Source organism: Oncorhynchus mykiss, chromosome 3 (genome assembly GCF_013265735.2).
Source record: "Oncorhynchus mykiss isolate Arlee chromosome 3, USDA_OmykA_1.1, whole genome shotgun sequence".
In the NCBI taxonomy this organism is placed as follows: domain Eukaryota; kingdom Metazoa; phylum Chordata; class Actinopteri; order Salmoniformes; family Salmonidae; genus Oncorhynchus; species Oncorhynchus mykiss.
Window position 1 is genome coordinate 12055009 of NC_048567.1, and position 70037 is coordinate 12125045.

The 70037-nt window shown below is 43.1% G+C and overlaps 6 protein-coding genes and 1 long non-coding RNA gene across 17 annotated transcripts; 2 read left to right on the forward strand and 5 right to left on the reverse strand.

Annotated features, from left to right (window-relative positions):
* Positions 1-1137: 1137 nt before the first annotated feature.
* LOC110509712 lies at positions 1138-13245 on the reverse strand. The gene is made up of 6 exons (XM_021590774.2): positions 12968-13245; positions 5153-5386; positions 3942-4924; positions 3561-3728; positions 3131-3238; positions 1138-3041 (listed from the first exon to the last, which is right to left on the reverse strand). The coding sequence occupies exons 3-6, from the start codon at positions 4095-4097 to the stop codon at positions 2721-2723; spliced, it is 753 nt and encodes a 250-aa protein (XP_021446449.2). The 5' UTR covers positions 4098-4924; positions 5153-5386; positions 12968-13245; the 3' UTR covers positions 1138-2720.
* Positions 13246-15195: 1950 nt separating this feature from the next.
* On the reverse strand, positions 15196-17279 carry LOC118945807 (zinc finger protein 37 homolog). The gene is made up of 2 exons (XM_036969258.1): positions 16998-17279; positions 15196-16867 (listed from the first exon to the last, which is right to left on the reverse strand). Exons 1-2 carry the CDS (start codon positions 17191-17193, stop codon positions 15669-15671), a joined length of 1395 nt encoding a protein of 464 aa, XP_036825153.1. The 5' UTR covers positions 17194-17279; the 3' UTR covers positions 15196-15668.
* A 4796-nt stretch (positions 17280-22075) lies between these two features.
* On the reverse strand, positions 22076-31940 carry LOC110503589 (zinc finger protein 227). 3 transcript variants are annotated; one of them, XM_036969271.1, is made up of 2 exons: positions 31632-31932; positions 22076-23478 (listed from the first exon to the last, which is right to left on the reverse strand). In XM_036969271.1, exons 1-2 carry the CDS (start codon positions 31825-31827, stop codon positions 22460-22462), a joined length of 1215 nt encoding a protein of 404 aa, XP_036825166.1. In that variant the 5' UTR covers positions 31828-31932; the 3' UTR covers positions 22076-22459. The 3 variants fall into 3 exon arrangements, with proteins under 3 accessions (XP_036825166.1, XP_021446474.2, XP_036825161.1); XM_021590799.2 differs by lacking the exon at positions 31632-31932 and adding an exon at positions 26054-26465; XM_036969266.1 differs by lacking the exon at positions 22076-23478 and adding an exon at positions 29768-31448 and having other exon boundaries at positions 31632-31940.
* Positions 31941-32165: 225 nt separating this feature from the next.
* LOC110509720 (zinc finger protein 567) lies at positions 32166-34463 on the reverse strand. Its single transcript, XM_021590786.2, has 2 exons — positions 34172-34463; positions 32166-33965 (listed from the first exon to the last, which is right to left on the reverse strand). Exons 1-2 carry the CDS (start codon positions 34341-34343, stop codon positions 32737-32739), a joined length of 1401 nt encoding a protein of 466 aa, XP_021446461.2. The 5' UTR covers positions 34344-34463; the 3' UTR covers positions 32166-32736.
* A 429-nt stretch (positions 34464-34892) lies between these two features.
* On the forward strand, positions 34893-53132 carry LOC110509740 (DNA-binding death effector domain-containing protein 2). Of its 9 annotated transcripts, none has more exons than XR_005040958.1 (10): positions 34893-35047; positions 36506-37418; positions 37637-37787; positions 37923-38050; positions 40800-41338; positions 41503-41631; positions 41766-41912; positions 50637-51024; positions 51236-51348; positions 51464-51484. XR_005040958.1 is itself a non-coding variant. In XM_036969285.1 (10 exons), exons 5-9 carry the CDS (start codon positions 40852-40854, stop codon positions 51322-51324), a joined length of 1191 nt encoding a protein of 396 aa, XP_036825180.1. In that variant the 5' UTR covers positions 34893-35047; positions 36506-37418; positions 37657-37787; positions 37923-38050; positions 40800-40851; the 3' UTR covers positions 51325-51348; positions 51464-53132. The 9 variants fall into 9 exon arrangements, 2 of the variants coding, with proteins under 2 accessions (XP_036825180.1, XP_036825186.1); XR_005040962.1 differs by having other exon boundaries at positions 37637-37756; XR_005040957.1 differs by having other exon boundaries at positions 37657-37787.
* LOC110509764 lies at positions 41919-48138 on the forward strand. The gene is made up of 2 exons (XR_002471480.2): positions 41919-45491; positions 46788-48138. It is a non-coding gene; the product is annotated as an uncharacterized LOC110509764 (long non-coding RNA).
* Positions 53133-56374: 3242 nt separating the features above from the next.
* On the reverse strand, positions 56375-57857 carry LOC110509756 (formin-like protein 6). Its single transcript, XM_021590844.2, has 4 exons — positions 57819-57857; positions 57625-57735; positions 57383-57490; positions 56375-57230 (listed from the first exon to the last, which is right to left on the reverse strand). The coding sequence occupies exons 2-4, from the start codon at positions 57732-57734 to the stop codon at positions 56615-56617; spliced, it is 834 nt and encodes a 277-aa protein (XP_021446519.2). The 5' UTR covers position 57735; positions 57819-57857; the 3' UTR covers positions 56375-56614.
* Between the last annotated feature and the right edge of the window lie 12180 nt (positions 57858-70037).

A 70037-nucleotide genomic window follows, 5' to 3' on the forward strand; every position in this document is an offset into this window, starting at 1 on the left:
TATTTACAGTTAGGAACTGACAGTGTGGGTCTTTGCCTTATAGTCTGTTCATAGCGCTGTATAGTCAGCCATGTTGCCATTCAGAACAGCTACTGTACTCTGCATTAACCATAGGAATAACATGCATTCAACAAGAGTTCATTAGTAGTAAAGAAGTAAACAGAGGTATATTCGTGTCACAAGTGCTATTAGCCTTCTCCTGCCCTAATGTTGAGCGGAGATATTCCATGGTAAGTTGGTTGTGTGGCGTTTAAAGTCACCTTAGATAAGTATGTCGGCAGCATTCTGTATTGCAGCATCTACAGGACGATCCTGACATTCCATTCTGATGACATCACATCAGGGAGATATTCTTAGAGCCATCCTTCACCAGTGCGAGTGAGAAGGATGACGTCAAAGACAGAAATAGGTTGCATAGAGTAAATAGATGTCATGGCCTGTCCATCATTGCAGCTTGGGAAACACACAGAAGTTCTGCCAAACAAATTGTTACAGTGTAATTACCATTTTATCATGTAATTTCTAAGTAAATTGACATTTCTGTACCAGGCTTCCCTCGGCTTTCAATCAGGCAAGACTTTCTGTCAATGGTGCTGTCTGTTCTACTGGTAAGTGAACTATTTCTGTGATCACAGAGCCATGGACTGACTGACAGGCTGCCTTGATTATATAATAATTGGAGTCACAGGCGTTTCAATGTTTCTTGTTTTTGCCAATCTGGTGAAGTATTCTCAGTGTCAGTCAAAGGGGGAGGGCTCAGGCTGCATGACACTGAAATCGAATAACTACTCCCTTAGTCGTAGGAAAACACACAACCCTCACTCATCCACTCACACAAGCTGAGAAATATGCTGACATGGTGCTCCATGTAATTAAGAACACAGACTCACTTGCACGTGCGCACACATAAAAACACACACACACACAGAGCGTCTTGAGAGAACCCGGAAGGCGACCAACACTACCTCCCAGACCAGCGACAGACACACATACCAGCGACAGGCACACATACCAGCGACAGGCAGACATACCAGCGACAGGCACACATACCAGCGACAGGCAGACAGACCAGCGACAGACACATACCAGCGACAGACACACATACCAGAGACAGGCAGAGAGACCGGCGAGAGACACACATACCAGTGACAGGCACACAGACCAGCGACAGGCAGACAGACACACATACCCGCGACAGACACATATACCAGCGCCAGGCAGACAGACCAACGACACAGACAAACCAGTGAGCTGTCTTGACAGAGAAACCGCCTCACAGATACCAGTGCACATCGAGTTGACATGGAGCTGTGCAATAAGGCAAGAATCTGTGTCCCCCCTGCTGCCTCACTCTCCATTGAGTGTTAAGAACAAACATTCTGGGACCTTTTCAAATGTTCTACTTGTAACCCTGGACTGATGTACATAATGCCAAAGTTGCTTTACTGTGATCAATGTGATTTTGACGGTTGTATGAAGGGTATTATCTGTGTTACATCGTTATGCTATGTGAAGGCTATAGTGTTCCATCATCATACATCCTATATGAAGTCTTTATGTATGGTCTATGAAGGCTATTTTAAGTCTGTATGTATGCTCTGTGAAGGCTATATGGAGTGTATTGTGTGTATTCTCCTCCCAGGGCTCAGTGGCAGATGGAGCTCTACTTCTCCTACATTGAGACCAGTTACAGCATCTCTGGTGATGTGGTGTGCCCTCCTACTGACCGCCATCACAGCCCTGGCTCTCCACTGTTTGCATTACTACAAATCAAAATCAAATCGAAGTTTATTGGTCGCATACACAGATTTGAATATGGTATCAAAGGTGCAGCAAAATGCTTGTGTTTTTGGCTCCAACAGTGCAATTAAAAAAAAATGTTTTAAACTATAGGATGCGAGTGTACAAATCATTAGTAACACCTGCTCTTTCCATGGCAGACTGACCAGGTGAAAGCTATTTATTGTCACTTGTTAAATCCACTTCAATCAGCGTAGATGAAGGGGAGGAGACAGGTTAAAGAAGTTTGAATGTGTCAAGCACTGCAACACTGCTGGGTTTTTCCCGCTCAACAGTTTCCTGTGTGTATCAAGAATAGTCCACCACCTAATTGACATCGTGCCAACTGTGGGACACATTGGAGTCAACATGGGCCAGCATCCCTGTGAAACGCTTTGACATCTTGTAGAGCCCATGCCCCGACAAATTGAGGCTGCAAAGGGGGGTGCAACACAATAATGTACACTCAGCGTATATTCAGTGTGTTACAACAGTTAAGACATAGTCCTGTGTCTTGGTGAGCATTTAGAATTCAGATAGAAGGCCAGGATCACACAACACTGCCAGAGAAGAGAGACAATAGCAGGTAAAGACACTTTCATAAACATCTTATGAACATGTATTATGTGCCAGTCGGAATGTCTGCAAAGGTGAAACCTTCTAGAAAACGTTTGGGGGTTTTCTGCAGCTGTATAACAAAGGTAGAGAACTGGGTCGCAGATCGACTGTGTGTGGCAAGTTAATGTGTTGACTGACCTGTGTCTTCTTTTCACATTAAAGGGTTATAAGTGAATTGAAATACAATATGAAATCCATTACCTTCACAAAAAAGGTACAACAATATAAAAAGTAAAGTAAATAAAAATAACCATTGTTTTCAAACCACTCGCTCTGCATATAGGAGGTCACTCAAAGTAAAATTCCATCTCATCACTACAGAATTAGGCCAACAGTTCATTTTTCAGCGCTAGCAGCTTGGGCTTCAGTTTTCCATCGTCGAGGTTCAGGAAGACTTTCTGCATGAACTCAAAGGTGCTGCCCAGGGCTTTGGGGTAGTTCAGATGGAGGGAGAAGAGTAGCCCAAAAACAACCACGAGAGCGTCTGGCCAGGAGCGGGAGTTAGTCATGACGATCTTATCCTCAAGGACAATGGATACATGGGCCGGTCTGATGGGCATACCACCCACCACCTCATTGTGCTGGCCCACCACTGAGAGAATGGAAACTCCATCCAGAATACCAGGGTTGCTGAGTTCTCCCACCTTAATCACAGAGGAAAAAACTAAGTTTAAAAAACAAAACAGGAAAGAATGCATTCATAATGGTACAGGCTGTAAAATGAGGTGGCTACCTCGCAGATTTTGAAGACATCAGAACTATCCTTTCGTAACAACAAAGGGAGACCAGCCAGGACTGCAGAACGGGCCACGGTGATGTTATTTTCTCCCTGTGAAGTGAACTAAAGAGAGCACATTTCACAATGTCATTTAGCATTTAAATAATCCAGCAAGTTGAGCTCGTCAACCCCAACATAGGAGTAATCAAATCTGGTTCCAGTCACAGCCAATATCTGATGCACATGTCCATGTAGCACACGGGTGGCCAATCTTATGCACAAAAAGCAGGTGTGGGTGCAGGCTTTTGTTCCAACCAAGTAGTAAACAAAGTCTTGGTTGAATATTAGTTGATCAAGTTGAATCAGGTGTGTCACTGCTTGGTTGAAACAAGAGTCTTCAACCACACCAAGACTGTCCATCCCTGATGAAGTGAATCCCACTGACCTGCTCGTTGTACACTCTCAGGATGCTTGAGAACTTCCCTCCATGGGTGGTGGACTTCCCCTCCTCCTCCCTGAACAGGGTCAGCAGGCGGGGCGTGTGGTGGTCCAAGGCAGAGTAGAACGTCTGCTGCAGGCTCTGGTTGGTGATTCTCTGAAACTCAGCATGTACCTAAAGGAAAAGACAAAGCACACAGAACATCCCAATTTATGTCAGTCAGGCAAGTTGAGCCTGCCCTGAGAATGTTGTTACTGATAACCATGACTTGTGAGTACAACCAGAAGCCCATGTGACATGCATCAAAAAAGGTCTGAACTGCAATGGAAATGTAGATTGTTATGAGCACATGACTGGACAAAGACAACTTTTCTTAGTCTGCTTAACCTGGGCTTCGAGGAAGAGTGCTGGCCAGCGTGTTCTGAGATGCTCTACCGTGGGACTGGATTGAACTATTTCTTGGCGTCGGAGAGCAAATGTCTTCTGCATGTGTTGATTGATGAGTGGCAGGTCTCTGTTTTCTTTCGTCATCTCGTGGACCATCTCCAGTCTCTGTTTCTCCAGGCTGGCCTCATCTTCTCATTGAGGGAAGTTGGGCAGGAAGTTCACCTCTGCCCGGCGTGCTCCTTTAATGTTGCTCCGAGCGTGCTCATTGTCAGGACGATGCTTGCTCCTCCTCCCCCCGTTCACAGCAACCTCTGGGAACCCAACACGGCGTAACTTCTGCCTGTAGTTTCCCATTTTGAATTTCAGGCTGTTCTTCCAGCCATCACAGCCTGATTTTGAGCCAGGCTCTTTCAAACACGGGTGCTTGGTTACAAGGGCCTCAGCTGCCTTGGCAAACTGCCTGTCACTTGGGTACGCTTTGGAATTGAAGATTGTCCAAGCCATCCTATCAAGAATGTTGTGTTTTTTATCCCTTGTTATTTTCAGCACCGTTTCATGTCTCAGATATGCACAATAGCGCTCTCTCAGAGCAAACTCAACTTCCATCGAGAAAGTGGGTATGACAAATACCTCAGGCCACCTGCCTAGCCGCTCTGGTGGGGCGGCCTGTAACTCGGTGGCTGAGAGTCCGGTTAAACCGAGGTCTGTATCACGTCGTATTCGCAAAACTTTCCCGTAGCCCTAGGAGAAGGCAAGTCTTCAATGGTCTCTAAGTTGAAGAGCTCATTGTTTACATCAGGGTCTTCATAAAGAAGACTGAAATCAAACTTCAGATGCAGTTTCTCCTTGAGCGTTGATATCAGCTCATTCAGTGAGTCAGGTTGAGAGGGCAGAATCGCTTTCTCTATTCTGTTGTCGTTGAGGATAACTTTCAGTTTGTTGGCTGCGTTTACTGACCCTTGTCTCCATTTGGAATGTGAAATCTGAAGGAAAAGAAAGGACACAGCGTCACCAGGGCCTAAAGCCATAGACTGTACGACTTCCATATCATTTCCACTAATAAAATGCCCCTTGATTTGGAAGAGTATTACCTATAAATACAACAGCACGACTGTGTTATAATAAATTATTTGCTGAAAGGGATAGCTATATGCCCACTGACCAACGCTATGGCTTGGTAATATGTGTTGAGAGCTTGTCAGTGAACCCACCTTCAGAAGTGGATACTTGGTCTGGGTCTTTGGGATCAGACTCCAGCCTTTGAATGTGCTCTTCAACCTCACTGATCCAGTGGGTATCGTCTTCCTCTTTACATAGTGACACTGTGGGCTCTGGGTCCTCCTGTCTTAGATGGAGGCCCCACTCTTGAGTACATAACTGCTGCTGCTCTGGGGCAACCTGCACCAAAGTGATAGTAGCTTCAGCCTGCCGATGGCAGTCTGACACTGGAGGGAAGGAGAAACAATTGCACATGTAGATCTGTTAAAGTTGGAATCCGTTTTGGTAAAACTGCCACAACAAAGATGTCACTTCAAACAACGAACAATGTTTTATTCCCTCAGACATCATTGCATGCATAATAGAACAGCACTCTATGTAGCTACTACAATTGTTTTGTATTACTTTGCCCAGCCTGGTCTCAGACTAGACGTAACATAGTAAAAGTAAATACTGGATGCTCAAATGAGTAACATATTTTTATTTCACCTTTATTTAACCCGGTAGGCCAGTTGAGAACAAGTTCTCATTTTCAACTGCGACCTGGCCAACATAAAGCAAAGCAGTGCGACGCAAATAACAACACAGAGTTACACCTGGAATAAACAAAGATAGTCAATAACACAATAGAAAAGTCTATATACAATGTGTGCAAATGAGGTAAGATAAGGGTGGTAAGGCAATAAATAGGCCATAGTGGTGAAATAATTACAATTTAGCAATTAAACACTGGAGGGATAGATGTGCGGAAGATCAATGTGCAAGTAGAGATACTGGGGAGCAAAGGCGCAAAAAATATGGGTCTCAAGCTTTAGTGATTTTTGCAATTCGTTCCAGTCATTCCTCAGCAGAGAACTGGAAGGAAAGGCGGCCAGGGGAGGAATTGGCTTTGGGGGTGACCAGTGAAATATACCTGCTGGAGCGTGTGCTACGGGTGGGTGCCGCGATGGTGACCAGTGAGCTGACCATATGATTCCAAGATGGCGTAGCAGTCAGACGTCTTTGTCATCGTCTTTGTCGTGTCCCATGTATATATCTTTTATCTTCGCATATCTTTTTATATTTTTCTAAACCTCAACTTCAAAATACTCTCCTGCAACCCGCCTCACCCAATGTGGTGTGGATTTGCTTTTCTCTAAAGTATTTTTCATTACTTCGGAATCGGGACCCCCAGCAGAAGCTAGCCAGCTGACTAGATTCTAGCTAGTAGTCAGCTAACCACTGCTAGAGGTCATCAGCTAACCTTTAGCTCTGAAAACTCTCGGCAGTTTGCACAATGCGATTCTAACCAGAGCATACCGGACCCATTTTCTCTCCATATCCCCGGATTCCCACCGCAAGTGAACATTTTCACTTGCATCATCGCAGCTAGCTAGCTGCAATCCGAGTGTCTACTCCTGTCTATTGTCTCTGTCCTGAAGCAAGCACCAATTAGCCAGGAGCTAGCCCATGTTAGGTCCATCTCCCGGCTGGCTGAAGAGTTCCATCAGCCACTCCTAGGCTAAAATGGCCTTGACCCATTTTACTGCCAGTGCGGAGCCCCGCCGGTCCTTCACGACTGGACTACCGACGTAATCTGCCCGAGGGGGTTATTCAACTGGCCCCTCCGTCGCGACGTCCCCTGAATGCCCATCTGCTAGCCTGCTAGCCGCAGCCCGCTAGCCGTCTAGAGCATATCGGCTGTTAGTTGAATAGGTCCATCTGACAATTTCTTGGGCCACTATACCTATTTTTGCCAATTAGACTGGTCCCTTTACCACACGGAACCCTACTAATCCATCACGACTGGTCTACCGACATAAACGCACGAAGAGGCTATAAACAGACTTTCTCCGACACGACATCCCTCTGAGACCCTTCTGCTAGCTTGCTAGCCCCGGCCCGCTAGCTGTCTGAATCGCCGTGTCTCCAACCAGCCTCATTACTCACTGGACTCTTATGATCACTCGGCTACGCATTCCTCTCCTTAATGTCAATATGCCTTGTCCTTAGCTGTTCTGGTTAGTGATTGTCTTATTTCACTGTAGAGCCTCTGGCCCTGCTCAATATACCTTATCCAACCCTTTAGTTCCACCTCCCACACATGTGATGACATCACCTGGTTTAAATGATGTTTCTAGAGACAATATCTCTCTCATCATCACTCAATGCCTAGGTTTACCTCCACTGTATTCAAATCCTACCATACCTTTGTTTGTACATTATGCCTTGAATCTATTCTATCGCACTCAGAAACCTGCTCCCTTTACTCTCTTTTCCGGACGTACTCGACAACCAGTTCTTATAGCCTTTAGTTGCACCCTTATCCTACTCCTCCTCTGGTGATGTAGAGGTTAACTTCTTATGGCTGGGGGGCAGTATTGAGTAGCTTGGATGAATAAGGTGCCTAAAGTAAACGGCCTGCTCCTCAGTCTCAGTTGCTAATATATGCATATTATTAGTAGTATTGGATAGAAATCAATCTAAAGTTTCTAACTGTTTGAATGATGTCTGTGAGTATAACAGAACTCATTTGGCAGGCAAAATCCTGAGTTGAAATCAAAACAGGAAGTCAGAAATCTGAGCTTTGTATGTATTCACCAGAGTCCCCAATAAAATCCCCTTGAGATATGAATGATGTTGCACTGCCTAGGGGTTCCACTAGATGTCAACCATCAATATAAATTATAATGAGACTTTATGGTGTCGTGGGAGTGAATGATTGCAGAATCAGTCAGGTCAGCCATTTTCAGATCATGGTAGTCACTTGCGTTCCATTACTCACGAAGACAAGGAGGAGTACTCCGGTTGGAACTTTATTGAAGCTATATGTTAAAAACATCCTAATGATTGATTCTGTACTTAGTTTGAAATGTTTCTTCGGCTGGTAATATAACTTTTTAAAGTTTTTGTCCGATATAACTCTGACCAGAATGAGCGTTTGGATATGTATATCAAACGCGCTAACAAAAGAAGGTATTTGGACATAAATAACAGACATTTTCAAACAAAACAAACATTTACTGTGGACCTGGGATTCCTGGAGTGCTTTCTGATGTCAATCATCAAAGGTAAGGGAACATTTATCGTAATTTCTTGTTTATGTTGACGTCAACATGGCGGCTACTGTGACAAATATTTCTGAGCGCCGTGTCAGATTATTGCATGGCTGGCTTATTCAGTAAAGTTTTTTTTGAAATCAGACACAGCGGTTGCATTAAGGAGAAGTATATCTATAATTCCATGTGTATAACTTGTATTATCATCTACGTTTATGATGAGTATTTCTGTTGAATGATGTGGCTATAAAAAAATCACTGGATGTTTTTGGAACTAGTGAATGTAACACGCCAATGTAAACTCATATTTGGATAAATATGAACTTTATCAAACAAAACATACATGTATTGTGTAACATGAAGTCCTATTAGTGTCATCTGATGAAGATCATCAAAGGTTAGTGATTAATTTTATCTATTTTCTGCTTTTTGAAACTCCTCTTTTTGGCTGAAAAAAATGGCTGTGTTTTTCTGTGGCTATGTGGTGACCTAACAATCGTTTGTGGTGCTTTTGCTGTAAAGCATATTTGAAATCGGACACTGTGGTGGGATTAGCAACGAGAATAGCTTTAAAATGGTAGAGCTAGGCACTGCAGGGCCTGGGTTAACTTCTTATGGCTGCAATCCCGTTAACTGGAGCGATTTGAGGAATGTTTGAGGAATGTTAATTATGAGATTTTTGATGTTTTGAAAATGGCGCCCTACACTTTGACTGGCTGTTGTCAAATCGCTCCCGTTAACGGGATTGCAGCCATAAGAAGTTAACCCAGGCCCTGCAGTGCCTAGCTCCACTCCTATTCCCCAGGTGCTCTCATTTGTTGACTTCTGTAACTGTAAAAGCCTTGGTTTCATGCATGTTAACATTAGAAGCCTCCTCCCTAAGTTTGTTTTATTCACTGCTTTAGCACACTCTGCCAATCCGGATGTCCTAGCCATATCTGAATCCTGGCATATGAAATTTCCATCCCTAACTATAACATTTTCCGACAAGATAGAACTGCCAAAGGGGGCGGTGTTGCAACCTACTGCAGAGATAGCCTGCAGAGTTCTGTCTTACTATCCAGGTCTGTACCCAAACAATTCGAGCTTCTACTTTTAAAAATCCACCTTTCCAGAAACAAGTCTCATCGCTGCCGCTTGATATGGACAACCCTCTGCCCCCAGCTGTGCTCTGGACACCATATGTGAACTGATTGAAGATAGATGGGGGGCAGAGCTCGTGCTGCTAGGTGACTTAAACTGGGACATGCTTAACACCCCGGCCATCCTACAATCTATGCTTGATGCCCTCAATCTCGCACAAATGATCAATGAATCTACCAGGCACAACCCCAAAGCCGTAAACATGGGCACCCTCATAGATATCATCCTAACCAACTTACCCTCCAAATACACCTCTGCTGTTTTCAACCAATATTTCAGCGATCTCTGCCTAATTTCCTGTATCCGTAATGGGTCTGCGGTCAAACAACCAGGCATCATCACTGTCAAACGCTCCCTAAAACACTTCAGCGAGCAGGCCTTTCTAATCGACCTGGCCCAGGTATCCTGGAAGGATATTGACCTCATCCCGTTAGTAGAGGACATCTGGTTATTCTTTAAAAGTGCCTTCCTCACCATCTTAAATAAGCATGCCCCACAACAGGAACAGATATAGCCCTTGGTTCTCTCCAGACCTGACTGCCCTTGACCAGCACAAAAACATCCTGTGGTGTTCTGCATTAGCATCGAATAGTCCCCGTGATATGCAACTTTTCAGGGAAGTTAGGAACAAATAAACACAGCAAGTTAGGAAAGCTAAGGCTAGCTTTTTCAAGCAGAAATTTGCATCCTGTAGCACAAACTCAAAAAAGGTCTGGGGCACTAAAGTCCATGGCGAATAAGAGAACCTCCTCCAGGCTGCCCACTGTACTGAGGCTAGGTAACACTGTCACCACCAATAAATTCACTAAAATTGAGAATTTCAATAAGCATTTTTCTACGGCTGGCCATGCTTTCCACCTGGCTACCCCTACCCCGTTCAACAGCCCTGCACTCCCTACAGCAACTCGCCCAAGCCTCCCCATTTCTCCTTCACCCAAATCCAGATGGCTGACGTTCTGAAAGTGCTGCAAAATCTGGACCCTACAAATCAGCCAGGCTAGACAATCTGGACCCTCTCTTTCTAAAATGATCTGCCGAAATTGTTGCAACACAAGCACATTACCGACCATTTCGAATCCCACCATACCTTCTCCGCTATGCAATCTGGTCTCTATGGGGGTGCCACAGGGTTCAATTCTCAGGCCGACTCTCTTCTCTGTATACATCAATGATGTCGCTCTTGCTGCTGGTGATTCCCTGATCCACCTCTACGCAGACGACACCATTCTGTATACTTCTGGCCCTTCTTTGGACACTGTGTTAACTATCCTCCAGACAAGCTTCAATGCCATACAACTCTCCTTCTGTGGCCTCCAACTGCTCTTAAATGCAAGTAAAACTAAATGCATGCTTTTCAACCGATCGCTGCCCGCACCTGCCCGCCCGTCCAGCATCACTGCTCTGGACGGTTCTGACTTAGAATTTGTGGACAACTACAAATACCTAGGTGTCTGGTTTGACTGTAAACTCTCCTTCCAGACTCACATTAAACATCTCCAATCCAAAATTAAATCTAGAATTGGCTTCCTATTTCGCAACAAAGTATTTTTCACTCATGCTGCCAAACATACCCTCGTAAAACTGATCATCCTACCGATCCTCGACTATGTAATTTATAACATAGCCTCCAACACTCTACTCAACAAATTGGATGCAGTCTATCACAGTGCCATCCGTTTTGTCACCAAAGCCCCATATACTACCCACCACTGCAACCTGCATGTTCTCGTTGGCTGGCCCTCGCTTCATATATTTGTCGCCAAACCCACTGGCTCCAGGTCATCTACAAGTCGTTGCTAGGTAAAGCCACGCCTTATCTCAGCTCACTGGTCTCCATTGCAGCACCCAGCCGTAGCACGCACTCCAGCAGGTATATCTCACTGGTGACCCCCAAAGCCAATTCCTCCTTTGGCCACCTTTCCTTCCAGTTCTCTGCTGCCAATGACTGGAAGGAACTGCAAAAATCACTGAAGCTAGAGACGCATATCTCCCTCACTAGCTTTAAGCACCAGCTGTCAGAGCAGCTCACAGATCACTGCACCTGTACATAGCCCATCCAACTACCTCATCCCCATACTGTATTTATCTTGCTCCTTTGCACCCCAGTATCTCTACTTGCACATTCATCTTCTGCACATCTACCATTCCAGTGTTTAATTGCTGTTGTAATTACTTCGCCACCATGGCCTATTTATTGCCTTACCTCATTTGCACACAATGTATATAGACTTTTTTCTACTGTATGTTTGTTTATTCCATGTGTAACTCTGTGTTGCTGTATGTGTCACACTGCTTTGCTTTATCTTGGCCAGGTCACTTGTTCTCATCTAGGCTACCTGGTTAAATAAAGCTGAACATGTTTTTTTATTTAAATAAGGCAGCACTTTCCCTAGCAAAGACTTATAGATGACCTGGAGCCAGTGGGTTTGGGGACAAATATGAAGCGAGGGCCAGCCAATGAGAGCATGCAGGTCGCAGTGGTGGGTAGTATATGGGGCTTTGGTGACAAAACGGATGGCACTGTGATAGCAAATTGGATGCAGTCTGAGTAGAGTGTTGGAGGCTATGTTATAAATTACATCGCAGAAGTCAAGGATCGGTAGGATAGTCAGTTTTATGAGGGTATGTTTTGCAGCATGAGTGAAGGATGCTTTGATGCAAAATAGGAAGCCGATTCTAGATTTAACTGCCAGAGGTCCGGACAACATGCCCTCCGATTTGACTCACTGAACTCTATCTGAGAAGTAGTTGGTGAAGCAGGCGATTTGAGAAACCAAGGCTGTTGAGTCTGCCGATAAGAATGTGGTGATTGACAGAGTTGAAAGTCATGGCCAGGTCGATGAATACAGCTGTACAGTATCACGTCGTATATGTTAAGTTTGGTATGGTTGCATTAGACAGGTTACTTAAGGAAAAAAACAAAAGGAGGGTGATTGGTCAGGGTGGATGGATGGGCATATAATGCGAATATCTAGTAACCCAAAGATAGTGTGTTCTAATCTCATCACAGACAACTTCAGCATTTTAGCAACTTTTCAACTACTCACTACTTTTTTGCAATTACGTAGCTAACACTTCCCCTAACCTTAACCCTTTAGCCTAACTATTAACCCTAACCCATATCCTAGCTAATGTTAGCCAGCTAGCTAAAAATGTGTGTTAGCCACCTAGCTAACTTTAGCCACAACAAATTGTAATGTACATTTAGCAAATTCCCAACATATCACAAATTGTAATTCATAACATACAAAATGGATTATGGACATCCACAAATTAATACATACCATATAAATCGTAACATTGATTAAATGGAATGTTACTGAGTTACAGTTACAGAATAATACACAATGTTGAGACCAGGTTGCGCATCTCCTCCTTTTTAAAAACAAAACAGGAACAAATGCAGTGGCGCTGCTTCACAACTACGGATCTCAGCTTTCAGGCCAGTTCCCCGGACTTCACTATCAATTAGGGTTTTGTAACTGGCACTTTCAATGAAGATTCGCCATTGACAAACATTTTGAGTCTGGGCAGAAAGCTTGCTAACGTTATTAGATAAAGGGGAGGGGTAACTACACGGGTTTGTGGTTAGACGCTACAAACAATTGACTGTATGAAGCTACATACCTCCTCTATGCAACATCAACAGCCCAAGAAGACGTTTGTTGTCCTCTTTCATACGAACAACGTCTACCTGGTACTCTGCTATCGTTTTTTCAACGACCCCAAATATCTCCTCAGCAGCCGCTGTTAATTTATGGTTGAGAAACTCTCAACAACTCTATTTTAGACATTTTTATTGTTTATTTTCCTCCATACGAAATTAGCCTGTACTTCTGCAGAAGATAAACACAGAAGCGCATGCCCCTCTGTGTAGTGCATCGTTTGTGATGCCCTCTGATGGAGTGGAGTGCGACATCGTATTCTTCTTCTTCTATAATATCATGGCGGTGCCTGCTAACAAAAGTTTAAAGTGCATATGTCGCTATCTACTGTGCTGGAGAATGCGATCCATCATGGTATGCCTAATTCTGTACTACCAAGCAAATTAAATAAAACAATAAATCCCTACTAACTTCTACCCCCCAAAAAACTGCCAGGCCACCACAACCCATTTTAACTTGATCTATATCATGCTGAAACAATGCACCCTTAAGATTATTCAGCATGTCTACAACCATTTCAACAGTAACATATGTTACCCCCAATAACACTTTTGCCGTATCCACAATAACCTTCAACTTGGCATTTCTGCTTTCCACAACCTGAGTCGTGTTGATAACCTTATGAAGTTAAATGTATTCACTATCAAAGTGTCCTTTGACACAGCACATTTATGAGCACAAGATTTCTGAACAGGTCTCGAAACCATGCCAGATCCAGTAGAACCAACCCGACATTAGGTCCACTTAGTACAGTAGCGGCCATGGAAGTGCCATCATTCTGCACTGTAGTTCCACTAATCTGTTTTACAGCCTCTACATACGATAGATACATCATGACTGATTATATACCTCTGAGCCTCTCTCTGCACCCCCCCCCCCTCCCAAGAATTACCTTCACATTGCTCTCACGTTTACCATAATCATGTTCCCCACATATTTTCTTTCCTTTACCCTGAGCACCTACATGTTCTATTATTCTGCATTTAAAACACAGCAATGGGGATGGGACAAATTCTCTGACATTGAAACTGATGAATCCTTTCTGTACTTGTCTAGGTAAAACCTTCTCAAACGTCAGCAGCACTGATAAGCTTTCACTTCTTTGACCCTCTTTCCTACTGATCAACTTTTTGGCCTCAAATCACTACTTCCTGTCACATTTCTGAAATATCATCTATGGACATAGATATTGGGACCCCATTGATGACTACTCTCTACCTAGCATAAGCACCAGGGATATTACTTATAGTATTCATCCCATTAAGCTTTTCCATCAGGCTACCACAAAATATGAACAATCTACCATTTCCAATGAACTGGGCTAATCTGACTTCAACCATCTCTTTCTCTACTGCATTGGTTAGTTGGATTGGGTGTAAATGAGGCCCTGTGGTCTCATGAAACATCATCACCACTTTCCACTCCCACACATTATTACTCTTGCTTCTTACCTTGGCCCTCTTTATGCTTTCTTTACTAGACCATCCACTGCTTTCAGTGTCATTATCTTTATTCTTCCTGTCTTTCCACTACCAAGCATTCCTTGACCCTCATCCACCTGCTCCAGACCATCAGAACTGACACCTATTCTGTTTGCATTCCAGCACAGCTGTTGCTTCTCCAACCTTTTCTCCATTTCGTCCACACTACTCGCCTCCATTTTGGCTGTCAGACTTCCAAACTTCTCACGCATCAGCAACTCATTCACCCAGTTCTGACTCCACACAGTTCTCCAGGCACGAAGTCATTCAAACAAACCTCAAATCTTGTGCATCACAACACAACCTCCAAGCAAGCGCTTCCTCCTCTAGCTGACCAAACTCCTCTTACGACGTCCCTACCCCATGGAAGTTCTTTGTTTCGTGCAACAGGGTCTGTGTCCACACCATTATAAGTCACTAAATGATTAGTGTGTAGATGCAGCCATGTGATATACTGGTGTGGACACAGACCCTGTCTAATTCACTAAATGATGTGTGTACATGCAGCCATTTGATAGAGAGCTCAGAGATATTTCCACTGCTTTTACAGAGACTTAAAATAGATTGTATTTAAAGATTGGAGCCTGTGCCCTTTTCCTAAAACGTGTATTGATTTCATCAGATAATGGTTGCATGGTTGGAGTTCCCAACATGATTCTGCAACGCTGCCAGAGAAGAGCAAAGCTGGAAAAAAAGACAATTCAATGAACACATTATCAGCCATTTATTCTGTAGTACTTAATGGATGTCTGGGAATGTACAATATCTGGGTTGGTTGAAAGAAGCAGCTCTCATTTCAGGTGGTATATTTAGATCCCATTGAACATAGCATAACTGTATCATACCAATTCTCTATACATGTAAATACACATTAAAATGTATTTTTCCCCCTTGGTGGATTTTGGCATTAGGCTCAGAGGTAAGTATGACATTTGGTGTACGGAAGATCTTAAACATTAAACAGAACATTAAACAGAAGGGAACAAACATTCTGAAAACTAGTCTGTTTGCAACATCAGGGCAGATATATTGTGACATATTACTCTCAAGACCAATGCAAGGTTTATATACAGACATAACAGTGGATCTCACCATGTCCTCTGTGTCATCCTATAACTAATGGGCAGGGACTCCTGTTACTCAGAAACCCACTAACTGCTCTCTGTTAGAACATGATATTAATCAGAGAGCAGTGTCCCGAGGAGGGCTAAGTCCTGATTCTCCTATCACATCTCTGTCTGCTGTCCGATTCGCTCCCCCCACACAGGGCACAGTCATTTGTTCTCCTTCCTGTAAACCCTCTTCACGTGGCTCTGTATGGTCTGAATCCATTGTGGCATTGGCCACATTCATGGCACCTATATGTTTGTGAGCTGTCTGATGCTTCTTCAACATACTTGATGTGGTAAAGCATTTTCTACACACAGGACACATGTATGGCTTCTCCCCTGTGTGAGTCCTCATGTGCACTATCAGAGATGTATTCTGGCTGAAACATTTGCCACAATCTTGGCATTGATGTGGTTTCTCCCCTGTGTGGCTCCTCATATGTAAGTTTAGGTGTCCACGCTGAGTAAATCCTTTGCCACAATCTTGACAGTGAAACGGCTTCTCCCCTGTATGACTCCTCAAATGCCTTTTCAGGAAAGTATCCCAAGCAAAATATTTACCACAAATATGACAACACTTTGCTCCAATGTGAGTTTGTAGGTGATCCATCATATTTTCTGTAGACTGACAGAATTTTCCACACACACCACAAAGATGTTCTTTATCCTGTGTGTGCGCTTGCACATGATTTAATAAAGACGCCATGGAGTCAAATTGCTTTCCACATACCTTACAACTAGGAGCAGCATCCCAGCTTACACTGGGTCTCGAGTGTGATTTTAGATGGTTCAATTTCCTGTCCTTAACACTATGAGAACTTTGTCCTTTTACTGTCTTTGTTCTCTTTGATTTGAGTGGCTTTAACATTAGACCTGACAGAGGTCCTCCACACTCCATCCTGTCAATATGTCCTCTGTTTTCACTCTGAGCTGCAGAACACTCAGTATCTACTGCAGAGAAGGGCTGGGGCTCTCTGATTGGTTCTGATACACCATAGTCTTCTACATAAGGTTCTGTTTTGATCTGTTCAGTTGAGGTGCTGGGTAGAGAGTATCTCTCTCCATGTGAGGGCTGAGTTGGGTCCTGATAATAGCCACTTGATACACAGCCGTAAGAATTGATAAACTCATTGAAATTATTCTCATCCTCCTGACTGGTTCTTGGTTCACCCTGTTCATCTTTCATCCGTGTGGGTTGTGGGTCCTTCTGCCCCAGACTGGGGCTCCACTCCTGCTGCTCATCAGACACAGCGACAGTGAGCTGCTGGAGGTCTGGAGATAATGGAGAAAAAAAATAGGATTACAATTATCTTTTCACAGACCTTGGTTTTGTAAATAGACCCTACAAAATGAATTACATTGAAAGCTAATCGTGAAATTAACGTTATTAAAACAAACACACCTGCTCGTCTATGTAACTTGATCTGTGGCTTAGAACGAATATCCAGCATGCTCCGTAGACGCCTGTTCTCCTCCTTTGTGTGAGAAACCTCTTCCTGGTACTCTGCTATCGTTTCTTCAACGACACCAAATATCTCTTCAGCTGCCGCTATCAATTTCTGGTTGAGAAACACTCTCAAGAAATCCATTTTAGACATTTTTTAATTAGGAAAGCTGTCAGCCAGCTAAATCAGCCAGCTAGCTACCAACGTAAACAAAGTCAAGAAGACAAAGAGCGCTGTCAGTATTCGTGCGTGCACGGCATAGTACATTTTGCACTGTCGCCCCCTGCTGGAGCGGAAGACAGGTCCTCGCAATCCTACAGATTAGGGAAATATTTATCCAATCTATTCTTGGAGGTCCTCCAGTGTCTGTATATTTTTTATTCTAGCCCAGCACATAGGCCACATAGGCCAGCACATGTAGTAGACTGCAGAGCTGGTGGCGCTGCTACAGCACTACTGGTGCAAATCTGAAGTTTAGATCAATCATTGCCTCACTAGATCACTAAAGTACACCAAACATAGAATACACCATACTGCTATCACTAATCCAACATTGTCATGTCTGCAATTAATTAAAGGAGGAGGAGAGTAATGTACCATGCCTTCAGAAAGTATTCATACCCCTTGACTAATTCCACATTTTGTTGTTAGCCTGAATTCAAAATGTATATTTTTTAAATACATTTATTATCCCACCCATCTACACACAGTACCTCATAATGACAAAGTGAAAATATGTTTTTAGAAATACATAAATATATAATTTAAATAAGTATTCACACCACTGAGTCAATACGTTGTAGAAGCACCTTTGGAGGCGATTACAGATTTTTTGGATTTGGGGAGTTTCTCAAACTCTGTTAAATTAGATAGGGAGCAGAGATGAACAGCAATCTTCAATTCTTTCCACAGATTTTCAATGGGATTCAAGTTTGGGCTTCGGCTGGGTGACTCAGTAACTTTTATTGTTCTGAAGCCATTCCAATGTTGTTTGGGCTGTATGCTTAGGTTCACTGTCCTGTTGGAATGCAAATCTCACCCCAGTCCAAGGTCATTCGCACTCTGATCAGGTTCTCATGAAGCATTTGCCTCTATTCATTGTTCCCTCTATCCTTACCAGTCTTCCAGTCCCTGCTCCTGAAAAGCATCCCCATAGCATGATGCTGCCTCCACCATGCTTCACGGTAGGGATGGTTTTTGACAGGTGATGAGCTGTGTCTGGTTTTCTCCAGACAAAGCACTTTGCATTCAGGCCAAAGTGTTCAATTTGTCTCATCAGACCACAATCATTTGCCTTATGATCTCAGTCTGTCACATGCCTTCTTGCAAACTCCAGGCATGCTGTCATGTGCCTTTCTCTCAGGAGTGGCTTCCATCTGCCCACTCTCCCATAAATCCCAGATTGGTGAAGTGCTGTAGAGACTTGTCTTTTTGGCAGGTTCTCCCATCACAGCCAAGGACCTCGGGAGTGTTCATTGCATTCTTGGTCACCTCCCTGACCAAGGCCCTTCTTGCCCGGTTGCGCAGTTTGGTTGGACGGCAAGCTCTAGGCAGAGTCTGGGTCGTTCCACATTTTTTCAATTTCCCAACGATGGAGACCACTGAGCTCTGGGAAACTTTCAACACTCTAGACATTGTTCTATACCCTTCCCCAGCTATATGCCTCATCACAATTTTATCTCAGATCTAGAGAGTTCCTTGGACTTCATGGTATAGATTCTGCTCTGACACACACTTCTATCTTAAATTTTATTGGCGAATCACAACCAACTGGCAGGTGCATACACCACCACCTACTGTTCTGGAGTGAGGCCGGTCACGACCTATATATACACACCACTATATTCTCTCAACTAACCCTGAACTTCTAATAAAATATAATAATTCCCTACAAACCTTACTACTCCCGTTATCCCCACATAAAATACCACCTACTCCCCATTTCCGTCCAACCTCTCTGAACCTGTCAAACATCCTCTCCCTTTCTACATCACACGTCCCATACAGCCATTACACATTCCAGTATCATGCTTCCCTATCAATTTCCAAGAGGGATTAAATCCCATATGCCCTAAACTCATCCTACACAACATAACTTCCTCCCTTCTGTTCCCATTATAACACTATCTCCCGTACAGATTTCCTTGTACTATAAAAATGTCTTCCCTTACTACTTTCATCCCATTGTTTCTGCCAACAATCTAACCCATTTTTCCAAATCAATGTTTTAATTCTCTCAACCCAACTGCACCTGTATATCCACAATATTATTTTCACTGCTTTTTTGGCTATTATATCTACTATATAATTTCCATTAACTTCTTTATGAGCTGGAATCCAACAGAACATAATGTCAATACAATTTATTTGTAAGCACAACAGCAGCATTTTCTACCCATAAATCCTCATGTTCTGACTTTCAAAACAAAATCTAATTTGATATGTCTCATACAGGTTTAGCACATGTTATTGCAGGTATAGCGAAATGCTTTCCAGATCTTAAACTAAACTGATGCAGAGTCTGAACATATTGCTACTCTTCTTGGTTGCACCTCCTCTATCCATTGCAATCCAACAACTGATGCAACCATTTGTTAAAGACAGATAAATAATTTGTTAGTCTCTTCCATAGATTAACATCGAACTCAGGAATAAATGCACCTGCTGCCGTCTTCCCATTCATCTGTATGCACTGCAAGACAAGAATAAAACTGATTAGTAATATATTGATCCACTATTGTTGCTACATGATCGTCACACCACTTTCTTTTCCTCGATCAGGCTAAAATCGACATGTGGTCTTGTATAAAACCAGTGACACATTTCCTATTTCCACAGATGGCCCTATAAAAAAGGTCCCGGAGTCCATCTTTATAAACCCCTTTTCCAAATATCTCTTGATATTTCATATTCCCAGCAGTCTTCCAATACTGTCAGTGTAGGATGATCTACCGTACTAACCTTCAGTCTTGCCCAGTACGCCAGGGCTAGCTTAACTCATCTAAGGGACCGTGGCATTTCCCCAGTGTCTACTTGTAAAGCCCCAACCGGTGTAGTTTTAAATGCACAATCACATATCCTGAGTGCCCTCGCTTGCATCCTATCAAGGGGGGAAAACAATATATAAGCCACAGAACCATAAACAAAGCACCCATAATCTATGGACAATCGCGTCAAAGTACGATAAATAGTCAGTAAAGATTGCCTATCTGCCCCCTCTGACATGCACTGTCAACCGTGGGACCTTACATAGACAGGTGTGTTTCTAAATCATGTCTGAACAATTGAATTGGCCACAGGTGGACTCCAATCAAGTTGAGGCGACATCAAGAATGATCAAAGGAAATTGGATGCACCTTGTAACTTGAGATTATTGTTTATAGGGGTGCCAGGTAGGTTGTGCCTACCAGATAAAATATTGGTTTCTCCTTTTGGCTTGGGAGGGAATGAGTCCCATCTGGTCCGTCAAGTCTACAACAATACAAAGGACTCATGTAAAAGTCAGGATGGACATACACTTTTCATAAACCCGTAAAACACTGGAAATAACTTCAACTGTATTTATTTTGCGTGAGTTGTAACACCAACAAATCTCACACACAATAATGAGTAATGGTTCCTCCAGAAAAGTCATGTACCTCGGGCCTAAAAGAGTCCAGCCCGGTAAAGGAGTTCAGGGAACTCAAGTGACCTTAGTCACGCAATGTTTGTCCGTTCCTACAAGTGTAGCGTAAACCCAGTATCAATCATACAATCAAAATAACAATTATTTTACAACACCTATAAAACGTATCAAACCTTAAGTCCTCAACTACAACTAACTACATAAATCATCACGGTATACATCACACCAAAACAAATGAAATACCGTATACAAAAAGGTTGTGGTCAGTCAGACAATCCAATCCGCCAACAGATCCCCAGCGGAAAAAGGCCACGAAGAACAACGGAAAGGTGTAGTCCAACAGAAGCAAAGAGTGGATCCGATCCTGGGTAAACTTGCTAATAGGCTACAAAAGCACACTTTTAAAGGCAACAAAACAAACGGAAACGTAACTGAGGGTTGAACACATCCTCGTTCGTGTTTCCATCACAATCCCACTTTTGCGCAGCTGAGGCTGGCAATTTAATTAGTAATTAAAGGGGAAGCATCCTATTGGAAGGAGAAGCACTATTTAATTGCGAATTAAAGGGGAAGCGCCCTATTGGAAGGAGAAGCACTGAGACGGTTCAGACAAATTCAGGGCCGTCACAACCTGAACTAAGGAGTGTGATTATGTCAATGAGATTTCTGTATTTCATTATCAATACATTTCTAAAAATATGTTTTCACTTTGTCATTATGGGGTATTGTGTGTATATGGGTGTGAAAAAATGAATCAATTTTGAGTACAGGCAGTAACACAACAAAATGTGTAATAAGTCCAGGGGTATGAATACTTTCTGAAGGCACTGTATTTTATAGAAATAAAGCCAGTAGATTGAGAGAATGACATGTTTTAATGCACCTCTTGTACTGTCTGAAACACTCTCCCTACACAGGGGACAACTGCCATGTTGTCAGGAGGATTTTCATCAGGTTGTTATTATGGTTTCTCCCTCTTGTGAATGTTCTCAGACCTTCTAGGGGACTTCATCCATTTGAAGCATTTAGCAGCAATCAAATCAAATCAATTTTCTTTTTGTGACACGCTTTATAAGCAACAGGTGTAGACTAACAGTGAAACATAATTGCATTGTCTTACCCAGAGTGACTTACAGTCAGTGGATTCAAAACAGGTAAAACAACCACATATTAACAGTCACTGCATGTAAAAACTTTCCTCAATAAAGCGGCTGAGTGAAACATGTATCACAAACAAGGTCTAGAGTCAGTATTTTCTACACTAAAGTATTCTGTGCATTGTCATTATATGTCCTCCCAAACTTCCAGTCTATGCAAAGCCTTTGCCAGCCTTCTCTTCCATGTGAAATCTCATGCCAGGTTGACCGTGTCACGATCGTCGTCAGGGGAAATGACCGGACCAAGGTGCAGCGTGGTGAGCGTGCATTTATTTTTATTAAGACTGTCTCCAACAAAAACGACCATAAAGCTGACTTGGGCTATACAGGCCACTAACAAAGACAACTACCCACAACTAATGTGGCAAAAGAGGCTGCCTAAGTATGATTCCCAATCAGAGACAATAATAGACAGCTGTCCCTGATTGAGAACCATACCCGGCCAAAACATAGAAACAGAAAACATAGAAATGAAGAAAATAGAATGCCCACCCTAGTCACACCCTTGCCTAACCAAAATAGAGAATAAAAGCCTAGCACCCAGGGTGTGACAGACTGGGTCACGCCCTAGACTGGGTGCTAGTGCTGAAATACATGTCACAAAGATGGCAATGATATGGTTTTCCCAAGTGGATCTTCATGTGTAGTTTCCGGTGATAATTCTGCTTGAATCCTTGGCCACAATACTGCCCTTATATGGTTCCACTCCTGTATGAGTCCTGATGTGCACTGTAAGATCAGGGTTTCTGCTGAAACATTTGCCACAAACACGGCAGCGATGTGGTTTCTCCCCAGAGTGGCTCTTCATATGCACCGCCAGGTTTCCACTCTGACTGAATCCTTTGCCACAATGATGACAGCGAAACGGCTTCTCCCCTGTATGACTCCTCAAATGCCTTTTCAGGAAAGCATCCCAAGCAAAATATTTACCGCAAACATGACAACACTTTGCTCCGATGTGAGTTTGTAGGTGATCCATCATACTTTCTGTGGACTGACAGAATTTTCCACACACACCACAAAGATGTTCTTTATCCTGTGTGTGCGCTTGTACATGATTTAATAAAGACGCCATGGAGTCAAATTGCTTTCCACATACCTTACAACTAGGAGCAGCATCCCAGCTTACACTGGGTCTCGAGTGTGATTTTAGATGGTTCAATTTCCTGTCCTTAACACTATGAGAACTTTGTCCTTTTACTGTCTTTGTTCTCTTTGATTTTAGTGGCTTTAACATTAGACCTGACAGAGGTCCTCCACACTCCATCCTGTCAATATGTCCTCTGTTTTCACTCTGAGCTGCAGAACACTCAGTATCTACTGCAGAGAAGGGCTGGGGCTCTCTGATTGGTTCTGATACACCATAGTCTTCTACATAAGGTTCTGTTTTGATCTGTTCAGTTGAGGTGCTGGGTAGAGAGTATCTCTCTCCATGTGAGGGCTGAGTTGGGTCCTGATAATAGCCACTTGATACACAGCCGTAAGAATTGATAAACTCATTGAAATTATTCTCATCCTCCTGACTGGTTCTTGGTTCATCCTGTTCATCTTTCATCCGTGTGGGTTCTGGGTCCTTCTGCCCCAGGCTGGGGATCCACTCCTGCTGCTCAGGGGAAACCACCTCATCAGACACAGTGACAGTGAGCTGCTGGAGGTCTGGAGAGAGGGATGAAATAGAAAACTCAAGAGCTGACTTGACATACGCAGCTAACAACAAATGTTCCCACAACTTTATTTGAATATTTACTTAAGCGTCTCATTCAGTCATTAACTAACGTTTTCATAGGAATGTTTTCGGGATGTACAAGGCATGTCTCCAAGAGACCATTCCCTTAATGTCAAATAGAAAGTCATATAAATGTCATAGACATGTTTCATGGGAATGTTGCAAGAACATTCATGTCTCCAGTTTTTGCTGGTTAGGAGAATATTCCCACCAAACATACACAGACCATGGTTGCCATGTTCTCAGAACATGAAATATGAATGCTCGAGACATGTTTAATAGGAACGTTGCAAAAACATTTGTGTCCACAAAATACAATTTTTACACATCACGTCTTGTTACTGTTGCCCAGCCAATTAAGGCCCTGATTGGTGAACCACTGATTGATTGACAACTCTTTGGCTGTTGGCAAGGTTAGGGATACTCACACACACACAATGCTTTTAACATACTGTGTTTTCAACTTCCACATTTGGCATACATGATTATATTGTGCATGTTCAATTAATCAGTCATTATTATTCAACATGTCCACACCTGGGATTTGAACTCTCAACCCCTTAATTCACGGTACTCCAATCTTCCTGCTACACCATCATGTCTGTGTAAAGTAGGCTGTCAGTTCATCTGATTAGTCTCTTATCTTTGATTTTTTATTTACTTATTCCAGCAATTTAAGGGCTTTCTCTATAGTTGTCGAATATTGATGGGTCATATTATCCTGTTTGAATGATACTTCTGAATCACTATGATCAATAAATTATTTTCTTGGGTGTACTTTTAACAGAGATTTACTTCAAACACTGGTGTGTTGTAACTGTTGCTAAATAAAGACTAACATATTGCCAAGAATGTGAGAGTAGGTTGCCTCTTCCTGCGGGTCTCAAACCAAGGTCACTAGCACCAATGAGGAACAACCTAACGACTGTCCCAATTAGGGTTATTTCTAGGGCAGGGCTCTCCAACCCTGTTCCTGGAGAGCTACCCTCCTGTAGGTTCACTCCAACCCCAGTTGTCACCAGCCTGATTCAGTGTATCCACCAGCCAATTAGGATAAATCGGTATGCTAGATTAGGGGAAACCTACAGGATGGTAGCTCTCCAGGAAGAGTTGGACAGCCCTGCTCTAGGGTATGTGCTCATTGGGAAAGGGAGATACCTAGTCAGTTGTACAACTGAATGCCTTCAACTGAAATGTGTCTTCCGCATTTAACCCAACCCCTCTGAATCAGAGAGGTGCGGGGAGCTGCCTTAATCGACATCCACGTCTTCGGCGCCCGAGGAACAGTGGGTTAACTGCCTTGCTCAGGGGCAGAGCCACAGATTTTTACCTTGTCAGCTGGAGATTCGATCCAGCAACCTTTTGGTTACTGGCCCAACACAAACCAATAGTTAGGCCCTGTCAAGAAGAAACCCCAACCCTCCTCCCTAGACACTTGTGTAGACCTGAAACAACGTGATATGTGTAAGCAATAGGGTGAATGAACTTTTAAGTAACTCTCAGTTCTGTTAAAAGTACACTCAAGAAAAACATATTGATCCTAGTGATTGAGGAGTATCATTAAAACAGGTTAATATGCCCCACCAACATTACATAACCATATAGAAAGCCATTCAATTGTTGAAATAAGTCAATCAAATCAATGAGAGAATAGTCCAATTAACTGATAACTGACACAGGCATGGTGGTGTAGCAGGAAGATCTGATTGCCGTGAACCAAGAGGCTGTGAATTCAAATTCAAGGTGAGGAAATGTTGCATAATAATTGCTGTATAAATCAACATGCACAATGTAATGATGTACGTCAAATGTGGTAGTTGAAAACAGTGTTTTAAAAGCACTGTGGGTGTGTGAGTAACCCTAACTTTGCCAACAGACAAAGAGCTGTGAATGGATTACGAATCAGGGCCTTGATGGGTTTGGCAAAAGAAACGTGATGTGCAATGATTTTTGGGGGAAGAACGTTTCTTTCTGAACAAATCAGGCGACTGCTGACAACTGATACACAGAAATGTTATTGCAATGTTCCCATGAAACGTGTCTAGAACACGAATATCTTACATTCCGAGAACTTGGCAACCATGTCCTGTGTAGAATTTGTGGGACTTTGTTAGAATATTCCCCTATCCCTCAGAAAACTGGACACATACATGTTTTTGCAACGTCCCATATAGCGCGTCTAGAGCATGAATGTTATATATTCTGATAACATTGTAGCCACGTTCTTGATAAGATCTGTGTGACATTAAAAAGGTAATGTTCTAACTTTAACATCAAAACATGCTAGATATAATATTTCCATAACTAACGGAAAACTAGACAAACAAACGTGGGACGATTACGGGTAACATCAAAATATATATAATTCCTCACCCTAGAATTGTTAGCCGGGTTTAAGATTGAGTAATCTTTTTACAGACATTGGAACTATCTACACTCTCAACATTTTATTACATTGATAGCTTATCGTGTCTCATATTAAACGAATGTTGAAAATAAACACACCTTCTTGTCTATGTAACTTATCTGGTTTAGTAAGGATATCAAGCGTGATCAGTAGACGCCTGTTCTCCTCCTTTGTGCGAGAAACCTCTTCCTGGTACTCTGCTATCGTTTCTTCAACGACACCAAATATCTCATCAGCTGCCGCTATCAATCTCTGGTTTAGAAATACTCTCAATAACTCTATTTTAGACATTTGTACAGAAGGAACGTTTGTTAGATAGCTACTAAATCGAAAAAATAAAGAGCGCTGATGCGAAGCCAGAGGGTTTCACTCTCTAACTCTGTCCGAAACTAGGCCAACGCGTTTATATGGGCTTATTTTTGACCCAAGGTTGTCGCCTACCTTCCCACTGTAGGGCGGAGACGTGAGCATCTCTTCATTATGTAGTCTTTGTGCGTGCACGACATAATACATTTTGCTCTATCGCCACCTGCTGGAGCGGAAAGCGCAGGTCGTGAAGCTCCTGCAGTTTGCACCAGAGTTGATTCTAATTTTAAGAAGGACACTGATTACTGGGCAAAATGAATTATTCTCTTGTCATTGATCAGATTGATTAAGTATTTCCCAATCTATTCTCCAGAGTCTGTATACTGTTATTCTAGCCCAGCACATAGACCTACAAATCAAATCAAATCCAAATCAAATCAAATTTTATTTGTCACATACACATGGTTAGCAGATGTTAATGCGAGTGTAGCGAAATGCTTGTGCTTCTAGTTCCGACAATGCAGTAATAACCAACAAGTAATCTAACTAACAATTTCAAAACTACTGTCTTGTACACAGTGTAAGGGGATAAAGAATATGTACATAAGGATATATGAATGAGTGATGGTACAGAGCAGCATAGGCAAGATACAGTAGATGGTATCGAGTGCAGTATATACATATGAGATGAGTATGTAAACAAAGTGGCATAGTTAAAGAGGCTAGTGATACATGTATTACATAAGAATACAGTCGATGATATAGAGTACAGTATATACGTATGCATATGAGATGAATAATGTAGGGTAAGTAACATTATATAAGGTAGCATTGTTTAAAGTGGCTAGTGATATATTTACATTTCCCATCAATTCCCATTATTAAAGTGGCTGGAGTTGAGTCAGTGTCAGTGTGTTGGCAGCAGCCACTCAATGTTAGTGGTGGCTGTTTAACAGTCTGATGGCCTTGAGATAGAAGCTGTTTTTCAGTCTCTCGGTCCCAGCTTTGATGCACCTGTACTGACCTCGCCTTCTGGATGATAGCGGGGTGAACAGGCAGTGGCTCGGGTGGTTGATGTCCTTGATGATCTTTATGGCCTTCCTGTGACATCGGGTGGTGTAGGTGTCCTGGAGGGCAGGTAGTTTGCCCCCGGTGATGCGTTGTGCAGACCTCACTACCCTCTGGAGAGCCTTACGGTTGAGGGCGGAGCAGTTGCCGTACCAGGCGGTGATACAGCCCGCCAGGATGCTCTCGATTGTGCATCTGTAGAAGTTTGTGAGTGCTTTTGGTGACAGGCCAAATTTCTTCAGCCTCCTGAGGTTGAAGAGGCGCTGCTGCGCCTTCTTCACAATGCTGTCTGTGTGAGTGGACCAAACAGTTTGTCTGTGATGTGTATGCCGAGGAACTTAAAACTTGCTACCCTCTCCACTACTGTTCCATCGATGTGGATAGGGGGGTGTTCCCTCTGCTGTTTCCTGAAGTCCACAATCATCTCCTTAGTTTTGTTGACGTTGAGTGTGAGGTTATTTTCCTGACACCACACTCCGAGGGCCCTCACCTCCTCCTTGTAGGCCGTCTCGTCGTTGTTGGTAATCAAGCCTACCACTGTTGTGTCGTCCGCAAACTTGATGATTGAGTTGGAGGCGTGCGTGGCCACGCAGTCGTGGGTGAACAGGGAGTACAGGAGAGGGCTCAGAACGCACCCTTGTGGGGTCCCAGTGTTGAGGATCAGCGGGGAGGAGATGTTGTTGCCTACCCTAACCACCTGGGGGCGGCCCGTCAGGAAGTCCAGTACCCAGTTGCACAGGGCGGGGTCGAGACCCAGGGTCTCGAGCTTGATGACGAGCTTGGAGGGTACTATGGTGTTGAATGCCGAGCTGTAGTCGATGAACAGCATTCTCACATAGGTATTCCTCTTGTCCAGATGGGTTAGGGCAGTGTGCAGTGTGGTTGAGATTGCATCGTCTGTGGACCTATTTGGGCGGTAAGCAAATTGGAGTGGGTCTAGGGTGTCAGGTAGGGTGGAGGTGATATGGTCCTTGACTAGTCTCTCAAAGCACTTCATGATGACGGAAGTGAGTGCTACGGGGCGGTAGTCGTTTAGCTCAGTTACCTTAGCTTTCTTGGGAACAGGAACAATGGTGGCCCTCTTGAAGCATGTGGGAACAGCAGACTGGTATAAGGATTGATTGAATATGTCCGTAAACACACCGGCCAGCTGGTCTGCGCATGCTCTGAGGGCGCAGCTGGGGATGCCGTCTGGGCCTGCAGCCTTGCGAGGGTTAACACGTTTAAATGTCTTACTCACCTCGGCTGCAGTGAAGGAGAGACCGCATGTTTTCGTTGCAGGCCGTGTCAGTGGCACTGTATTGTCCTCAAAGCGGGCAAAAAAATATTTAGTCTGCCTGGGAGCAGGACATCCTGGTCCGTGACTGGGCTGGATTTCTTCCTGTAGTCCGTGATTGACTGTAGACCCTGCCACATGCCTCTTGTGTCTGAGCCGTTGAATTGAGATTCTACTTTGTCTCTGTACTGACGCTTAGCTTGTTTGATAGCCTTGCGGAGGGAATAGCTGCACTGTTTGTATTCGGTCATGTTACCAGACACCTTGCCCTGATTAAAAGCAGTGGTTCGCGCTTTCAGTTTCACGCAAATGCTGCCATCAATCCACGGTTTCTGGTTAGGGAATGTTTTAATCGTTGCTATGGGAACGACATCTTCAACGCACGTTCTAATGAACTCGCACACCGAATCAGCGTATTCGTCAATGTTGTTGTCTGACGCAATACGAAACATGTCCCAGTCCACGTGATGGAAGCAGTCTTGGAGTGTGGAGTCAGCTTGGTTGGACCAGCGTTGGACAGACCTCAGCATGGGAGCCTCTTGTTTTAGTTTCTGTCTATAGGCAGGGATCAACAAAATGGAGTCGTGGTCAGCTTTTCCGAAAGGGGGGCGGGGCAGGGCCTTATATGCGTCGCGGAAGTTAGAGTAACAATGATCCAAGGTCTTTCAACCCCTGGTTGCGCAATCGATATGCTGATAAAATTTAGGGAGTCTTGTTTTCAGATTAGCCTTGTTAAAATCCCCAGCTACAATGAATGCAGCCTCCGGATAAATGGTTTCCAGTTTGCAAAAAGTCAAATAAAGTTCATTCAGAGCCATCGATGTGTCTGCTACATGTAGTAGACTGCAGAGCTGGTGGCACTGCTACAGCACTACTGGGCAAAATGAATTATTCTCTTGTCATTGATCAGATTGATTAAGTATTTCCCAATCTATTCTCCAGTGTCTGTATACTGTTATTCTAGCCCAGCACATAGACCTACATGTAGTAGACTGCAGGGCTACTGGTGCAAATCTGAAGTTTAGATCAATCATTGCCCCACTAGATCACTAAAGTACACCAAAAATAGAATACACCATACTGCTATCACTAATCCAACATTCTCATGTCTGCAATTAATTAAAGGAAGAGGAGAGATGTATTTCAGAGGAATAAAGAACTCGGAGAACTACATGTTTAATGCACTTCTTATATTGTCTGAAAAACTCTCTACACAGGGGACAACTGCCATGTTGTCAGGAGGATTTTCATCAGGTTGTTATTTGTGTTTCTCCCTCTTGTGAATGTTCTCAGACCTTCTAGGGGACTTCATCCATTTGAATAACACAAGTATATGGCTTCTCTCCTGTGTTTAATTGGACTGTTGGAGTACTGTTCTTGCATTTACATTTTGGTCGTTTAGTTGACACTCTTGCCCAGAGCAACTTACAGTCAGTACATTCAAAACAGGTAAAACAACCACATATTAACAGTCACTGCATGTAAAAACTTTCCTCAATAAAGCGGCTGAGTGAAACATGTATCACAAACAAGGTCTACAATCAGTATTTTCTACACTAAAGTATTCTATGCATTGTCATTATATGTCCTCCCAAACTTCCATACTATGCAAAGCCTCTGCCAGTCACTGCAGTGAAGTCTTCTCTTCCATGTGAAATCTCATGCCAGGTTGACTGGGTGCTAGTGCTGAACTACATGTCACAAAGATGGCAATGATATGGTTTTTCCCATGTGGATCTTCATGTGTAGTTTCAGGTTATAATTCTGCTTGAATTCTTGGCCACAATACTGGCACTTATATGGTTTCACCCCTGTATGAGTCCTGATGTGGACTTTCAGATCAGGGTTTCTGCTGAAACATTTGCCACAAACAGGGCAGCGATGTGGTTTCTCCCCAGAGTGGCTCTTCATATGCACTGCCAGGTTTCCACTCTGACTGAATCCTTTGCCACAATCCTGGCATTGATGTGGTTTCTCCCCTGTGTGGCTCCTCATATGTAAGTTTAGGTGTCCACGCTGAGTAAATCCTTTGCCACAATCTTGACAGTGAAACGGCTTCTCCCCTGTATGACTCCTCAAATGCCTTTTCAGGAAAGTATCCCAAGCAAAATATTTACCACAAATATGACAACACTTTGCTCCAATGTGAGTTTGTAGGTGATCCATCATACTTTCTGTAGACTGACAGAATTTTCCACACACACCACAAAGATGTTCTTTATCCTGTGTGTGCGCTTGTACATGATTTAATAAAGACGCCATGGAGTCAAATTGCTTTCCACATACCTTACAACTAGGAGCAGCATCCCAGCTTACACTGGGTCTCGAGTGTGATTTTAGATGGTTCAATTTCCTGTCCTTAACACTATGAGAACTTTGTCCTTTTACTGTCTTTGTTCTCTTTGATTTTAGTGGCTTTAACATTAGACCTGACAGAGGTCCTCCACACTCCATCCTGTCAATCTGTCCTCTGTTTTCACTCTGAGCTGCAGAACACTCAGTATCTACTGCAGAGAAGGGCTGGGGCTCTCTGATTGGTTCTGATACACCATAGTCTTCTACATAAGGTTCTGTTTTGATCTGTTCAGTTGAGGTGCTGGGTAGAGAGTATCTCTCTCCATGTGAGGGCTGAGTTGGGTCCTGATAATAGCCACTTGATACACAGCCGTAAGAATTGATAAACTCATTGAAATTATTCTCATCCTCCTGACTGGTTCTTGGTTCACCCTGTTCATCTTTCATCCGTGTGGGTTCTGGGTCCTTCTGCCCCAGGCTGGGGCTCCACTCCTGCTGCTCAGGGGAAACCACCTCATCAGACACGGTGACAGGGAGCTGCTGGAGGTCTAGAGAGAAGGATGAAATAGAAAACTCATGAGCTGACTTGACGTAGTTAGCGAGGCTAACAATAATAATCTTATTACAGACACTGGTTTTGTAACTAGCTAGCTACACTCTCAAAAAGTAAATACACATTTATAGCTTAAAATGTCTCATATTAAATGAATGTTGAAAAAACAAACACACACCTGCTCGTCTATGTAACTTGATCTGTGGCTTAGAACGAATATCCAGCATGCTCCGTAGACGCCTGTTCTCCTCCTTTGTGTGAGAAACCTCTTCCTGGTACTCTGCTATCGTTTCTTCAACGACACCAAATATCTCCTCAGCTGCCGCTATCAATTTCTGGTTGAGAAACACTCGCAAGTACTCTATTTTAGACATGTTTTTATAAGGAACGTTGTCTAACTAGCTAAGTTAGCCAGCTAGCTACCAACGTAAACTAAGTCAAGACAAAGAGCACTGCCAGTCTCTGCGTGTACGGCATAATACGTGTTGCACTGTCGCCCCCTGCTGGAGCGGAAGACGCGGGTCGTGGCGTTCCTGCAGGTGGCGCCAGAGCCTGCTGCTTTTGAGAAGAAGACATTGATTACTGGGCAAAATTAATTCATATCTCGTCCTTCATACTACTAATTACTGATCAGATTGAATAAGTATTCCCAATCTATTCTCCAGTGTCTGTATATGTTTATATTTTCCTAGAAATAAAGAATGACAGTAGATTTAGGGAATGATATGTTTTAATGCACTTCTTGTATTGTCTGAAAGATTCTCCCTACACGGGACGACTGTCACGTTGTCATGAGTTTTTCTTTCGGGTTGTCATTATGTTTTCTCCCTCTTGTGAATGTTCTTCTCGTATCTTCTAGGGGAGTTCATCCATTTGAAGCATTTAGCAGCAATCATTGCCTTATGTATGTTTTTTTTATAAAACAATGAAATAGTTTCTCTTCTGTGTCAATTTAATTTCTTGTATTTACATTTTGGTCATTTAGTTGACACTCTTGCCCAGAGCAACTTACAGTCAGTACATTCAAAACAGGTAAAACAACCACATATTAACAGTCACTGCATGTAAAAACTTTCCTCAATAAAGCGGCTGAGTGAAACATGTATCACAAACAAAAGGTCTACAGTCAGTATTTTCTACACTAAAGTATTCTATGCATTGTCATTATATGTCCTCCCAAACTTCCATACTATGCAAAGCCTCTGCCAGTCACTGCAGTGAAGTCTTCTCTTCCATGTGAAATCTCATGCCAGGTTGACTGGGTGCTAGTGCTGAAATACATGTCACAAAGATGGCAATGATATGGTTTTTCCCATGTGGATCTTCATGTGTAGTTTCCGGTGATAATTCTGTTTGAAGCCTTGGCCACAATACTGGCACTTATATGGTTTCACCCCTGTATGAGTCCTCATGTGGACTGTCAGATCAGGGTTTCTTATGAAACATTTTCCGCATAAACGACAGCAAAATGGCCTCTCCCCTGTGTGAATCTTCATGTGTGTGTTCATATAAGATTTACTGCTGAAACATTTCCCACAAACAGGGCAGCAATGCGGTTTCTCCCCAGAGTGGCTCTTCATATGCACAGCCAGGTTTCCACTCTGACTGAATCCTTTGCCACAAAACTGGCAGCGGTACGGTCTCTCCCCTGTATGAATCCTCTTGTGCGCTGTGAGATCTGGATTTTTTCTGAAACACTTGCCACAATCAGGACAGCGAAACGATTTCTCCCCTGGGTGAACCTTCATATGATCATTCAGCTCAGCACTCCCAGGGAAAAATGTACCACAAACATGACAAACTCTAGCTCCAACGTGGGTTTCTAGATGATCTAACATACTTTCTGTGGACTCTAAGTGTATTCCACACACACCACATAGACATTCTTTGTCCTGTGCATGCTTTCTTGCATGATTCACTAAAGAAGCTAAGTAAGAGAAATACATTCCACAAAATTTACAGTGGATATAGGCACTTTGTTTTCTTACTGTCTGTGATCTCTTTGATTTCAGTGGCTTTGAATCTGACAGAGGTCTACTCTCTACCCCTTTGACACATTTCATGTTTTTACTCTGAGCTGCAGAAGACTCTGTATCTTCTGCAAAGAGGGGCTGAGACTCACGGGATGGTTCTGATACTCCATTGTCTTCCGCATTAAGTTCTGGTTTGATCTGTATCATGTTCTGTTCAGTGGAGGTGCTGGGTAGAGAGTAGTTCCTCTGTGCAGTTAAGGTGCTGTGTAGAGTGTAGTTCCTCTGTGCAGTTGAGGTGCTGGGAAGACAGTACATCTCTTCGTAGTCTTCACTTTGGGTTTCATAAAGAAGTGAGGACTGAGTCAGGTCCTGGTGGTTGGAGTCATTTTTCAAAGATGACTCTAGTTCCTCCGGTTCCTCTTTTATCTGTATGTAATGTGGGTCTTCCTGCCCCAGCCTGGGGCTCCACTCCTGCTCACAGTGTTGCTGCTCAGGGAGAACCTCCTGTTCAGATACAGGGTGAGTGGGCTGTTGGATGTCTGGAGGGAAGGATAGAGAATTAAATAAAACATCTAAAACGTTACATGAATAGTATTCTAGTTAAGATAGCTAGCTATTTCGATAGATACTAAAATAGCTAGCTAGCTACATTGTCATTGGTTTTGGTTGATACATCATGACATTGACCACTTGCCACATGCTAAGACCGTTTTAAATATAACAGATAGCAGCCTCAGTCACACACCTATTCTGTGTAATAGTATATCTGGTTTAATAACTACATCGAGCATGCTACGCAGACGGCTGTTCTCTTCCTGGTACTCTGCTATCGTTTCTTCAACGACGCCAAATATCTCCTCAGCTGCCATTGTCAATCTCTGGTTGAGAAACACTCTCAATAACTCTATTTTGGACATTTTTAGAGGAGAAAAGTTGTGTCAGCTTGCTAGCGGATAATCACAGGTACATTTACAACAACATAGCGTAGACACCGTATGCGTTAAACAAAGGAGGACGTTCCTTTGAGCACAGCGGCAAACACATTTTGCACTATCGCCACCTGCTGGAACGGAATGCGACTTCGGTCTTTCAAATTCTTGTATTTTTTTTCTCGTCCAAAAAGCATACTTGGAAAGGGGAAACATAGTCAGGGGGTCAATTTCACGGGGTCAATTTCACGCCATATGTATTGATTCTAAATAAAATAAAACATGAACATTTAAAATAAAGTTGAGAATGTAAACATTATATTTTTGAGGACGGGTGAAATAATGGATGTTGAAATCAAAAACCAAACAATTGAAAGCTAAATGTATAGAATTATAAACACAAATAAGACATCGAAAGCAAAACCCCAAAAATTGTAGGTGTAGTAACTGGTTCGCCAAACACCTACACCGAAAGTTGTCCAACAGGTAAGCCTGTCTGTCATGTTCATTGATTAGGTTAAAACGAACCGTCGCTCCAAAACTAGCGGACCAATGGAGACTCATTGTCTAGGCCTCCCTCTAAACCACGCCCTTCAGGGAAAAATAATGCCAAAACTCGCAATCGAAAAGACTGGCAGTGAAAGCAAAGAAACAGACATCGAAAGCAAATATACGAGTAGCGTAACCAAAAGGTAGGCCAAATGGATTCAATAGGGTTGGTTGCTGGCAAAGTTGAACCGAAAACGATTTTTTCATTCGTTTTCAAATATATATATATTTTTTAATCATTTGTCATAGAGTTTTGCTCTCGCTTAAAAATGATTTGCTTACACGTTTTTGGGTTTTGCTTTTGATGTTTATTTAAAAAAATAATTCTATACATTTTGCTTTCAATTGTTTGGTTTTTGATTTCACCCGTCCTCGAAAATATAATGTCAAATTCTCAACTTAATTTTTCATGTTCACGATTTATTTTATTTTGAATTCAATACATATGGCGTGAAATTGACCCCATACAGTTGCACATTTGAATGCATTGAACCGAAATGTGTCTTCCCCATTTAACCCAACCCCTCTGAATAAGAGAGGTGCGAGGGGCTGCCTTAATCGACATCCACGTCATCGACACCCGGTCCTTACGAAAAAAAAGATTGCGGTATACTGCAAAAACTGCGTCCACAATAACAGCTTTTTTTTTTTTTTACTGCAGAAATGTTGCCTGTAATTGCAGTTAGAGTGCTGTATAACTACAGTCATTCTGCATCCAAAATACCACAGTGAATTGCAGTTACTGCACTTTCAAAACTGCAATAATTTTTTGTAAGTGGGGAGCAGTTGTTGGGGGTTAATTGCCCTTCTCAAGGGCAGAACAGCATATTTTTCCACCTTTCAGGCTCAAGGATTCAAACCAGCAACCTTTTGGGGTACTGGACCAACTGCTTAACAGCTAGGCTACCTTGTTTTTTCAATCAATGAGCTGTATAATGCTTCTTCTTTTAATAGGTCTGTGTTGCCCCTGGATACTGCATTATTCCTTTTTTTAAATGTACACCCTTTTTCTCCCCAATTTCGTGATATCCAATTGCGATCTTGTCTCTTCGCTGCAACTCCCCAACTGGCCTAGGAGAGGCGTAGGTCGAGTCATGTATCCTCCGAAACATGACCTGCCAAACCGGGCTTTATAACACCCGCCCGCTTAACCCGGAAGCCACCCGCACCAATGTGTCGGAGGAAACACCGTTCAACTGACGACCGAAGTCAGCCTACAGGCGCCCAGCCCGCCACAAGGAGTTGCTAGAGCACGATGAGCCAAGTAAAGCCCCCCCCGGTCAAACCCTCTCCCAACCCGGACGACACTGGGGCAATTGTGCGCCACTCTATGGGATTCCCGATCGAACCCGGGTCTGTAGTGACGCCTCAAGCCCCTAGATACTGCTATCAATCCTAACCATCTCAGGTCTATGACTACAGGAGGACACAATAGGCATATTCTTCATCACATCCTTATGGGCCTTGGCCATTCCAGAGCCATGTATTTAGAATATCTAAATACATGGCTCTGGGCCTCACTATAACTAAAGGCAGCATATACTAAAACAATCTGCTGTACACTAATTGTTAACACTCACACTTTGTGTCCATCTCACCAGATTACACAGCTTCTATCAGTTGCACCTTACTGGCGGCACAATTTCAGCTTCTGAGGGACAACTACGACGCCGTCCTCACAGCCAAGAACCAGATCTGGATCCAAAATTATGCTTTGACTTCAACTCAAGCTGAGCTACAGAAAATTAACAGCTATGAAGGCTGTGGTTAAGGACCAACTGGAGAGAGACTACATGTAACTTGTCGCGTCCAAGTACCAGTCAGAGAGGCAACACAGAGACCTTGCTGCTTCTCATAACCAATTAGAAAGAGAGTATGAAGGCCTACTGACATCAAACAACAAATTGCAAAACAACTATAGACCTGACAGCATCTAAAAACAACTACAGAGAGAGATAAAAGATCTCACATGAACCAGGGAACGGTCACAGAGACAACACCTGAACATCAGTGCAGCTTAACGCCTCGATCACACCAACGCGTCATTGCATTTTGGTACACCAGAAGTACATTCATTTCCAATGGAATGCTGTGTTTGCCTTCCAGCATTGTAGAGGCAGTTGTAGTGCGTTTTGTGGGGTGCATACGGTGGATTTATACAATACATGCATCAAACTGTATGCCTAGACGGTTCGACAGAAATGGTAGCAGAAGGTAAATGTTGAACTTTTGTTGCAAACATATCCAGATGATGCTGCGTACCATTTTGCACAAACGCACTGTTGGTGTGATCAAAGCGTTATGACCAGTTGAGGTGAGAGCATGTGAGGGTCGCAGAGACTAAAAACTAACTTCAGTTAGATCTCATAAGTTTCTCTGAAACTGAGGCGATTTTGAACAGAGACTTTGTTGTCACGGTGAGGGATAGGGATCCCCTTCAGAAGATGCCTACAGAGCTGGTCAACTTCCTGCCTGTGGACCGACACTGTCCACTCAGAGACCAGCTCACCCAAGGTCAGCAGTGTCTTGATTTATCTGTCCTTCTTCTATATCTATGCACTATATACTGTGTGTTTGTGCAATGTGCATGGATATGTTCTTGTGCATGTGTGTTTCTGTATGTTTGAGCATGTGGGTGTGCAATGTGCATGAATGTGTTCTTATGTGTGTGTGTGTCTGTGCGCGTGTGTAAGTGTTTGTGTACATCATTGCCTCACACACCTTGTGTTAAGGGCTGAAAGATTCTCTCCAGGTGTTACTACTTCTCCACTGAGAGGAGGAACTGAAGCAGCGGTCGGGTCAACTGTGTTCAACAGGGCGGAAACCTGGTGGTCATTAGTCCAGAGGAACGGGTGAGAGACATTGTATTGGAGATGCGCAGAGGTGGGTTTGATCTATGGAGCAAGGTGGTTGGTCCCCAAGACAATCTTTACTCTAGTATTAATACAGGATATAATACACATAGATTATGGGCATTGGATGTGTAGAAAATCAGTGTATCTCTGTGGAATCCCCCAGGTAGAAAGAGTGCTGTGAGTGTGAGGGGAGAGAGTGTGTGCCTCCACCCTCAGAGACCAACCCTTCTCGGAGCTGGAGAGAAGAGACCTGCAGCATCATGTCTGGGTGGATCTGTGAGAGCTCATACGGTCAGAATTTTTATATTTTTATTTTACCTTTATTTAACCAGGTAGGCCAGTTGAGAACAAGTTGTCATTTACAACTGCGACCTGGCCAAGATAAAGCAAAGCAGTGCGACACAAACAACGCAGAGTTACACATAAACAAACGTACAGTCAATGACACAATAGAAAAAAATCTATATACAATGTGCAAATTAGGTCAAATTAGGGAGGTAAGGCAATAAATAGTCCATTGTGGCGAAGTAATTACAATTTAGCAATTAAACACTGGAGTGATAGATGTGCAGAAGATGAATGTGCAAGTAGAGATCCTGGGGTGCAAAGGAGCAAAAAATAAATAAAAAAATACAATATGGGGATGAAGTAGTTGGATGGGCTATCTACAGGTGATCTGTGAGCTGCTCTGACAGCTGATGCTTAAAGTTAGTGAAGGAGATATGAGTCCCCAGCTTTAGTGATTTTTGCAATTCGTTCCAGTCATTGGCAGCAGAGAACTGGAAGGAAAGGTGGCCAAAAGAGGAATAGGCTTTGGGGGGTGACCAGTGAAATATACCTGCTGGAGCGTGTGCTATGGGTGGGTGCTGCTATGGTGACCAGTGAGCTGAGATAAGGCGGGGCTTTACCTAGCAGAGACTTGTAGATGACCTGGAGCCAGTGGGTTTGATGGCGAGTATGAAGCGAGGGCCAGCCAACTAGAGCATACAGGTTGTAGTGGTGGGTAGTATAGTGGGCTTTGGTGACAAAACGGATGGCACTGTAATAGACTGCATCCAATTTGCTGAGTAGAGTGTTGGAGGCTATGTTACAAATGACATCGCAGAAGTCAAGGATCGGTGGGATAGTCAGTTTTACGAGGGAATGTTTGGCAGCATGAGTGAAGGATGCTTTGTTGCAAAATAGGAAGCCGATTCTAGATTTAATTTTGGATTGGAGATGCTTAATGTGAGTCTGGAAGGAGTGTTTATTATCTAACCAGACACCTAGGTATTTGTAGTTGTCCACATATTCTAAGTCAGAACCATCCAGAGTAGTGATGCTGGATGGGCGGGCAGGTGCGGGCAGCGATCGGTTGAAGAGCATGCATTTAGTTTTACTGGCATTTAAGAGCAGTTGGAGGCCACAGAAGGAGAGTTGTATGGCAGGTTAGTTAGTTAGGAGGTTAGTTAACACAGTGTCCAAAGAAGGGCCAGAAGTATACAGAATGGTGTCGTCTGGGTAGAGGTGGAGCAGAGAATCACCAGCAGCAAGAGCGACATCATTGATGTTTACAGAGAAAAGAGTCACCCCCGAGAATTGAACCCTGTGGCACCCCCATAGAGACTGTCAGAGGTCCGGACAACAGGCCCTCCGATTTGATACACTGAACTCTATCTGAGAAGTAGTTGGTGAACCAGGCGAGGCAGTCATTTGAGAAACCAAGGCTGCTGAGTCTGCCGATAAGAATGTGGTGATTGACCGAGTCGATAGCCTTGGCCAGGTCGATGAATACGGCTGCACAGTATTGTCTCTTATCGATGGCAGTTATGATATTTTTTAGGCCCTTGAGCGTGGCTGAGGTGCACCCATGACCAGCTCGGAAACCACATTGCATAGCTGAGAAGGTACGGTGGGATTTTAAATGGTTGGTGATCTGTTTGTTAAGTTGGCTTTCGAAGACCTTAGAAAGGCAGGGTAGGATAAATAAATAAAATAAATACAATAAAACATAAATTCTCGATGTCCTCCTCATCATGGCGGTAGATCACTGCCAACATGTCTTAAAAAAGTAAGTGCAGTGATTGGTTACTGCCTGTTGTTGTTCGACTGCCAACTCTGCGTGCGAGACGAGGCGTATTCATTAGTGGATTCAGTTGCAAAACGTTTTGCAACGAAAACGAGTTTCTATTGGATACATTTAAGCAGGTCCCTCCCCGCTGCGTTCCTGTTCCAGTTTTTCTGTTTGCTTCCGTTTGGTTCCTAGAGCAAACGGTTTCCGTTTTGCAACAGACAACACGTTTTAGAACCAAATCTGACTAATGAATACACCCCAGCTGTGTTGACAACATTGACCATCTTCGAACAACGAAGGCGAGTTTCACAAAATAACACATTATTTAGCTTGTTGCAACGATTAACAATATTATATTGACAATGAATTACCGCCTTTAGTCTTTACATGTATTTGAACGTCTTGATTCATCTTCATGGTATAGTCAGCTGTTGTCGTTGCTAGCTAGCGATAATTTCGTAGCTAACGATAGCTATCTAGCAACCCAAATGGTTCTTCCAGCTGCAACTAATTATTTTGATGTTTCCATCTAGCTTACTATCAAATCGAGAAATGTAGCTATGTATGAGGGACCATCTCTATTTTGGACCGTTTTCAAGGGCTTTCAATCTAAATATAAAGTGCAGTTTTTTTTCTTCTAGCAGTGGAACGTCTGTTACGTAACGTAATTTGTTGCACTGTCAACACAGTTTGAACTTGCAAGGTATGGTGGCTCGGCGAGATCTCGAGCTCTCCAACGTAGCTACAACGAAAACGAAGTAGCTTTGTGGTTCACACCTCCACTTCGGTTATTATTAGACAGTTGCTTGCATTTTCAAGCCTGTAACTGTCCATGTCAATAACGTAATTCGCGTTGTGGCTGCTATCTGGCTTGTTATTTGATAACCTGATAAACCTAGCCAGTCCTCCTGTTGTTTAGTTTGACATTTTGAGTCATTACTTCATTGCTACTCACATTGTCTAATTAACTTTATTCTTATCACATAGAAACGTCTGGCCAAGGTGCATTGGGAAAGGATAGCCAGCTAGCTTGTTAACAATGGCAACCATGCGTCGTCCAAGGTACTCTCTCCGAGACTCTCTGTATTGGGATGAGACTGAGTGCCTGACGTACTATGGGATGCTCTCTCTACACGAGATGTTTGAAGTTGTCGGTTCTCAACTGACTGAAACAGACGTTGAGGTGCTGTCGTTCCTCTTGGATGAGACCTATCCGGCTGGAGGGCACCCCTTGGACCCAGCTGGCTGGACCAGCGAGCCCGGTGAGGAAGACCCTGAGGCCAGTAAAGGAGTCTCCCCCAGCCCAGTGCTCCTGGAGGCCTGGCGGCGGTTACAGCCCAAGGTTCCTGCCTTGGCCTGCCCTACCGCTGCTCGCCACAAGCCCAAGAGTGGGCTAGAACTGCTGCTGGAGCTGGAGAGACGTGGGTACCTCAGTGAGGGTAACCTGGAGCCCCTGTTGCAGCTGCTGCGAGTCCTGACACGACACGACCTCCTGCCTTTGGTGTCCCGCAAGAAAAGGAGGACAGGTAAGGGACTGTAACAGAGTGCTGTTCATAACTGGAAGCCAACATGCAGTAATAGAGACAGTGTTGTCATAATCACCTGTAGGCCTACTCCTCCCAGCTGTGTGTTATCTGCCTGTCTGTCTACACTCTGCTGTGTCAGTGTCTGACCTTAATCTACCTCTCAGTATCACCAGAACGTTTCAGAGTGGACCATGGGACAGAGGACAAAAGACAGGTGTGCACATCTGGACTGACTGACCCCTGTGCACAGACAGAATCACATGACGAACATGCCACCCAGCAATGGAGGGGGGGTAAGCTACACTCCGGTACAATCTGTGCATGCCTGAACTTGTCTCTAAGAAATGTCAGTGACTGTTTCTGAAATTGTCTGGATTTGCACCAGTTAAGCATTGCTGATTGACTGTTTTTTGTGTCTGTCTAATAGGTGTTGACTCTGCCAGGCCAACGCCTGCCCCCCTACGGAAGAAGAGGGGTAAAGGCCGCCGTTGGACCAGCAAGCCCACCTCCCACAGGAGAAGAACGGGAATCCCTGAAACTCCTCCCCCACCTATACCTGAGAAAGTGACCTGCGGTGAGACCCGCCTCCATGTCTTTCTCTTTCTCTCTAGTTTCCCTTCCATTTCTCTTTCTCTATTTTCTTTCCATCTCTCTCTTTAACCCACTTGCTCATTCACCACACTCTCTCTGGGTTCCTCTCTTGCCATTATACATGTGTCTGAGTCTCTCTCTCTCTCTGGCTTACATCCATTTTCTATCTCACTTCTAATGAGAAGCTGTAAGCACCATCTCCCCAACAGCCCTTAATAACAGTGATGATACTAAAAATCTCTGCCATATCAGAATGTCCCAGTCACCACCTTGTCTCACCAGTAAGTTTAAACTTAATGTCCATATCAAGCAACCTTGAATCCATGTCAGTCAGAGCCGTGTTCATGTCCTCACATAAGATAACGGCTTCAGTTTGCTCCCTCTGCTCAGCTTATACCCTGACCATAAGTTGACCGTCCCACCCTTGCTAGTTTGAGAATGGTTTGCATGGGCCTCCTGGGAGATCAATACTATCCTGCAGGCATGTTGGACTGAGTGGGCTGTGCTGTAACAATACTGTGAGAGCAGAGCATGTGTGAATGAGTGACCGCTCATCAGTAAATACAACCCATACTGACTGGCTGTGTTTGACCTGACTTAACCCCTCAACCTGGTCATCATATGCTCTCTGTGGTGGTCAAACTGTCTCACACTCAAACATTATCACCAGGGTTTCAGACAGCGTTTTACACACTCCCGGGGTCTTTGATTGTGTGCCCCCTGCTACACTAACAAAAATAACCAGAAACTGAATTAAATTAAATCTATCTGGTCTGTTAATTTGTGATGACCGTAGCACAGAGGGGAATTGGGTTGGCTTGCCTACAACTCCCATCTATTAAATATACTATGCCTATGTCAGCCATTGCCTTCACCATTACCCACTAGTGTCTCAAACTAAATAAGCATCCAGCCTTAATACTTGCCCTTTACCTATCCTGGCCATTCAGATAATGGGGAGGAAACAATGGAAGGAAGCCTCTTTAGACTATTGAGATGCACCCTGAGAGGAATTCACACACCCAATGCACAGCAGTGTGAGTCAGAGTTTCTGTCTGAGCTCCGCACAGCACAGCATTGTGAGTCAGCGTTTCTGTCTGAGCTCCGCACAGCATTGTGAGTCAGCGTTTCTGTCTGAGCTCCGCACAGCACAGCATTGTGAGTCAGCGTTTCTGTCTGAGCTCCACACAGCACAGAAGTGTGAGTCAGCGTTTCTGTCTGAGCTCCACACAGCACAGAAGTGTGAGTCAGTGTTTCTGTCTGAGCTCCACACAGCACAGAAGTGTGAGTCAGCGTTTCTGTCTGAGCTCCACACAGCACAGCAGGCTTAGTGTAGTAGTAGGACATGGCATTTCAATGTGGCATTCAACCTTAGATTCACAAGCGTGTTATGTTTCAATGGGACATTTCGGCATCAACCCACAAGCTCCTTAAACGGAACAATTTAGTCTGTTCTGTGCAGACCAAAATAATGTGAGAGCTGCCTTGCTCTTTTGTGACAATACTTGTGGGAAAAATGTATGATTTCGACCTACATACTATAGCTGCCACACATGGTTGGAATGCTGCCTCGTAATAACTAGCCTGTGGTCCAGACTGAGGCCCAGGGGAAGGACAGTTAGAGTGTAGAAGACAGTAAATCACCTGTCTTTCACTTATACGTCTGCTATACACTTGTCAGCCGAGCTTGTCTTTCTTCTTCATATAGCATAACTACTAGCCTGGTCCCAGATCTGCTTGTGTGATCATGCCACTGCTTGTCACTCATTTTGCATGACAAGGAGTGGAATGATATCTCAAACCGACTGGTACCCGGGCTACATAACTACTGCTTGTGCTATCCCTTTCTCCATTTTTCTTCTCTTTTCATCACCCCCGACATATCTCCCTCTCTCTCACTTACCCAGTTTTTTTCAGCTCCTGTTCTTAAGAACCCTGCCTGGTAGGTCTCCTGTCTCTTATGTTGGTAGTACTGTCTGTCTTATCCTATCCCTAACAAATTTTAGAGAAAGTCCCACTGAATTTCTGAATGTGTACTGAACATAAGTTGAATTGATAGCCTCTCACTTGCTGACATCTTCCCAGACCAGGGTCCGGTTTCCCAAAAGCATCTTAAAGCTAAGTTTGTTAGAACCTTTGTTAAACCATTATTAAATCTCAGAGCTGTTTCCCAAAACCTTTGTTATTAACGTTACACTTGTAATCTAACGCCTGTCTCAGACCACTCTCAGAACCGCTAAGTGGGTCGTTAGATGCTTTTTTTTGCCCTCCCGCGTCACTTTACACACAGAAGAGCTCCGCTAAACATAGAATCACACTTTGCATCCGCATCTGTGACCGCTGAAAACTTCCCAACAAAGTGGACAACAAATACAAAATTGACAATGTCTTTGCAATTGATACAAACAAGCAGCTTGGTGTAAATATAAATTTATCATCACAATCATTTATGGAGTTCTATTTTGCTACTTGTCTGTATATATTTCATGCCTAATATGTGCAATGATGTGCCAAATCTTGATTATCACATGTTTTATATAACCAGGCAAGTCAGTTAAGAACAAATTCTTATTTACAATGACGGCCTTGTTCAGGGGCAGAACGACAGATTTTTACCTTGTCATTTGTCATCTCTGGGATTCGATCCAGCAACCTTTCAGTTACTGGCCCAACGCTCTAACCACTAGGCTACCTGCCGCCCCTAATGTTAAGTTAAGATTTGAATGGAGAAAGCTGATCCGAGAGCAGCGTTGCCTTTCTTTCAATACTATCAGTATGGACACAAGCCTCAACGACACACGAACGTTCTCTCTGTGCGGTGTTTTTGGAAACATGTTACATCTTTGGCCGTTATAGGAAAGATGCATCGTTAAAACACTCGTAAGCCTAAGTTCAATCGCTATCAGGAAACCGGGCCCAGGTCAACAGGCCCTTAGCCCTTCCAGTTCTGTTGCTGTATCTAGCCTACCTGACAGCCAACTAACCCCTCGTACTATGGCTATCCCAGACACAGCCGCTCCCACAGCCTGACACGTACTAATGAACGATACTGCTTATTTATCAACATGATCTGATTTCAACAACTTTTCACAATCCATGAAGTCTCTTCTTCAGGGAGACAAAGATGCTTATGATTTTCCACTGGCTTCGTAGTGCTCCAACATAACACTGCAACCCTTTCAAATGTGCCATTTTGTCCCCGTCGATCAGAACAGCCTTCTCTAAATCAACTGCACTAAGTGCCCAGTGATCAATCTACCGAGGGATACCTGCCCCTTGCCCTCTGCAGTAGCCTTGCCCTCACAGTCCCAGCCATGTACCATACACAGTGTTGTTGCTTTGCCTCTGAACATGTTGCTGTCTTGACTCCGCATTTGATCCCCACCAGGTTGACTCAGGATTGTGACTCAGATCGAGTAACCTAGAGAGTGGACCTAGAGAGCGGAGAGAAAGGCTGGACAAAAAAAAAAGTCTGGTCTGGCCTTTCACTCTGTCCGTACGATCTGCAGTGTGTGCTCACCTCAGTCGCTCTCTCTCTCGTCAGTCTGGCCCGATGCCCAAGGTAAAGAGGCCCTCCCCCTCAGAACGAGGGGGGGCTGCCACTCTGCTCTGTGTTCAATGCCTGTGTATTATTCTAGCTATCCTGTTCCTCCTTACCCCATTCAGAAAAAACAGAATGCTCCCCACAAAGTGTTCTGGAATGTTCCATGATTTGTCTATTACTCTAAAGAGGGGTGTTGGCCTCAGTGTTTCACAGAACTGACCAAAGAGTCCTTGGAAATATGTGTAGAATATTCCAGAAGTTTCTTAATCACCGTAATGCGACCTTGAACCTGACCCCTCTTCTGAATACCATGCTCGGACTCTCCAAATGACTCAAAGCTCAAACTGACCTGAAAACATTTTTTTTAAAGGGGTAGTTCACTTCAAAGCTAAAGTTTGACAGATGTTTTCCTCAAAAGTGATAACTGAGTGCATATTCCACACTGTCTAGTCTGGTGTATATCCCACTACATGCATATTGAAAACATCTGATTAACTTTAGTTTTGGGGTAAACTACTCTTCTAAAGCAGCCATCAAAATGGAGCCTTTTAACTGAGTCCCAGTGGTTCTTGTGGCATCAACTTCAGTAGATACCTCTGGTCAGTGATCACAAATACCTTTCTCAGAATTCAAACAACCCAACTGATTCTGGTTTACTAAAACAAAAAGAGACTAAACCCATTCTGGAATCTCAATTAAAAAAATTTCAAACTGGTCTCAGAGATCCATTGATCTCAGTCCTCTTGTCAGTCTGAACTCGAATTCTATCTTTATATGAACATAACATGGCCGCCGACAGCTTCTCTGGAACCTTTGCTCGAGCAGTTCTGAGGAAAATGACCCAACAGTGTTGTGTTAAGGGCTGTGTAACCGCATGCTGTATCTCTGACCCCTGAATGAGCTCCCAGTGTGGGGAGCAGAGATAGATGGGGCAGTCCAGTCCAATGCTGCCTCACAGCATTCAGACCAAACCCATTACTACCTCTACTATCTTACCAGTCAGTTTGTTTTCACATAATCAGTTCCTTTTCTCAGTTCAAGCGTTTCAGTTACAGTATTTCAGTTATTTGTGGTTACAATTTCTTATACCAAACTGTAACCTACGATTAGAATCGACGTAAAACTGTCCACCTAAACCGTAATGTTAAACAGTGGACTTGGAGACATCAAAAACAATTCAAACTCCAAGTGATTGCCTTTGAACCAGTGTTAAGCTTGCCTGCTTGATCTTGAGAAACAACCAAATTGACAGATATCCAATCCAACTGTGCTTGTCTCTTTCTCTCTCTTTCTCTCCTTTCTCTATGTTCGCAGTTCAAAACAGACCGACTCGTGTGTCAGGAAAAAACATCCTCTCACACACACTGAGAGGGAGAGAACGAACACTAAACGCTCAAACCACACAAACCAAAAAAAGAGAGCTTTGGTCAAAGGGGAATAGAGAGAGGTCTCTCTACCTGTCTCTCTCTACCCCTCCCTCTCTCCCTCCCTCCCTCTCTTGGTCTGTCGTTCAGCAGAAAAACGGATCGATAAAGAGTTGAAGCTCTTCGCACCAAGTGACTCCTCGTAAATGGGTACTTTTCTGTGGGGTGAATGGAGAATCTAACCAACTCCTTGTTTTAAAGGGAGAAAATGAAAGTTGTGCCTCCTAATGTTCTGTCTAAATGGATCTATCTGTCTCTGATGAAGTGTAAAGGACTCTGTAACCTTAACAAAATCACTATGTTCCCATTGTTTTTAAGGGCCTTCCTTTCCTGGTGCTCTCAGCAAGTCCATTTTTCACAAGTAGGTAGGAAGGAGCAGTCATTTAGAAGTATGGGGACATTGTGTAGTAGGTGTTGACGTCACAGTCCCCACACAGTATATGACCCATGTCGCTAGACTTGTACATTGCAAAAGTGCACAATTGTTAGTTTTACTCAGTTTATTATTTATCTGACATGTTTTACCATATCGACAATTGACAGGGGTATTATGTAGTCCTGGTAACTTTCAGATGTTATTAGCTTGAAGCTGACTTTCAGTTTCCTCTCAGAGCAGTACTGTGCCTTGTTAGCTGCACATCCTGTTTTAGCTGATTTGACACCCTGCTGGCAGGGAGAGATAAATGTATCCCCTAGAGCAGGGTTTCCCAAACTGGGTCCTGGGGCCCCCCCTGGGTGCACATTTAGGTTTTTGCCCTAGTGCTACACAGCTGACTCAAATAATCAGCTAATCATCCAGTTTTGATTATTTGTATCAGCTGTATAGTGCTTGGTCAAAAACCAAAACGTGCACCCCTTAGGGTCCCCTGGATCGAGTTTGGAAACACTGCCTTAGGGACAAACCATGTATTTTCTGATACGAAATGCCCCCAAATTGACAATGTATTTCCTGAAATGGTCCATGATTTTACATGCAGAAACATCTCCCCAGAGTAACAATGTGGAGATGTTGGTGAGACATTGGAGTAGTGATGAGAGAAGGCAACTCTTCAATTATTTTTCACAACATGTCAGATTATGGGGCTGTGTGCATTTAGTCTTATTTTCGGGACTGTATGAGTCTTACTGTTCTCTATCAACCTCATTGACAAATGTCCTAAGAGCTGCTGTATCAATAGAGACAGAAATGTTCCTTGTACCATAACTTTGCCTCCTGGAAGAAAAAATAATAATTCCAAACACCTTCTGTATCCGATTTCTTTGTGTGCAAACTAACAGTTGACCTTCATGAAATATGATCATGATTATCATATTTGGCCTGATGTGATATAACACATATTTTAGCTATCTACAAATCTACTTGCAGTTAATCTTAAGATAGATTTTTGATAAATCAGAGCATGTTTTCAATGTTGGCAGTACATGTAGGAGATCTGTCTAACCTGAGGATGTCTAACCTCCCCGATGGTCCAAGTAGTACGTGTTTGTATTGCCTCCTCATTGCAACCTTATAAAGCAAAGAAAGAAGGAACCAGTGTTTGGTTTTCTCTCTTACAAATGTTAAGAAATTCATAATCAATTCAACATTTGCATTTCTAATGTTGGCATTTTCCAAAGCTGCCCCCTCCAGGGGCTGTCCCCCTTGGGTCTGAACAATAATGTGGATGGAGACAAAGAACTCAAATGAATCACATATTCTAAGGCACAGTCATGTCCCTGGTTCATTTGGTACAACATTCCACTTTAAATTGTCTGGTTCTATTTCTTGTGTCCTCTTTAGAGGAAGCAACCATTTGTCAGTTTCTCCTTTACCCCAACCTGTCTCGGTGTCTTCAGAGACCAAGGTATGTGTAGGTACCCGGTTCCCTGTGTATGGTACTACACATAGCTTTCCCTCTTATTCACATCCACAGGTGTTTTGAGAGATAAGACTGTGGTCTAATTTTCAATGTGAGTTTTTGGACCTCTGGTCCCCCCCTCCTTTCTGCCCTTTCCGTTTCATATTCCTTCTCTCTCTCTTTTTAAATCCAGTTCTTCTCTTTATCGTTCCTCCATTTTCTGTTACATGAAGTTGGGGAGGGCAAGGTGGGTGGGGTAAATCCAGATACACCATTTGACAAACTATCCTCCATGTTGACAACAAACATTCTTTGACAAGAATATTCTAATTTGAATAATTGTTTTCTTGGAATGTTTGGTGCTAACATGTTTCCGTGAAAGTAGTCACAAACAAAGTTTGCCAATCTATTTACATCTCTGGTGGGGTAGTGTGGGACTGGGAAGGTTTGGATTTTTTGTTGCAGCAAAGTCGGAAGGATGCTGGTTCTGCTGGGCGCTTGGTGAATAATGGCAGTAGAGGAGGATGAGACAGAGGTCTGCTTGCCTTTGCTCAGTACAGTATGTATCTCCTGACCCTTCTCACTGTGCTGTTGCTACATGACCGCTAATTATCCTGTTGCTGAAACAGGACAAAAACATGTCACTGAAAGGTTGCTATCCCAAGGGCTGTTTACAGTGTTAGAGTGACCTAACAAAATCCTACAACCCTCACAACAAGTAGCATTTTATTTATGCCTGTTTTGTGCCACCTATAACTCATTATTACTGTAAGTACAGTGTAACAAGCTTTGTAATTGCTCAGAGAAATGGATTACATAGTTATAGCTCTAGCTTTCAGCGTGTAGAGGTTTTGTGTAGATTACAGTGCCTGGCTGAAATCTCCTGGGTGAATAATGATGGGGGTGGACTATTAGAACTGTACAGAGTGGTGTGGTGGTGTTCTTCCCTGATGAATATGCTTGTTATCCATCCTCTGATTTCAGTACTACAACAACAGCTTTTGGTAGTGGGTGTTGTGAAAAATAGATCTGTTTAGTCATACAGTAAATCCTGAGTGATGCTCTTCTGGACCCGAACAGGTCATATTTGTTCCCACTGTCAGGTTAGTGATGGTAGACGGACGGCCTGATTGGTATTACATTCACCTCTGTCTTCAGTTCTGCCTCACCTGTATCACTCTTAAAGACAGACTTTTGTTATCAACTGTAGTTAATAACACAGCAGTGTCCTACACCAAATCAAGCTTTATGTGTCACATGTACCAAATACAACAAGTGTAGACTTTACCATGAAATGCTTACTTACAAAACCGTAACCAACAGTGCAGTTCAAGAAGAGTTAAGAAAATATAATACCAGTAAGTATTTCTATGTGGTATCCTACTAAAATCACTAGTTTAATGTCAGATACAGTCCTGTTGAATGTAGTATGCTCCCCTTAAATATTCTTTACTTTGGCACTTGTCTATCAACCCTCACATAGCCTGTTCTTGACAAATGTTCAGATAATATTCTGTGATTACGGCTTTATTTGAAAAGTTTTCTTATCATTTTCTTTTGTGTTTTTGTCTCTCTCTTCCTTTTGTTCTGACTCTGATCCCACCCTCCTTCTCATATTTGATTTTCACTCTCACGTGTACATGATATATCTCACCCCGCTCAATCTCCTGCTTCTACCATTTCCCTCTGTCCCTTTTTGAATATGTCTGACCTCTTTGCACCCTAAAAATCACCTCTCCTGTCCCTCCTCTACATCTACCCCTCCTCTTCTCTCCTCCCCTATACCTTCCCCTCCACCACTCTCCCTCCCTCTTCTACCCATTCCTCCCCTCTCTCTCTCCTTTCCTGCCTTCACTCTTCCCCTACCTCCCTCCATCTCCTCACCCTCCCCCTCCTTGCAGACATTCGTCTGCGTGTGCGAGCAGAATACTGGGAGCATGAGTCGGCTCTGCGCGGCGGCGTCTCCTCGGACAAGCAGCAGCCCCTGGAGCGGCAGTTTGAGCTGTTCAGTCGTGCCACCTCCGTGCTGCGCGCCCGCGACCTGGGCTCCATCATCTGCGACATCAAGTTCTCTGAGCTGGACAACCTGGAGGCCTTCTGGGGGGACTATCTGAGTGGAGCGCTGCTAGAGGCCCTGAAGGGGGTGTTCATCACAGACTCTCTGCGGAGGGCGGCGGGGAGAGAGGGGGTCCGGCTGCTGATCAGTGTGGACCAGGATGACTACGAGGAGGGTCGCAGACTGCTGCTGGATGCACAGGAACAACAGGCCGGCTGCTGGGGACGAGACAGGTGAGCCTCACTGCTCTCTCCATTCTGGTTCTGTTATACTGTGTTAGTAAGCTGGTTGATTAAAGTACTTATCTACACTGTGGTATGTATTGGGGCCATGGTGACCGCTACAGGGGGTGGGGGTCATAGATGTGGACTTGACTGGTGGTCATGAATTGGAATAGCTATGTAATGCCACCAATAACCACTAGATGGCAAACTTTGCCCACAGGCATCAGAGCCATATACACTACCTGGTCTCACGTTGTCATACTCCCTAGACCCAACCTGAGAAAGCTGGTTATGGACGTTCGGCTCTGACAGACAGACAGGCAGCTGTGCGAGGTTGTGTTAATCATTTCCGGCTCACGTCAGTTCACACAACAGTTCTAGAATCCTCAGAGACAATGAATAATAGTTGTAATTCTAACCACCGTCCTCCACTATGCTCCCTCTGCAGGTCATGAGCCCAAGGATAGAGGAATGAAAAGGAGAATAAAATATGAAGAGGAACATTTTTTATTTTTTCTCTCCTTTTTAAGTTTCTCATGCTGAGAATAGAGGATACAGCCACTCCTAGGTCAGGGGAATGAATAGTCCCCAGGGAAAACAGCCAAACTTGAAGTGAAGGCAAACTGGACTAAAAGACTTGACACACTGTTCTGTTTGGAATTGATAACACAAGTTGCACTGAGCCTAGATGCCCTCACGGCACTGAGGAAGAGACTGCCTCTGAGACACACACACACACACACACACACACAGAGAAACTAAACTTCCGCTGTAACACACACAAACTACCACTGTATCTAACATACACGCTCTGTAAAATCATCTACACGATGAACCATCAGCGCTGCCTGTAAGACTCATTAAAGCCAAGAGACATTTCTTGCTAACAGTGACAGCCACCAACTAGACTCTGCGCTAATGCTGAGCATCTCTGGTTATGTTTGAGGAGCGTGTGAGATGCCCTGCAAGGCGAACTTCACCCGCCTAAATATTAGTTTGCGTTTCCATTGAAATGTATGATTTTGAAAAGATGAGCGAGACTGCAGCTCTCAGACACAGAGGGAGAGATGATGGGGAAATTACTAAAGATTATGTTTTGACCTTTTGGGAGAGAATTTGAAATAGATGGCGAAGTGAAGACTACCTGAGGACAGTGTAGTGGACAAATCGCTGGTCCTTCGAGAACTCGTCCACACACACACATCATGATCACAAGCCACTGGTAGTCCAATCACTGCCATGCTAACCCAGGGCCTGATAGCTGTGGTCAGTGGCCATCTCATCTCAGATGATTGGAGTGATTACCTCTCATCCTCAGCCAACCATGGAGAACTCATCACCACAAGTTGTTGAACAGCAGCTGGGATAACACACTGGGCTGTGCTCACCCCGGCTTCCAGCAAGGCAAGGCCACTGCCTTTCCCATTGGAACTGAAGCACAAGACAGTGCTTCAGTCAATAAAACTGATGTGGAGGAGATCAAAATCAGAAGGATACATCCTAGTTCCACTCAGCCCTGACTTGTAGGCCCCACTAGTGGCTCACAGAGCGCTGTCTGTCTCTAGTCTAGTCACCCTGGTGGAACTAATGCCTGAACTCCTCTGAGTGGGATCAATAACCCCCTCTGTCACTCCACCACCACCATGGGAGGAGAAGGAGTAAGGGGGAAAAGGGGAGAGGTAGGAGAAGGGGAAAGAGAGGAAGAGGGAGAAGGATCCCCACTTCCATCCCGCCTTTCAGCTCCTGGACAGCCGCCTCATCCTCTGGAGGATAAGTACCCTGATACAACCAGGCTGCCTGGTCTGCTACAGCACTGTGTCTGGTTCACACAGCCCTATGGGACCAGAGATGGAGGACTAGGGAGGCACTCAGGAAAACCTTAGTAGTGTTTTGCTTTTTCCGTGTTTTGGTATATGGATTCGTTAGTGTAGCTTTGTATTGTCCATAAGAGAAAATATAAAAAATACTGTGTGTTCTAGTTCATTAATTTAGGGTGAACTTTTGTTTAAGTATCTGGATATTTTTATTTAGGCACTGCAAAAGTGCTGTATATTAGTTTAATATATTAGTGGAAAGTTGGAATTATTTCAAATAAAATAAATGATTTATCAAAAGTTTATTGCGTCTATGATGTACCCATGCCTTCAGAACATATTCACACCCCTTGACTTTTTCCATATTTTGTTGTTACAACCTGAATTTTACATGTATTAAATTGAGATGTGTCACTGGCCTACACACAATACCCCATAATGTCAAAGTGGGATAATGTTTTTACAAATGTATTAAAAATTAAAAGCGGAAATGTCTTGTCCATAAGTAATCAACCCCTTTTATTATGGCAGAGTTCAGGAGTTAAACAATAAAAAATAATTATGCAATTGAACATGTTTAACATGACTTTTGAATGACTACCTCATCTCTGCACCACACACACACAATTATCTGTGAGGTTCCTCAGTCGAGCAGAGATCAACCACAAAGACCAGGGAGGTTTTCCAATTGGTAGATGGGTTAAAATAAAAGGCAGACATTGAATATCCCTTTGAGCATGATGAAGTTATTACAGTGCCTTGCGAAAGTATTCGGCCCCCTTGAACTTTGCGACCTTTTGTCACATTTCAGGCTTCAAACATAAAGATATAAAACTGTATTTTTTTGTGAAGAATCAACAACAAGTGGGACACAATCATGAAGTGGAACGACATTTATTGAATATTTCAAACTTTTTTAACAAATCAAAAACTGAAAAATTGGGCGTGCAAAATTATTCAGCCCCTTTACTTTCAGTGCAGCAAACTCTCTCCAGAAGTTCAGTGAGGATCTCTGAATGATCCAATGTTGACCTAAATGACTAATGATGATAAATACAATCCACCTGTGTGTAATCAAGTCTCCGTATAAATGCACCTGCACTGTGATAGTCTCAGAGGTCCGTTAAAAGCGCAGAGAGCATCATGAAGAACAAGGAACACACCAGGCAGGTCCGAGATACTGTTGTGAAGAAGTTTAAAGCCGGATTTGGATACAAAAACATTTCCCAAGCTTTAAACATCCCAAGGAGCACTGTGCAAGCGATAATATTGAAATGGAAGGAGTATCAGACCACTGCAAATCTAAGACCAAGACCTGGCCGTCCCTCTAAACTTTCAGCTCATACAAGGAGAAGACTGATCAGAGATGCAGCCAAGAGGCCCATGATCATTCTGGATGAACTGCAGAGATTACAGCTGAGGTGGGAGACTCTGTCCATAGGACAACAATCAAGTCGTATATTGCACAAATCTGGCCTTTATGGAAGAGTGGCAAGAAGAAAGCCATTTCTTAAAGATATCCATAAAAAGTGTTGTTTTAAAGTTTGCCACAAGCCACCTGGGAGACACACCAAACATGTGGAAGAAGGTGCTCTGGTCAGATGAAACCAAAATTGAACTTTTTGGCAACAATGCAAAACGTTATGTTTGGCGTAAAAGCAACACCCTGAACACACCATCCCCACTGTCAAACATGGTGGTGGCAGCATCATGGTTTGGGCCTGCTTTTCTTCAGCAGGGACAGGGAAGATGGTTAAAATTGATGGGAAGATGGATGGAGCCAAATACAGGACCATTCTGGAAGAAAACCTGATGGAGTCTGCAAAAGACCTGAGACTGGGACGGAGATTTGTCTTCCAACAAGACAATGATCCAAAACATAAAGCAAAATCTACAATGGAATGGTTCAAAAATAAACATATCCAGGTGTTAGAATGGCCAAGTCAAAGTCCAGACCTGAATCCAATTGAGAATCTGTGGAAAGAACTGAAAACTGCTGTTCACCAATGCTCTCCATCCAACCTCACTGAGCTCGAGCTGTTTTGCAAGGAGGAATGGAAAAAATGTCAGTCTCTCGATGTGCAAAACTGATAGAGACATACCCCAAGCGACTTACAGCTTTAATTGCAGCAAAAGGTGACGCTACAAATTATTAACTTAAGGGGGCTGAATAATTTTGCACGCCCAATTTTTCAGTTTTTGATTTGTTAAAAAAGTTTGAAATATTCAATAAATGTCGTTCCACTTCATGATTGTGTCCCACTTGTTGTTGATTCTTCACAAAAAAATACAGTTTTATATCTTTATGTTTGAAGCCTGAAATGTGGCAAAAGGTCGCAAAGTTCAAGGGGGCCGAATACTTTCGCAAGGCACTGTAATTACACTTTGGACGGTGTATCAATACACCCAGTCACTACAAAGATACGTGTCCTTCCTAACTCAGTTGCCAGAGAGGAAGGAAACTGCTCAGGGATTTCACCATGAGGCCAATGGTGACATTAAAACAGTTACAGAGTTTAATTGCTGTGATAGGAGAACTGGGAATTGCTCAACAACATTGTAGTTGCTTCACAATACTAACCTAAATTACAGAGTGTAAAGAAGGAAGCCTGTACAGAATACAAATATTCCAAAACATGCATCCTGTTTGCAATAAGGGACTAAAGTAAAAATGGCAACAAAATTAACTTTGTCCTGAACAGAAAGTGTTATGTTTGGGGCAAATCCAACACATCACAGAGTAGCATTTATCATATTTTCAAGCATGGTGGTGGCTGCATCATTTTATGGGTATGCTTTTCATCAGAAAGAGCTAGCAAGTTTTACTTATAAAAATAAACTGAATAGAGCGAAGCACATGCAAAATGAGAGAGGAAAACCTGGTTCGGTCTGCTTTCCAACAGACACTGTGAGACAAATTCACCTTTCAGTAGGACAATAACTTGAAACACCAGGCCAAATATACACTGGAGCTGCTTACCAAGACGACATTGAATAATCTTGAGTGGCCTAGTTTGTTTTAACTTAAATCAGCTTGAAAATCTATGGCAAGATTGAAATGGCTGTCTAGCCATGATCAACAATCAACCTAACAGAGCTTGAATAATTTTTTTAAGAATAATGTGCAAATATTGTACAATCCACATGTGCAAAGCTCTTAGACTTACCCAGAATGTCTCACAGCTGTAATCGCTGGCAAAGGTGATTCTAACATGTATTGTCTCAGGTGTGAATACTTACCGGTATATACATTTATTTAACCAGGCAAGTCCGTTAACAACAACATTTTCCCTTCCTCATTATGGGGCATTGTGTGTAGATGGGTGAGAAAAATCGATTTTTATACGTTTTGAATTCAGGCTGTAACAAAATGTGGAATAAGTCAAGGGCTATGAATACTTAAGGCACTGTGCATGGTTGTTTTATGAGTTCATCTGTCTTTGTAGCATTAAAAGATACTGTTTGGACCACGGTTAGTTGTAAGAACAAGAACTGTAAAGTAATGTACAAAGTGCACACATTTGAAAGAGGCATATTTGTTTTTTAACAATGTATTTAATATGTCAACTTAAACAACATGAGGAAAAGGGCTTTTAAGAAAATGTAGCAAACTTTTCAACTTCCTTTTCTTGCAAAAACACCCACAAAGGAAATATTTCTTATTTAATGCATGTATGCCTGAATTATACTAAAACCATATGAACTAGGAACTGAAAGTGGGCTTTTTTGACCACAAACCATTAATATCTCATGCTGAGGCTCCAGACCCACATATTTGACAACATTTAAGAAAACAGACTGAAGATGACTTCCTCGTTCCACTTGTGAGTCTTGTGCCAGGCCCTGAAGCAGTTTCTGCCCGGTATGAGACAGAGGGCCACCTGACAGGCCTCACACTGCCAGATGGTCTTCATCCACTCTTTCTCCTGTTTACACCACACACAGGCCTTCCTGCCCTGGGTGGCCCTCTGCGACCGACAGACAGACAAGGGGTTGTTCAGCGGGACAGGGCAGCACCTCGCCCTCTTCTTCATCTTCCTCTCAGGGGGGGCGGGAACGGCCGCACCAATGCACTTGGCCCTCTTCCTGTTCTTCTTCCTCTCAGGGGATGTGGAAAAGGCTTCACCGCTAGATGGGGATGTGACTACACCTGACTTCAAGGTAGGGCCTGTCGCTACCTTCGATCTCAAGGTAAACGTAGTTACACCTATCTCACAGGTAGGAGGTCTGGCTGTAGGTGTCCTACGTCTAATCTCCACTAGGTTAGGGGTCCAGGGGCTGGGAGGACATCTGGATCTCTTCACTTGCTGACTGGCAGGTGGGCCAGGGATTATTTTCTTCTTCTTTGACTTGCTGGTGTCTGGAGGTTCAGAGAGAGGGGCTGGAGTTGGCTCCAACTTCCTGAGGTAGAACATGATAGAACAGACACAAATTAAACTGAAATCTTAGAACAAAAAACTATGTGGACAATAGAATCTGAATCTGAAAAAAAGAAATTGAGATTCAACTGACTACATAATAGTGTGACTATAATATGAGAACTAGAGAGTGACCTGGTCCTCTTCAGTCTCTTTGTGGCAGGTGGACCTGGGATCTCCATTTCCTTTGACTTCATGCTCTCTGGTGGCTCAGAGAAAAGGCCTGGGGCTGGCTCCAACTTTCTGAGGTAGAATTGACACAAAATAAAATCTTAGAACAGAAAACAATATTGACAATGTGGAATTAGAAATTGGGATTCAACTAACTAGTGGCGTGAATATAGTATGAAATAACTATGACTAAAGTGTAACCTGACCTGGTCCTCTTCAGTCGCTTTGTGGCAGGTGGGTTGAAGATTCCTGCCTTCTGCTGGGGCTCGCTGGTCTCTGCTGGATCAGAGAGAGGTACTGGGTCTGGCTCAGACATCCTGAAGGAGGTGGTCAAATGCGCAGTCACACTCACAAATCATGAATTGTTCATTTAATTTAATTGTGTAACTCTGTTACTCACAGGGTTGGGAACAGGCACCTTCTCTTTGGGATGGTATTGGTGCTAAAACAATGGAAATTAGTTTAGATGCATGTCAGGTGAGTTAATTAGATTTTTTTTATAACAAAATACGAGAACTGAGCATTTAGAATGTTTGATACTTGCCTACTGGTGCTAGTTGGGCCATCATGAAACATCTCTGCATCCTGTGTGACAGGTGGTCTGGGGAAAGTCTTCTTCTTCTTTGACATCCTGGTCTCTGGTGGTTCTCTGGTGGAGTCAGACACAGGGACCGGAGCTGCATCCTCCTCCCTGAGAGAGGAAATGTACTACAAAAACTGAGTTAAAGGTAGACTCTGAGATATGACGTAGATGCAGAAAGTACACAGAATAGTAGGTCAATTTCCACAACAACTAAGCGTTGAAGCGCAAGGCTCAACTTCTTCTGCTGTTTGGTCCCCTGGCTACCACGCTGTAACAGTGTGAAGCAAACCTATGCACATGCACAGATACTGTGTGTGACTTTGTGTGACTGTGTGAGTGTGAAGCCAAGTGCTCTGCTGGTCAGCTACTGCATAGCAACCTAGCGGTGCCAAAACTCCTGGTCTGCCTTAGAAAGCCTATATAAAGTATGATAGCTAGAATGGCCAAACATTTTTTTTAAAACAGCTGGTTTTGGCTCTAAAATTTGTTTACAATGATCAAGTTCGATCCCACAGTGAATTATTTTAAAATTCGCTACAAATCGATATATGAAATTAAATACTGATCCATTTAGACTAGTAGTCCTCACTCTGGACCATGTTTAAATAAATAAACAATATTTAACTAGGCAAGTCAGTAAAGAACAAATTCTTATTTACAATGACGGCCTACCCCAGACAAATCTGGACAACGCTGTGCCAATTGTGCACCACCCTATGGGGCACCCAATCACGGCCGTCACAGCCTGGATTCAAACCAGGATGTCTGTAGTGACGCCTCTAGCACTGAAATGCAGTGCATTAGACCGCTGCACCACTCGGGAGCCCGACACAGACCAGACCAATGTACTGACACAGACTAATCACAGGCCGGCAGGCTACGGAGAGGCGTGCGCCCTCATGCACGATCTTTGCACGTGTCTCTCAGGCAGGATGAAAACGACTACATCGAACATGATCCTTTGCTAATTCTGGCCACTTTCTCGATGATCTTTAGCAATGTTGGTGCCGTTCAGCCCAATGGGGCGGCAAGTAGCCTAGTGGTTAGAGTGTTGGGCCAGTAACTGAAAGGTTGCTGGATTGAATCCCTGACCTGACAAGGTAAAAGTCTGTCGTTCTGCACCTGAACAAGGCAGTTAACCCACTGTTCCCTGGTAGGCCGTCATTGTAAATAAGAATCTGTTCATAACTGACTTGCCTAGTTAAATAGAGGTTACATACACATGACTAGAAGGGATCCAGCTTTTGACAAATTAACATCAGAACCGACTTCGTAGCAGGTTAGGCAAAATTACAAATCCGGTTAGGATAATTAACAGCTGATTAGGATAATTAGGTTAAAGTAAGGTTAGGAAAAGGGTTAGAGTTATCTAAAATCCCAAAATATTCAACTTTTGATGTTAATTTGACAAAAGCTGGATACCATCTAGCCTTGACCCATTCAGCAATATGGGGCGTTTCAAATTCAAATATTTCCGATTTCATGAGCCATCGGGATTTTTCCATAGGGATACGAGGATGATGTCGGTGCTATCGAATGGTTTTAATGTCTATGGGTAGGAAAGTCTTGCATCTGGCTCATCTCAATATCTGTGGTGCTGCTTGTGCCAAGGTCATTTCGCTTTTATATAGAAAACAGTACAGTACAGGCACGTGTAGCCTATTAATTCACACTTACAAGTCAAGAGGTGGGAAAAGCCAAAGACACCTTTTCAGTCTTCTGGTGACTTTTGGACTAAAACAAAGTAAATAGATTTAGATACACGTGTAGAGTATACCTAAAGTTGAAGGTCTTTAATCATAACTAATTTAGTTAAAACAGAAACTATTTAGTGCCAAGGCATCCACTGTTTGATGAGATATCGTCAGAGGATCCAGAGCACTTGTGTCCAAACGTCTTCTTAAAAAACAAATGTGCTTAAAACATGAATGTTGGTTGCAATTTCCTACAAACTGGGCATTTTCTAAGTTCCAATTTCATACCCAACCTTATGTTCTTTTGTTTAATCAGTTCTGGACATGTTTGGTCCGAGCCGAGACGCATGCAAATGTTAGCTAACAGGTTTACAATACATAAAAAAGGATAAGCTAAACATAAATGCATATGTATATTTCATAACTCACCTCTTGGACTTATTCTGTACATTATGCTTGGTCTGTCTACTCCGGTTCTCGCTTTTCATCTCCAGAAAGGACGTGGGCTTTTTCAGCCCGCGCTCACAATGGTTGGGGTCTAGGTTTTCAACTGGTGCCAGCAGGAATAATATCAGGTGTCCAACAACAATACAATTAATCCGCGCGGACTCACTGATGTTGGTCAATTAGTTCCACGGCGTTTCTAATGTTCAACATAGGCTACTATCTGAAGTTAGAAAGACTAAAATAATATTGCAGCATTCTTAACTCAAAGTACTGAAATCTATATTATGCACTGTTCAAATATAAACAACCAAGGTTCAAATATAATCTACCCATCACTTCCATGTGGGCCTGTGGTCATTGTGCGAGTGACTAGTGAATTTGAAAAGGTAGGAAGATCCATCCATTTTGTGTGTAAATTTACTGTACAAAATATATGTGGTGTAAATTTGGTTACATATAAATAGAGACCCAAAGCTCCTGATTTAGCCTAAAACCACCTTTCTATGTGCCTGTTCCAAAGTAGCATTTAGTTATAGTATGATGCTACGAAAATAGCCTAGGCTACTACATTAACATTTATTCTGGCAATTTGGCTAACAGGTAGGCTATGTTGTGTGTGTTCTGTAGCGGTGAAAACATGAATTATTTTCCTATTCTCTCAATTTCCGCCATGACGGTATAAGTCTTAGAACCGTGAAACACATTATTACGTTTTTCTCGGTTCACAGTTATGATGACTACCTTGTTTTAATGTGGATCACAACGTTGATGTAACAATGTTATATGTAATAATGTTGAGTTCTGACCACACCCACCCTTAATAAAGCCTAGGAATTTTCAAATGTCTTCATAGTTTGATCAGCAGACATGGAGAACAGCAAGGGGGACCAACCCCCAGAGAAAAATCTGATTGGGCCTTCACTGTCTTTCTCAGACTGCCATAGGAATCCCTTGATGAGCAGAGAGATGTTTGGAGACCTGTCCTTCTCAACACCAAGCCAGGAACCAGGGACACCCAGGCTCATGCGCACCAACTCTGACTTCTGCAGAGAACTGGACGGTCAGCTGAAAGGCTGCTTCGATGGTCCAGCTCTGAGCAGTGACTTCCTCAATGAAGACCCTGTTTCTCTAAAAAACGATTTTTTCAAAGAGTTAGGGGATCTAGGCCTGGAGAACTCTGGGGCAACATGTTCAACCATGGAGGAGCCCCAGCCTGCTGTGACCAACACCATGCTCCTGGAGACCACCACCAATGGGCCTGACTCTCCAAGCCAACCGCCAACTGTCTTCCCTGTGGACCTGGCCGCTGAGACTGCTCCTTCCCTTCAGGAGCTCTTCCAGCCACAGATGTTCCCTGAAGTGTTCGGACCAGGCTGTGGTATAAGTAGCACTGACCTGCTGCCTACCAGCACACCCCCTCCTGGTTACTCACCAGCCTGTGGATCCACCCAGGGCGATGATGGACCCAATAGGGGCTCTATGAACAACCTCAGTCTGGACCCGAACTCAGCCCCGACAACACCGCTACTATCCCAGCATGCCCTGCCACAGGTGGAACAGGCTCAGCGCTCTCAGCTCTGCAGTGTCTCCATCTTTGAGACAGGGTTTAGCCCAGCCCACCCCTGGTCCCAGGTGGTGAAGTTTGATGCTACCCCCCAGGCTCCCACCACCGCGCATCTTTCTGACCCCATGGAACCCACTGACACCACCACTCTGCTCTCCCAGCCCAGCAGCCCTCTGCCAATGAGCACTAGGGACGCCGGCCAGATCCACATCCATGTCACCGGGGTCAATGAGGTGGTTGTCATGGTGACAGAGGTGGAAGGAGAGGAGGTGGAGGAGCTTCAGAGCCTGATGAACATAGCGCCACACTCATCGTGCTGCCAGCTGGTGATGGAACAGCCAAAGAATGCAGTGAGAGAGGAAGAGGGGGGTAATAAGAAGGAGAAGCCTGGACACTGTTGGAGTGGAGTGTGCTGTTTCTTCTCTTGCATGTCGAGCAAAACAGAGCAATGAATAAAAAGCAGTATTCATTTTTTAAATTACATTTCTATCTGTTGTGTGTTTTTATACTGTATGATTTACACTGAGTGTATAGAACATTAGGAACACCTTCCTAATATTGAGTGGCACCCCCTTTTGCCCTCAGAACAGCCTCAATTCGTCAGGGCATGGACTCTACAAGGTGTCGAAAGCATTCCACAGGGATGCTGGCCCATGTTGACTCGAATGCTTGCCATACTTGTGTCAAGTTGGCTGGATGTCCTTTGTGTGGTGGACCATTCTTGTTGCACACGGAAAAGTGTTGAGTGTGAAATACCCAGCAGCGTTGCAGTTGGTTACACAACCCGGTGCGTCTGGCACCTACTACCATACCGAGTTCAAAAGCACTTCAATATTTTGTCTTGCCATTCACCCTCTGAATGGCACACACACACACAATCCATGTCTCAGTTGTCTGAAGGCTTAACAATTGTTCTTTAATCTGTCACCTCCCCTTCATCTACACTGATTGAAGTGGATTTAACAGGTTACATCAATAAAGGATCATAGCTTTCACCTGGATTCACCTGGTCAGTCTATGTCATGGAAAGAGCCGTTCTTAATGTTTTGTATACTCAATGTACTGAGACAGTTGACTGTATACTGTATCTCCATGATCCATGGAGATCGAGTTAATTCTTAAAAATATTATTTAGTTATCAATTTTCTGTATTTTATTTGTTGACTCATTGGTAAATTGGTTTTAAAGAATTGTATTTTGTTTGTATAGACCTTTTATTGAATTGTGCAAGTTACAACCAATCACAAAAAGTCTGTTTGATGAGACATTGTCGGCATCATCAAAGGATCCAGAGCACCCGAGTCTAAACATTTTCATAAAAAGCAGACATGCTTAAAAACATGAATGTGGGCTACAATTTCCTAAAACTTGGCATTTTCGTAGTTCTATGTAATTTCATACGAGGCAACCTTGAACTGAAGTGGAAGCATTGCTCTGTTCTCTCATCAGTTCTGGACATGTTTGGTCCGAGCCTAGATGCATGCAAATTGGAGCCAACAGGCCTGGTAGCTACCTCCACCGTAGGCTTACAATGCATAAAAAAGGATAAGCTCAACATAAACATACATTTATATGTATATTTCACAACTGACCTCTTGGTCTTATTCTGGACATTATGCTTGGTCTGTCCACCCTGGTCCCCGCTTTTCATCTCCGGAAAGGACAGGTGTGCTTTTTCACACTGCGCTCACAATTGTTGGGGGCTAGGTCTTCGACGGTCTAAAGATAATAGAGCTGGAGCTCTCTGGGGAAGGGATTACTGTATGTCCACCTGAAGCAGGCTAGGCTGTCTCCCATCCAGTTGGGAGGTCAGTTCTGTTGTGTCTATGTTCATGCACACAGATTATTATTATTATTATCATTATTATCAAGGAATATTTTACAAAAATAAGTAAATCCACCAAAAACAAGGTGCTCATTCATTGTTTTTTTCTGTTAAATAATGTTGTTTCTGGCCTGCAGATGGCAGCATGAGGTGAATAGTCCATTTCAAGAGAGCTGCATAGAGAAAGCCCCACTGAATATCCAGAGTTAGGCCTATATGTCCGGTATTGGAACTGTGGATCTAACTTCTGTTCCAGGTCATTGCGTTTTAGGAATTGATGGACCATGAATATTGACAATTTAATGTTAATTGATTGATATGCTATTAATAGATTATTGTCTATTAATTAATCAGCTTTTAAGTGTCACTGGCCCTTCAAAATGATCTGTGACAACAAACTGGCCCTTCAAAATGATCTGTGACAACAAACTGGCCCTTCAAAATGATCTGTGACAACAAACTGGCCCTTCAAAATGATCTGTGACAACAAACTGGCCCTTCAAAATGATCTGTGACAACAAACTGGCCCTTCAAAATGATCTGTGACAACAAACTGGCCCTTCAAAATGATCTGTGACAACAAATGTGTCACCTCTCATAAGCATGTTAGGACACCTTTTTCGTATACCTTTTATTCTATATGCCGTCTTTATACTGTATGAAATCATACTATTCTGCAGAATACAGAATACAGCCAACACTGATGATTTTACCATATTATGAAATGTTCATTTTGAATTAGATTTAGATTGAATTAGACAATCTCTGCCTCTCTCTCTCACACACACTATCCCTCTTGCTCTCCCGGTCTCACATGCACGCGCCTCTTTCTCCTCAGCAGCAGCACCACAAACACCACGTCGCCATGGAAACCGCTGAGAGACGTCGAGAGTGAAAGATGGGAAGGGAACGCGAGCTGTGGAGAGAGAGGAGAGCAGAGGAGAGAGGGGAACACAATTAGGACAGCAAGGGATACATAAAAGGTTAGGGTGTTACCTACCATACAGGGCGGGCGCGTGCTCCCAACCCCCGCACCCCAAAACCCAGCCTTCACCTCTAACCTACCCCCAATTTCTAATTCACAGCCCCCACCCCAGATTGTGTTCCCCTTATGCCCTTCCTTCTTCCCCTTTTCCCTGGCCACCCATACACACACCTCTCCCCATCTCTGCACTCCATCCCTCTCGTGTTCAGACAGGCAGCTCGCATGGCGGGGATAGAGACGTTCACCGATGGAAGCACTGGTAAATTTTCACCTCCAAAAAAAGATAAAGATTTCATATAAGGGCTCAACTTTGCATAGTGATAACTTATCTTTGCATTCTGCTTCCCATGTATCCCCCTGCCTCTTCCCATCCTCTCTAAACCCTCCACCTTCTTATCAAGTATATTGCTTTTCTGTTTCAATTCACAACCAGAAAGACTTTAGTCAAATTTCGAGGCCAACTTGCCTGTGTCATAGAGAGGGAGAGAGAGAAGGAGATGGACAGAGAAATAACGGCCTTAATGATTTCTTGCGCGGGCAGGGATTTTCTTTTTATTGATTAGAACATAAATGAATTCATGTGGGCAACCCTTTCTCTCTGTCCCTCTCATACCCCCGTTTTCCTTCTCTCGGTGGGCGAATCGCGCTGTCATTCACCTGCTCTGCATGCTGTATTACTGGTTGTGAATCGCGCGAATATTTGATTTTGAATATGAGTTCGCTCTACATTATGTATGCAGGTGCATCATGCGTCAGTCTGCGCTTGCATTCGTTGAATGGGAACATTACACACAGAATGTTTCCTCTTATCGTTTATTGATATGATATGCTGTGTGTTGTGATTATAATGTCATATGTCTATTTACATAGCAAGAGTACATGACTGGGGTTTGCGATGAGTCATTTGATTCAGATGTCTAGCCAGAACATCTGAAAGTCGTTTTTTAAATAGACTACAACCCGAATTCAGTGGAATCCCTTGATGCCGCTATGAGCCTTTTGTTGTTTAATGTTTAATTGTGTATAGTCTTCAAATATCTGCTATGAGAGAAAAGCCTATATTTTCACCCACTCAGTGGACACGAATAGGCTATTATTTGCCCTTGACTGTGACAGTATAAAGACTATGTGTATTTAGTGTTATTGGGTGGGATTGTTAATCAATTTGGTCGATATTTGTTCGGCAGTTTGCCCGTTCGCCGCAGATAATAGGCTACCTTCCACAATAACACGGCCCCTACACGGCCAGTAGGAGTGTTAGTGCTGTTGTAGGGCAGATAGACCGCAGAAGGGAAATCGATGGACAGAGTGAGTTAATTATGAGAAAATCAATTAAGAGGAGGGGATTGGGCCTTTATAAGGCCGAGCACTGAGACAGAGCACCCGCAGAGGAGGAGAGCTGGGGACGGGCGGACACACTCAGCCTGCAGGGCTGGCGGAGGTTCATCCTCTGTCCGTCCGGCCCTGCTCTTCCATCTCGCTCCTTACTCAAGCAAACTGAGTGTTCCATGTGATGTCATTGAACAAAGGCAATGTGATCTTATCTCTTTTAACCTAAATCTATTCATGAAATACTGTGTTGAAATTATGATTGTCACGTAGGCTAGTTGTGTTTTGTGTTTTTATGTAATGTAATATTAAGGATTGCATCATCCTGGGAATCGTTGCTATTTGAAACACAGTCTTCTCACACATAACAGCAACTGGGCAGCAGTGTGTCTACAACACACACCACACCTCTGCTGCCTAGTTGCTATGTGTGTGCGTGCATGTGCAAGTGTCCATATATTACTGGTTTTGGGCGGCTAACATTCGGAGACCCTGTTGCCATTTAGAGGTCATTATGTGGCTCCACGTGCAGTGGTTGATTCAAGGACCACGCGCGGTGTAAATAGCGGGACCAAGAACTTGGAGCGACAGACAGACAGGCACGAGAAGAAAAGGCTCAGGAAGACACGATACACAAAATATGCCCCTGAAGACATGATACACGAAAAATACCCCCGGCAGCCCCCCAAACCGTAGTCCACTGGTTATTAATGAGCAACAGACACTGGTCATTGGTCAGATATAGATGTTTCAGACAGGGTTTGAGCTGAGACAGAGAGAATCATTAGAATAGGCCTAATTGTCAACCACGCATCCACACGTAATCAGATATTGGGTGATAGTTTGTTAGCTGGATAATAATGTTTAAATATGAACGATCTTGCTTCTATGGGCTATATTTCGGTAAAATCCACACAACACACAGGTGTACAGTCCAGTGTAGGCTATTTTAATATTATGGGCTTACATTTCATATTGCCTACACAGACCTCCAATATTATCTAATAATGTGGTTTAAAATATATAGAATGTTCGTGTGTAGTGCCGTGCGTATTAGTTATTTGGTAAAAATTTAGAAAGAATTGTGTGCACCTAAAATATTCAAATTTGATTTAATACATTCCACATAAAGTAGGCCTATACTGTATAGCTCTCTCATTTTTTACATCTCAGAGTCGTGATGGTGATGAGTTTTAAAAGTATTCAGTTAGCCTGCAGATACATAGGCTATTTATTCAATAAGCAAATGAAGCAAGTCTGGTTAGCGTTTTCCCCCAATCTCTTTCAAGTTCGGTAAAGGGAAAGCCCACACAGCTCTGTTCTTAATTCAGTCAATTGACTAACGATGATAATTTGAGGGTTGGTTGTTTGATTAGGCTATACATCTCTCTTTAACTGGTATGAATACAATATGTAAAGTTTAAACGTCAAGTGAAAAACGGTGGTGTGTGTGTGTGTGTGTGTGTGTGTGTGTGTGTGTGTGTATTAAAGCACTTAAATATGTGCACCGGAATGCAAATAAACACGATTTGCTGAATATGGTTATGTAATAGCATATTCATATTTGCATTCAAAATTATATTCATATTTGCATTTTTTTTTTAAACGAAAGGAAAGTCTTACAATTGCACTACCCTATAATAATAATAATAATAATAATAATAATAATAATAATAATAATATTTGAATGCAGAATGTAATGCTCTTAATACGATAGGCCTGTTTGAACGCAAATGAGAGATGAGACAAGGAAAGTCATTGGATGTAATATAGTTTTAAGAACCCCCAGAAATTCCAGAGGTCATTTTCAGAATGTTCATATTATTGTGGTTTTAGGAAAGTCATAGGAACAAAGTAGGCCTCTCTAAAATGACGACCTAACCCTAAACCAGAGAACGTTAGGATTTCCCTATCATGCTTTTATAACAGGCTGTATTTCCTAATGCAGACATGTAAAATACCCATGTATCAGTGAATATGGAACGATATTGCGTTTTAAAAAGCCCTCCTTTTCCCTGGAACACTAAATGTTCCACATAGCATGTCTTCAAATGCTTAGGCAATGTGATTCAATTCCCTGATTCCAACCACAGTAGGGATGTTCTGAGTTTCAGTGTTTTTATGCCTATATCTGGAACATTTAAAAAACATGAAACAAGGCTTTAACGATGTTATTTCTGTCAGGTGAAATATATATTCCTTAGCATTAGCTATGTAGGCCTATATTCATTTTGTATATTTATATGTATTTCTTCTTGTGCACTGGGCTACATTACGTTTCATTCTGCTTATTCATTTACGTTTTGTAACTTTGACACTATCTGCAAGGTGTTTTGCACCATGTGTTTGTTGGTGTGCGTTCTTTCGCACGCGTTCAAAGACATTGGACTTCTCTTAAAAAAGCCGATTGTTCACATAGGCTTCCCTATAATTATTACGTTTAGCCTGCATGACGTAAATTATTGCATGAAGCTCAGATGCTGCAAAAAGCCTATAACGTGTGAAAAAGCCTGTAACATGTGAAAAAGCCTATAGCTTAGTTTAGCATAATGACACAGGAGAGATATTTCAAAGAAAACATTTTTGGAGGATGAATGGAGAATTGTTCATACATAATATTCAAATCTACAAAATGCTTTCATTTTATATTGCCCACTTGCAAATTCATGGGGACATTTACACAGGCTGTACTAATTTATTGTTGCTCGAATATAACGATATACACCATGCATAACGGGACAAAGTTTAAACACTTTGCAATGAAACTTACATATAAAATGTAAAAAATAAAAAAAAACATTCAAGAAGGAATTTCAGAGAGTCTTCATTCTCTTAGTCAATCGATCTAAATATAGTTTTAAATGAAACACAAACTCCATATACCTCAAATATTAACTAAAATGTATACGTCGTTTACAATAGATGCTATCGGACCAAATGTCTTTGAACTTGAACTAATGATCAGAATGAAATAAACTACGATATTATACTTCCAATAAGGAAAAACTGTAGCCTACAAGTCTACTTCGCTATACATACCATACGACATGAAATATTCAATCAAACTGATGTGAAACAAACTGTTGTTAATCTATTTTCATGGCCTGTTCTTTTGTAAATATGTTCTCTAGGCTTACTGTATGTCAGAGAATACTTCGGCTACCTATCCAAGTATAGGGTAAACGTAGCCTGTTGTGTTAGAGGTTATACATGTTTTTAGAACGGTCTTTCAAGTGTATAAGTCATAAGTTATTTTTGATGTTGCTAAACGAAACCCTCAATTGATCTAAAATGGTGGTTATGGTTGGTGAGTAGCCTAAAAGGATTGGGCTATGCAAAGTAGCCTAATATCTGAAACCAAGTCCGAAATAGTTTCTTGGGACCTTGTTAGAGCTCAGTTTGCAGGTGTACTTCACAAATCCTCATAGGTTTATTGCACCAACTATTTTCAGTGTCTCAACTTTACAAGTCATAGGCTAAGATACCTTATAAAACGAGGATACATTGTCTATATATTTTTCGTTATAGTTCCAATCATTATCAGCACCACAGGCCGTTTAAAATGAATCCATTTTCTGCGCACGATTCTCCCAGCAAATGGTGTTGGGTCTCTCCGCGGCCCGGAGCACAATGCAGTAATGACCGGCGGGTCAAAGGCCGCTTGGTCAGTCCCTCAATTAAAGCGGAAAAATTGCAATTGCACGTTGCAGCCTTTCTGCGACAAGAAGGGACCGTATTTCGGGATATGTGCCATTTTGCTATACGTTTTTTTCCACCATACTTTTCCACATTGTTCGACTTAAAAATGCATTATAACATGGGTTAAATCAATTCGTTTTGTTGGATTGTATTTAACATATAGAGCCCATATTTTACAATAAAGTAATTTAGCAATATAAAACGTCTGCAGTAGGCCTATTTAGAGAGGCATATATATATTTTAGAAGTTGTAGGCTATGCCTTTATAAAAGCTGCTACATACCCTAGTCAGTAGGCTATCGTTGTTTTTAGTTGGAAATATTTTTCGGGAAATATTAAATAGGTAAAGTGGATGAATGAATGACAGTGGAAATATTACGCACATGTTTGGGGGGAATGTAAGCTATATGCATGTTGTAATTCATGTTAATGTAATTGCTCCTGGAGCTTTTGTTTTTGTGATAATTTGATGCTGCGGTTGTTTAAGATATCG

What these genes read in the sequence shown, in the direction of transcription:
- LOC110509712 (XM_021590774.2), bottom strand. Translation starts at nt 4,097, where the DNA reads ATGGTCCACGAGATGACGAAAGAAAACAGAGACCTGCCACTCATCAAT. An exon ending in CACTCTTCCTCGAAGCCCAG is followed by an intron (nt 3,729 to 3,941) that starts GTTAAGCAGACT and finishes CTTTTCCTTTAG; the next exon opens with GTACATGCTGAGTTTCAGAG. An exon ending in TGAGAGTGTACAACGAGCAG is followed by an intron (nt 3,239 to 3,560) that starts GTCAGTGGGATT and finishes TGCTCTCTTTAG; the next exon opens with TTCACTTCACAGGGAGAAAA.
- LOC118945807 (XM_036969258.1), bottom strand. Translation starts at nt 17,193, where the DNA reads ATGTCTAAAATGGATTTCTTGAGAGTGTTTCTCAACCAGAAATTGATA. An exon ending in CAAGTTACATAGACGAGCAG is followed by an intron (nt 16,868 to 16,997) that starts GTGTGTTTGTTT and finishes CATTATCTCCAG; the next exon opens with ACCTCCAGCAGCTCACTGTC.
- LOC110503589 (XM_036969266.1), bottom strand. Translation starts at nt 31,827, where the DNA reads ATGTCTAAAATAGAGTACTTGCGAGTGTTTCTCAACCAGAAATTGATA. An exon ending in CAAGTTACATAGACGAGCAG is followed by an intron (nt 31,449 to 31,631) that starts GTGTGTGTTTGT and finishes CCTTCTCTCTAG; the next exon opens with ACCTCCAGCAGCTCCCTGTC.
- LOC110509720 (XM_021590786.2), bottom strand. Translation starts at nt 34,343, where the DNA reads ATGTCCAAAATAGAGTTATTGAGAGTGTTTCTCAACCAGAGATTGACA. An exon ending in TATACTATTACACAGAATAG is followed by an intron (nt 33,966 to 34,171) that starts GTGTGTGACTGA and finishes CCTTCCCTCCAG; the next exon opens with ACATCCAACAGCCCACTCAC.
- LOC110509740 (XM_036969285.1), top strand. Translation starts at nt 40,852, where the DNA reads ATGGCAACCATGCGTCGTCCAAGGTACTCTCTCCGAGACTCTCTGTAT. An exon ending in CCGCAAGAAAAGGAGGACAG is followed by an intron (nt 41,339 to 41,502) that starts GTAAGGGACTGT and finishes TCTACCTCTCAG; the next exon opens with TATCACCAGAACGTTTCAGA. An exon ending in GGCTGCTGGGGACGAGACAG is followed by an intron (nt 51,025 to 51,284) that starts GTGAGCCTCACT and finishes CATACTCCCTAG; the next exon opens with ACCCAACCTGAGAAAGCTGG.
- LOC110509756 (XM_021590844.2), bottom strand. Translation starts at nt 57,734, where the DNA reads ATGTCTGAGCCAGACCCAGTACCTCTCTCTGATCCAGCAGAGACCAGC. An exon ending in AAGCGACTGAAGAGGACCAG is followed by an intron (nt 57,491 to 57,624) that starts GTCAGGTTACAC and finishes ATTCTACCTCAG; the next exon opens with AAAGTTGGAGCCAGCCCCAG. An exon ending in AAGAGACTGAAGAGGACCAG is followed by an intron (nt 57,231 to 57,382) that starts GTCACTCTCTAG and finishes GTTCTACCTCAG; the next exon opens with GAAGTTGGAGCCAACTCCAG.